The 67,605-nt window shown below is 45.3% G+C and overlaps 5 protein-coding genes across 5 annotated transcripts in view; 3 read left to right on the forward strand and 2 right to left on the reverse strand.

The window, feature by feature from the left end:
- The window catches only part of ccdc9 (coiled-coil domain containing 9), a 13,409-nt gene extending 2,175 nt beyond the window's left edge, over positions 1 to 11,234 (forward strand). Inside the window, exons 5-15 of the mRNA XM_068745832.1 lie at positions 661 to 990; positions 1,454 to 1,537; positions 1,680 to 1,844; positions 1,916 to 2,097; positions 2,725 to 2,786; positions 4,174 to 4,294; positions 4,452 to 4,578; positions 4,850 to 5,366; positions 5,519 to 5,674; positions 6,184 to 6,318; positions 9,707 to 11,234. Of these exons, the coding sequence (XP_068601933.1) occupies positions 661 to 990; positions 1,454 to 1,537; positions 1,680 to 1,844; positions 1,916 to 2,097; positions 2,725 to 2,786; positions 4,174 to 4,294; positions 4,452 to 4,578; positions 4,850 to 5,366; positions 5,519 to 5,674; positions 6,184 to 6,318; positions 9,707 to 9,711 (1,884 nt within the window). The 3' untranslated portion in view covers positions 9,712 to 11,234. The remainder of the gene's footprint in view (positions 1 to 660; positions 991 to 1,453; positions 1,538 to 1,679; positions 1,845 to 1,915; positions 2,098 to 2,724; positions 2,787 to 4,173; positions 4,295 to 4,451; positions 4,579 to 4,849; positions 5,367 to 5,518; positions 5,675 to 6,183; positions 6,319 to 9,706) is intronic.
- Positions 11,235 to 26,899: 15,665 nt separating this feature from the next.
- Positions 26,900 to 34,363, forward strand: pak4 (p21 protein (Cdc42/Rac)-activated kinase 4). Its single transcript, XM_068745398.1, has 10 exons — positions 26,900 to 27,100; positions 27,492 to 27,703; positions 27,776 to 27,974; positions 28,393 to 28,626; positions 28,963 to 29,397; positions 29,675 to 29,808; positions 30,333 to 30,459; positions 32,662 to 32,787; positions 32,881 to 33,015; positions 34,208 to 34,363. Exons 1-10 carry the CDS (start codon positions 26,900 to 26,902, stop codon positions 34,361 to 34,363), a joined length of 1,959 nt encoding a protein of 652 aa, XP_068601499.1.
- Positions 34,364 to 39,450: 5,087 nt separating this feature from the next.
- zgc:152863 (uncharacterized protein LOC562658 homolog) lies at positions 39,451 to 41,093 on the forward strand. Its single transcript, XM_068745834.1, is given in 6 exon segments — positions 39,451 to 39,526; positions 39,747 to 39,952; positions 39,954 to 39,993; positions 40,473 to 40,617; positions 40,831 to 40,902; positions 40,904 to 41,093. Coding segments are annotated over 6 exon segments (729 nt in total).
- A 1,812-nt stretch (positions 41,094 to 42,905) lies between these two features.
- hif1al (hypoxia inducible factor 1 subunit alpha, like) lies at positions 42,906 to 59,610 on the reverse strand. Its single transcript, XM_068745272.1, has 15 exons — positions 59,521 to 59,610; positions 53,833 to 54,023; positions 52,969 to 53,129; positions 50,848 to 50,932; positions 50,353 to 50,465; positions 49,929 to 50,113; positions 48,912 to 49,018; positions 48,533 to 48,680; positions 48,199 to 48,446; positions 47,942 to 48,105; positions 47,827 to 47,865; positions 47,485 to 47,633; positions 47,088 to 47,184; positions 46,805 to 46,928; positions 42,906 to 44,127 (listed from the first exon to the last, which is right to left on the reverse strand). Exons 1-15 carry the CDS (start codon positions 59,553 to 59,555, stop codon positions 44,060 to 44,062), a joined length of 1,914 nt encoding a protein of 637 aa, XP_068601373.1. The 5' UTR covers positions 59,556 to 59,610; the 3' UTR covers positions 42,906 to 44,059.
- Positions 59,611 to 65,929: 6,319 nt separating this feature from the next.
- The window catches only part of LOC137901794 (WD repeat-containing protein 20-like), a 1,806-nt gene continuing 130 nt past the window's right edge, over positions 65,930 to 67,605 (reverse strand). Inside the window, exons 2-3 of the mRNA XM_068745835.1 lie at positions 66,354 to 67,603; positions 65,930 to 65,977 (exon numbers count right to left, since the gene is read on the reverse strand). Coding sequence (XP_068601936.1) covers positions 65,930 to 65,977; positions 66,354 to 67,603 — 1,298 coding nt within the window. The remainder of the gene's footprint in view (positions 65,978 to 66,353; positions 67,604 to 67,605) is intronic.

The raw sequence follows: 67,605 nt of genomic DNA on the forward strand, positions 1-67,605 counted from the left end.
ATATTCTGGATGTAATGAAACAAGTCATTTGTTAAAGCATAATATGTTGGTCAGAAGAGTTTTGTTGTGTAATCGCCGGCGTCTGTTTGCCCGTCCGTCTGTTAGCAAGATAACTCAGAAAGTTCTGGAAATGTTCGATCATGCTGGGAATGTTACCAGGAACAGATTAGATGTTGGTGATGGTCCAGAAGAGATCCTGGATTATGGATCCGTTTGAAATATTCTGTAACATTGCAATCAATAGAGCTTCAAAATGTGTTCCTCAATATCACTGATTATTGACCGATGTTTATGGAATTTGACAGTCATGTAGGGGGGGGGGGGTCTCTATCTCACCACCGAATTTCATTCCAGAATGACGTTAGGAAAAAATCTTAACATTGAAAACTCCATTTATGGCTTCAAAAATCAGTTAAAGTGGATCAGAGTTGATGCATTTTTATCTTTTCATGGTTGGTGTGTAAAGATACCAAGAACAATCTAGAACCTTCTGGTGCTGATCCAGATCACCATGTGGACGCTGTGAATCTAATTCTGAGCGGATTGAGCTGCTCGGCGGAGGTTGCGCTCTGAGAGCTTTTCTAGTTTTTATTGAATTTCATCTGATCATAATGATCACCTTGTGTTCCTACGCTGTTCAATCGCTTTTCTTTAATGCAGGAAAGGATTGTGAATGAATGGAAAGCCGGGGGCCCGCGAGGCCGAAAGACGCCTGATGAGAGTGAGGGCCCCACTGGTCTGAGCGACGGCCCCAGCCCCCCCAGGAGGAAGAGCTCTGGACGAGCCGGTCGTGGAGGTCAGAGAGGAGGAGCAGCACGCCAGGAGAGAAGAGAGTGGGAACCCCGGACGCCCAGAGATGGAGAAGCCCGAGCTCAGAGAGATGGGGAAGCTGAGGAGACGGGACGGGGACGTAGAGGAGGAAGGAGAGGAACAGGAGGAGAGGGAGGGGGAGGAGGTGGGACACCAAGTGGAGTGGACAGGAAATCCAAGGTGAGTGCAAATTCATCTCTGTACGATTATCTTCCTGGTTTCCTGAATGTGTCCGGGGGGATTTCGATTAAAGCCGCTTCCTCTGTAAAAATAATATAAATAAAGTTCTGTGGTAGTTTTCTAATCTTTTTAGTTGTGTGTCATTTGAGGCCTGTCTCTGTATTTGTGGAGGAATATATATTTTTTAATTGACGGGGGTCCATTGTCAATTCTTTTTTGACTATTGATTTACATCTTAACATTCTAGCCTCAAGTCTCAATAAGTACTTTTGCCTATTGACACATTGCATTTTCTAAAAATAATTTTACTTATTCCCATGGAAAGAAAATCTTTTAAGGGTAATTTTTTTCCGGAGATCTTAAACATTACAGCTTCACCAAAATTAACCACAAGCAGTCTTGAAATATTCATATACCTAAACATTCTAAATCCAGAACTTGTTCTTTCTTTTTTTTTGTGTAGGAATGGGAAGAAAAGAGGCGTCAGAACATCGAGAAGATGAATGAAGAGATGGAGAAAATAGCCGAGTACGAGAGAGGACAGCGGGTATGAGAGTCGCAGTTCAGCTCTTTGTTTTCTGGGTTTGACATCAGTTTTCTCACTTTTTGGTTGTTTCATCCGGTTTCTTGTTTTATTGATCAAACATGGTCTAGATGGAATTTGTTGTGATTACGCTTCTCCCCCGTAGCCGGATGGAGACAAACCAATCCGTAACTTCCTGGATGACCCGAGGCGCTCGGGCCCAGCACCCGACACGGACCGTAAAGAGGGCAGCAGGAGACACGTACGGAACTGGGGAGGACTGGACTTTGACAGAGTGAAGACGGGGGCCGAACTGGAGAAGGAGTGGACTGTGAGTAGCCACAAAGCGTTACTTCCTCCTGCAGCTTTATGACGTTAACTCGCCGCCTCGCTTCCCCGTAGAGTCGAAGGCCCGGCCAGAAGGGCTCCGTTGACGTGACCGTGTCTATGACGGGCCGGGAGCGGGCCGAGTACCTGCGCTGGAAGGAGGAGCGCGAGCAGATCGACGAAGAGAGGCTAGCGCGCCACCGCAATGCCACGGGCCAGTGGAAACGGGAGTGGGACGCACAGAAGACGGACGGCATGTAAGGGGGGGGGGGGGGGGTGTGCTACAGAGCTTTGTGTAGGGAATGGATGTCGATGAGGTCATCTAAATATTTGTTGTTATTTTTACTAGAGTTTTGCATTTTTATTATCCAAAAAGAAAACATTCCGGATATGCGTGATTATTGTAAAACCCGGGTCCGCAAGGACGGTGACTCTGAAGTCTGTTGTCGGCCTGTTTTGCGGCCTGTTTGCGGCCTGTTTGCGGCCTGGCTGACAACAGACTTCAGAGTCACCGTCCTTCCGGACCCGGGTTTTACAATAATCACGCATGGCTGCGGCCTGTTCTGCGGCCTGTTCTGCGGCCTGTTTTGCGGCCTGTTTTGCGGCCTGGCTGCTTTCAGCTTTCTAGATCTCCGTTTTATTCATGCCCCGATGAATAACCGGTTGATCTTTTCTCTATCAAATATTCCAAAGAGATTCAGAGTAATGCCAATAAAACGCTGAGTTCAAGTAAACCGCCACCATCGCAAAGCAAACATCCGCTGAGGTCCCCGTCAAACAAAGAGGCGTGAGGATGGAGAACGTTGGTCGGCGGCGGCGTGATTCCATCTGACAGCCACTCGGACTGGCGTCTCTTACCCTGCGGCTTTTTGTTTTTTTCGCAGGTTCAAGGAGGAGCTGTTTGTGGCTTCAGAGGGCATCGCATCTGAGCAGGGCAGCAGGAGAGGCAAGTCAAGACTAATGTGCTGTCGCTATGGTTACGGCAGATAGGGCCACGGCAGCGGCGGATCCCCGATTCACCTCCGTCCCGTCCCCTGAATTTTCCTGGAGTCCAGATCAACCTCTTAAACACAAGAGTGTACCTCTACTACATGTGCGTGCGTGCGTGCGTGCGTGCGTGCCTCGTGCAGGGCCTCGGGTCAGGCCGCAGCGTGGGACCGAGACGTGATTGGGTTTCTGGGTTTTTGTCATGTTGGCCTTTCTAATCCTCAAACATGAACGTGAACCCGTGACCCTTCCGTTTGCTTTATCTAAACGTCATTTAATTGGCTGCGCAGGTATCAAACGGGGAGGTTTGACCTCGGAGCAGCCATTACTCGCCTTCCTCATGTCTTCCTCGTGTCTTCCTCATGCCTTCCTCATGTCTTCCTCTCCATCCTTTCAACATGAACATGCTTTCTTCCCCATCTTCAGCTTTTCCTTGATTTATTTTTGTTTCCTCTGTGATGAGTTCAAGGGAAAGCTGAAGTGGCTTTACACAAGCCTCGACGTATTCACTACTACTACTAATACTTACCTGTACTACCCATGAGGCTGCAGTGTTTTATCTCGTCCATTTAAGGACACAATAATAAACGGTTGTCCCTCACCTGTCCCCCACTTCCTCTCTGAGACACCTGGACATACGAATGTAATTCGTTCCAGGATGTCAAATCAACTTTTCCCATATGAAATAACTGAAAACAATTTAATCCTTTCCGTCCGTCTAATAACGCCAAAATCAACGATGATAACGATAGAAAAAAGGTTATTAATTGCTTTATAGATGTACACAAAAAGATATAATAAATGATATACAGTATTACTGTAAAATAAAATGGTTTTATTATGAGCTTTACCTTCAAGACAGACGATGGTGCGAACAGCTGTGTGCCGTGCAGGGGGGGGGGGTTGGACGTATGTAACACTTTATACAGTAATTGTACACGTACAGAAACGTAGACGTAGTAGTTCTGCCTCTGTTCCTGTCCGGGCGTCCCAAATCTCTCACGGAGACCACGGTCACACTGATCGATAATTTCATGCTTCATCTGCATCGTGATCATCCTCACGGCTCGCTTTCTTTGGGCCCATCACTGATCAGGAATGCTCACAGGTACAGCCAAAATCACGTCAATAATGGAAATGGGAGACGGGAGACGAGGACGGAAGGTGGAGAATACCTGAGCACAACGAGCTCGGTCGTTTAGCGTTAGCATCTGGAAGCTGCTCGCGTCTCAAATTTATGCTCGTGTGTCAAAGTGAAGTTCTGCTTGCAGGTTTGCTCGCGTCTCGGAACGCTCGTATGTCGAGGTGTTGCAAAGAGTTTGACTTGGCTTTTATGTTTCTTCTAGACGACAGCAAGCGTCCTCCTAAAGCCTCGACATTTGGAGACTTCCTGTCACAGGGCAAGTCCCAGGGCCCCCGAGGGGACCGGGGCAAAGGGTGGGGCCGAGGGCAGAAAGCCAGCTACAGGTAAGGCCGGGCCTCGGGGACGGTCAGGCTAGCGAGTCCACTCCTGATGGTAAACGCACAATCATTGTTGGGCTGCTGTTGTGTTATTCTGGGCTTGGCCTCAGGCTTTTCGCGTTTGCAGCTTCCAGTACTGATAATAACTTTGAACTCTTGACAGCATGCATGACAACCGATGGGAAGCGGAGAAAGACGAGGACAAGGAAAAGGAGGACAAGACGAGAAGAGAGGACACCAAAGCGAAGAGGAAGGACTCGGACGCCGCAAAGCCTCCGGCAGTGCAGAAGGTTAGAGGAGCGGCCTCTCATACGGTGACCTCACCAGGAACGCAGAGCCTGCTGGGTCCCCGACGAACGCTTCGGACTTCTGGCCCGGTTCTGTTGGGTCACTGTCCACCCGGGGAGCGTCATGTATCCATCTTTGAGATTCTAACTGCCCTCTAGCTGTCCAGAAAAAGCAGAAGACGACGCTCGAGCTAACTGGGGAATACAAGAAGACCAGAATATTTGGTTTGAGGGTCACATGCTGCTTTTTTCTCTCTTTTCTCAGTCGGAGGAGAAGAACAGCGATGGAGACGAGGATGAGGATGAGGATGGATGGGTGGATGCCAGTGATTTAGAAGAGGACGAGATGGAGGAAGGCAGTGATTCAGAGCTCGACTCAAAGGGCGATGAGAAGAGAGACCATGGGAAAGAGAAACCAGCCAAGAGCAGAGACGACTCCGCCTCATCTCCCGCTCGTCGTTCTCGACTCGCGGTGACGGGGAGCCCCAAAGACCAGCGGACACCCAGGCCGAAGGTCCACATCCCCTCCCCCGCATCGCTCCAGGAGTCGCAGGAGGGGGCCAAGCCGCTCAGCCCCTTCTCCCCGCCGGACGGCCACCAACCTGTGTCGGACTGGGGGGAGGAGATGGAGATGCTGTCGCCCCGCTGCAGCATGGGGGGCGAGAGCCCGATGAAGCCCCCCAGCGCGGAGGCCAGTCCGCCCCAGAAGGAAGATCAAGAGCAGGAGAACACGGAGAGTCCGGCATCCGTCTTGAATGAGCCAGCGGAGCCACAGGAAGAGAAGGAAACGGGTAGATCCGGTTTCCATTAATCCGGTTTATTAGACAGAAGGTCGGCGGTTTTTACGTGAAACGGCAAACGCATGTTCCTCTCTCCATCCCTGCCTCCTCACCCTCTACGTCCTGCGTTCGTTCCTCCCCCCCCCTCTGTCTGTATGAATCAGCATTAGAGGTTTCCCTTCCTTCAGAGGAGACGGTGACGGACACAGACGGCGTTCCCACGCACCCCTCCATTGCGCTGCCAGTTGACCCCGCCCCCTCTGAGGTCACAGAGGCTGCTGTGGAGATGGACTGGGATCCAGCTGCTGGTCCATCACCAGGTCATGAACACATTAAGGGGGACGGGTGGCACTCGGGTTTAGGTTTCACCTTGGATCTGGTTTTTAATAAGATCCAAACTTTGATTGAAATGGAACTCGATTCAAATCTAGCGATGACCAGATTAGGTCGTATTGATTAACCACACACCAAAATCATCTGAAACTAGAGGAGCACTGGATCGACACGGTCCTCGTGGCGATCTGGATCAGCACCAGAAGGTTCTAGATTGTTCTTGATATCTTTATACACCAACATGAAAAGTGAACGTGGATCAGAGCTGATGTGTTTTTAACTGATGTTTGTTTTTCTTTTTTTTGTAACTCGGTTGTTTTTCAATGTTAGAATTTCATATTTGTTCCTGCCCTCATTCTGGATCCGACCCAGAAGACATTCTGCATGCTGGTTCATATCGGACCCCTTTGTGACTGTGATGTTTGGTGAAGAAGTCAATGGGAAAATCCAGATTGTTTTTTGTGCCTTTGTGAGAAGTTCTTTTTCTCTCTGACAGAGGACGAATCCGCCGTCCCTCCTGCCCTCCTGGAGACTGACCAGTCGTCCTCTGAACCAGCGGGAGGGACAGACGAGGCTGCAGTGCCTGCTGGGATCGACGCGCCGCCGGCAGAGACCGAGCACGAGTCCTCAGGTGCGCTTCATATCAGCGACTTGAGACACTTCTCATGTCCTCTCATGCGCCGCACTCTTGTTTTCCTTTGTCTTCACTCAGCCTTGCTTTTAATCGTGTGTTTTTTGGGTCCGTTTGGAACCTTTCCAGCATCGTCACCTTCTTCCTCTTGACCGTCTTCCTGTTTCAGGAGGAAGTACCGACTCCGCCTCCTGTCCTGCTGTGGTGTTTTCTATTTTTAATTTAGTTCATCATATAAAAGCTTTTTATTTTGTTTTTATCTTACAGTTAAAATACAATCATTGATATGCGGCATGCTCCTTTACCTTTTCTGACATCACTGAGTTTATTATTCAAATAACTGACGAAGAGGAAGAAAGAGCAGCCACCGAAGAAAAGCGCGAGCTTGGACCAGCGCGTCGCCGCGCGTTCGGTAGCACGTCTCTTAAGCTAACGTCCTAATAACATTCTTTTTACTCGGTTAAAACGACCCCTTATCAAGTTTTCCACCCTTGAATGCTGGTTTATAAATTACTCAACTATTCAGGGAGCTGCAACTCTAATATTTTGGATTTAAAAGCTGAAGATATCAAACCCCGCAGATTAGAAAGCCGATTTGTTCTTACCTTCATCACAATGAATTGAAAATCAAAGTCATAAAAGGGGTCTGATGTGCACTACCAAGAAAAATGTCTTCTGGAGCTGATCCAGCATGAGGTCAGGAGTTTTCTTTTAATCTTAAAGGCCCCACTTTTCCCGTGTTTCTACACTATTCTGGTGATTTTGGGTCCTGATCAACCCAAAAACAATAAACAAACCATCCAGTCAATCCTTTGTAGTTTGGTAGGTCTGGAATCACCTCCTGAAACGCGTCAGGAAGAGAACGCAAACGTGCACTAGTCTTTGAGTATCTAGAAAAGCGCTATATAAAAAAAATGCATTATTATAAGATGCACATGTGTGCGTCCCCGTGTCTGCTCGTCCACGCTGTATGGGATTTTCCCTGCATAAAGTTTATTTTTGGTGCTAATACTCCGGCGAAAATGGGAACAAACGTTTTAGTGTGTGGTAAAAACTGAGCGATGCGCTTTATGGAGCGGGAGACGGACAGAGACACAGACGGACAGACAGAGACACAGACGGACAGACAGAGACAGAGACGGACAGACAGAGACAGGGACAGACAGAGACGGACAGACAGACGGACAGAGACACAGACGGACAGACAGAGACACAGACGGACAGACAGAGACAGAGACGGACAGACAGAGACGGACAGACAGAGACAGGGACAGAGACGGACAGAGACATCGGTCTGAGGGGATTATCCGAACTGTCAGATGTTTTAATATCATTGAAATATTCTATACGTTTCCAGATTTAGTAAAGTCTGACTTCCTTTGTTTTCGTACAGAATGTAATTTTCAGCACTCGATAGCTTTGAATGTGATGGAGCGGTCTTCACTTTCCATCCTAATATCAATCCTGACCAACGGTAGCTCGGCGTGTTCCACGTACAATCTCAGTCTGTAATTCCAAGAAGCCCTTTCAGCTTCTCGGCGGAGCGATAAATGCTCCTCCAGTAACCTGATATCCAGTTTAATGAGCATCTGGTGCTGAGTGTTCACACGAGGGAGCTCGGTCTGCCTGGGACATCTGAACCGGTGGAGGCCATGCGCTCTTTGCATCTATTGATGAATGAATGAATGCCAGAATCCACCACTCCTGCACTCAGACGTGTGTCTGAAAGATCATTTGCATGGCGCGTGTCCTCGAATGAACTCAAACAGCATCATCACACATAATGGTTTATTTAGTTTTGGGTTGATCAGGACCCAAACTCACCAGAATAGTGTAGAAACATGGTGAAAGTGAAGTTTTCATAATCTGGGACCTTTTTAAATGTCCATGTTAGTATTGGATGATTCTGTATTTTCTCCACTAAAGTCTAGTGTAAATAGAAAAGGTTCAAAGAGTCCAACATGTCATTATTTATATTTCCCTTGTGGTGTTTAGGTGGATGTTGGTGTGTGTGTGTGTGTGTGTGGGGGGGGGGGGGTTATTCAAGCCAAAGCATGACGAGCCTTTGTGGATGCTGATATTGATGCAGTAGATTCATCTAGAAATACTAATTTCCTGTAAAAACAAACCACAGGATGTGTCCGCTTGGTGGATGGTAATAATTAGAGCCACTTAGAAACCACTTAGAATTGTGTTTTCCTTTCCTCATTGATCGATTTCTCATTTCCGTGTGATCGAACCATCCAGACTTGGGATTTTCTTCTCAAAAGTGAGAAGAAGAGACTTCCAGACTCAGACGAGCTCCTTTCACCGCTTGGCTTGTGGGCTGAGGGGCTGCTTGGATTGGCATGAATTTAGGATATATTTATGTACATTCTACAGCAAAGGTCTCTTTTCTCTCCATTCATTCATTCATTCTTCTTGTTTATTATCTGAAGAGCATGAATCCCAAATGAAGAATACATTTAAAACGGAAGTGGCTTCGGGGTAAAAGCCGCGCTGAATGCGTTCATTCTCCTCCTGATGACTCCATTGAGGTGAAAGGCAGAGGTCAGATGAGCTCATGTGGCCGTCGTGCGTGTGTGTGTGTGTGTGTGTGTGTGTGTGTGTGTGTGCGTGCGTGCGTGCGTGCGCTCTGTGTTGATGAATGTGCTGGTGTCAGGAAACACAATGAAGTGAGGCTGGGGGGGAAGCGGGCGCCGGCCTGCCGGCCACACGACGGATTCTACTCCGTCTGGTGATGTTTGAGGCTCCACGGCGGAGCTTCTGACTCCAGATGGAGACGAAGGACGTCGACCGCTCAACGGCTGGCAGCCTTTTGAAGCGGCACAGGAACTGGCATTACCTCGGCCACGGAGGTTGTGTTTGTGATGGCGTCTGTCTGTCTGTCTGTTAACAGGATTAAAGGCTGCTGGATGCATCTTAATTAAAACAGAAGTGCAGATGGGTCTTTATCTAACTTGGATCCCATCACGTATTGAGAGCGATCCGGAAACCCGTCGGGATACAAAAACAAACTGGTTTCCCCATTTAGTTTAATTAAGCCTTTTTCAAAAATCTGATCTTGTAAAACAAGTATTCAATCGGCTCACCAGAAATCGGTTGAACTGTTTTCAGGACGTCTTGTGGACGGGCAGACGCACGCAGGTGATCGTGCGGCTTTCAGCACGACTCGCTCTCTGCACCTGATAACAAACTGCTTTGCTTCTGGAGGCTCGTTTCACTCGCCGTCCTTTCTCTTGTCATGCCGTTGATGCAGCAGCAGGGGGGGGGGCTGGACATGATGCTGGACCGACGCCAGCGCTCTGCCCCCGGGGCGACTGGCTCTGGAGATGTGCAGGTCAATGAGACACGCACTAACATGTTCTCCCTCTGTCTGCATCAACAGGCTGAAGCTGCTGAGATGAAAAGACTCACCTCTGAGGATGATGGAACGATGAGAGGGGCGGATAGCATGGAGCTACTCATCAAGGGGGGGTCTAACGATAAAATAGTCATTGATTTTGAGTGTCAGGTTTCCTGCGCAGTGGAACATCGGCTCTCGAACATAACTCGTTCCGTAATACTGTTCAAAAACCGAAAGTATATTTACCATAAGAAATAATGTAAAAGAATAAATGTGGAGAAGCGCGTAAACGAAGCGGCAGACCGACTCAAACGGAACCTACTCCGTTAGACTCCGCCTTCGTTCGTGTCTTCAGTTCGAATCCAGAAAATCTGTTTGACTCCCGATCGTTTTTTGTTGGAGAGCCGACGTTCCGCTGTATTTGGGACGGGACGTGCACGTTAACGCCCCGAAGCAGGACGTGCTTCGCTGCAGAACCGAATCATCACCGGCCCTGATATCGGATCACCGTTTAAAAGGCTTTCAGCCGGAGAGGCATCGATGCCTGATCGGCCGTACACCGCTGGCTGGGAATAGTTACTGATCCAATGATTGATCGGGCTCATTGCTGTAAACGCCTCTGTCACATTGACTAGCTGCCCGGGCTAACCGCTGCTACTAGTCCTTTGTTGAGAGAGCAGTTTAACAATGTTAGTAGAGAATCCTCTTCTTTTTGTTTAGTTGACTGATGTTTACGTCGGCCGACCCTTTGCTATTGTAATTATGTAATTCTCTTAATCATCAGAATGTTTCTGATGCAGACTGCAGTGATTCTGTGATTCTGATGGGCGGGGTGGAGGTTCTGTAATCGTTTGTCTGTTAGCAAGACGACTCAAAACGTTCTGGACGCATCTGGATGACATTTTCAGGAAATGTTGGGAATGTTGCCGGGAACAGATGATTACATTTTGGTGACGATCTGGAAGAGATGCTGGATTCTGGATCGCTTTGACGTTTTCGTTAACATTGCAGTCAATGGAGCTTTAAAACGTGTTCACAATATTGATTATTAACCGATGTTTATGGAATTTGACAGTCACACAAATTTCATCCGGATCGGATCCAGAATGAGGTCAGGAAAAAATACTACTATACTAGTAATGCGTTTGTTCAGTGTCGTAAACGTGTTTTCATCGAAAGGAGCTGCAATATGTACAGTTTTTAACCTGAAATGAACATTCCATATTTGGGTGTAGCCTGGGAGCGACCAAAACATTTTGTTTTCATGGTTTCTCTTTTGGACGTTTGTTTTTCTGACCTTTGATGACGGGATTGTCTTTAAGGCTCCAGATATTTCAGTCCGTTTCTACGACGTGATCGATTCATGAAATGACGGGTTTGCAGCTGTTTGCATAAGATTACCAGGAATAGCAGGAATCCAAAAAAGTGCAGCTTTGAAATGTTGCCCGAAGCCATTCTCTGAATAAATGTGTCTCCGTCCATCGGGGAGGAGAGTATTGATCGATGTACAGCTCTCCAACACAACCTGTTTTTTACATTTAGCCAATAAACGTAATCCTTTGATGTCACACCTCAGTCTGGTTTTGTTTCCGTACTTGGGACGGATTTAAAAAATAATGTTTATTATCTGGTTAAAGTTTAACCTTTAACCTTTAACTGTTAAAGCCTTTCCTGGATCCACTGCTGCTGACTCAGCAGTGACGGTATGGATCCGTCCTGCTTTACGCGCATTTGGAATGTGTGTGTGTGCGTGCGGGGGGGGGTCTTTTTTTTGTTTTATCCGCGCATGTTTTTGTCCTTGGTTGCTGCAGGACAGGAAGACTTGTCCCGCGTCTTCATCCCGCGTCTTCGTCCCGCGTCTACGTCACGCGTCTCTATCCCGCGTCTCCGTCCTGCGTCTTCGTCCCGCGTCTCCTGCTGCGGGACGTTTCTCTCAAACTATCACCCAATCGCTGAGTGTTGCGCGCTTTCAGCCCCGCCTCGTCAGAGGTGGAGTCAGGTTAGGCTGAGTTACGACGAGCGGAACTGGAAATGTGAGAAATCCCCTTTCAGAATAAGGGTACTATTTTCAGAATACTTTAATAATAATACATTTTATTTAAAGGCGTCTTTCTCGGCACTCAAAGACGCCGTACTAACACCGTATTAACGTTATATATATATATACACACATCACATATAAAGATAAAACAGATTAATTGAATAGAAATAAAAAGACAAACTAAATTAAGAAAGTGAAAGGAATTAAAAATGAAAATTGACAGCATAAGATGGAGTAGGCAGTTTAAATAAGAAATTGTAATAATCCGACAGGGAAATCGATATAACAGGTTCGGTTTCTTTTCTCATCAAACTCCTTCCGCCGGAACGCATACTTTAGTGAGATTGAGTTTTACTTTGAAAGGTTCTACCGGAAGGTGCTTGTTAACTCGTGGTTACCGGAACAGCAGTCCCGTGGAGATGACGCCAGGGGACAGCCTGCTTGAGTTCAGTGTTCCCGGTGCGCACGGAGGACTCGGAGGACACGGAGGACTCGGAGGACTCGGAGGCGGGGACCGGGAGCTCACCGTTCTGCGCGGGACCCCGGGAGCTGCCCGGTGGATGTAAGACTGCGTCCTTCTCTCGCGCCGGGGGACAGAAGACGGGGGGGACAGCTGTCCGAACTCCAATGAACGCACGGACCCGGAAGAGGACACATCGTTGGACACGCTTTCTGCTCCGACTCCGAGATGAAAGCGGCCGCGGGGGGGCTGAACGGGGACGCGCAGCGGAGGCGGAGCTGTGCGGGCGAGCTGCGGGACAAACGCGCAAACATGTCCAGCAGGGTCTGGCTCAAAGTGGCGATGGCGCTGCTCTACTTCCTGTGCGTGTCCGTGGCCGCGCTCGTGCTGGTCGTTTACTACGTGTTCTTCTGGAGCCCCGACCCGCAGCACAACGTCACCAGCACCGAGTGCGCGCCGAGGTTCGGGTGACGCGCGCACGCACGCACACATTAACGTTAGGTCGGTGACTGCACGCACGCACCTGCCGTGAAGCTGCGGCAGGGATGGAAGTCGGGGGGGGGGGGGGGGGGGGGGATGCTGACTGAGGACGGGGGGCAGAGTGCCTGCTTCAGAGTTCCGCATGCAGGAAGCTGCTGTTACTGCTGGAGGGGGGGGGGGGGGGGGTAAAAAGACACGCCCCCCACCCCCCCTCCAGGTCAGAACCTCCTGAAAGGAATATTTCAGAGTTTTTTTTTTTTCTTTCCAATATAATTGAGGCTCTTCTGATTCTTTAACTCAAGAAAGAAACTGTCTTCTGTTCCCCCTGTCAAACTGTGGCTGCCCCCCCCCCCCCCCCCGTATAAGATATCACGCATGCAACGCTAGTCGTGTGTAGCATCAGCAGAGAGGAGTTGCTGCTCCCCAAGTCCAGTTTGACTTCATTTTCAAAGTTCTCTTCAGAGCCAACGAGACTCTGAGGGTTTCTGCTGGACTTCAGACTCTGGAGATTCCAAAGGCTTCTCGTCCCTCGGGGCTCCAGGAACCCTCAACATCCCATAACTCTGGAACTGACCCTGAAGAACAACCCCAAAGATCACGATGCTCCCCCACCACACAAACACATCCCATCCATAACCTCTGACCTCTCCTCGTGGACCAGAGACCCTGCTAGGACGTCCCTCTGCTCTGCGTTAAGGAAGACTTAGGCTTCCATCCCTCAATCTAGACTGTTTTATTTATGACGTAGGCGTGAGAATATATTGCTATGGAATGATAAACTATGCATTTACTCCAGCGTGCGTCTCGTTATTGTGGCTGAAACCGGGGGGGGGGGGGGGGGGGGTCCCTGGACGGGCCAAGCTTGGACCCGCGACCTTGTTCTTTGGGTCACTCCCCAAAGGTCGTGACCTCAGGTGAGGGTAGGAACGGAGATCGACCGGTAAAGGAGAGCTTCCCCTTTCGGCTCAGCTTCCTCATCACCGTGACGGTGAAGAGAGCGCAGACACAGGGACGCATGCGTGCACGAAGATCACGTGCACGCACATAGATTATTAACAGCAGAGCAGACCAGGACGATCCGACAGCTGCTCCACACCGACAAGCCGAAAGTCGACCTCCATCAGAGAAGCTCAACCACATGCCAGGAAGGAAGTGACGTGATTTACAAATCAACTGTTCATGAAAGAGTCAGGATTCATTTAAATCTGATACAGATGCAGAGTGTCAGCTGAGAATTCTCTTTATGCACAATCAAAAGAAAAAGTACGTTAAAAAAATATCAGAAAAATGTGCCACTTCAAATTCCTCTGGCATGTCAGAAGTCTCAGTTGATATTTTTTAGCACATTTAAAGCAGAAGGCTTTCGCCCACGAGCTTTAGGAATTAATAAAGAAAAATAAGCACGTTAAAACCGTGACAAATTGTTTCATAGAAGTCTAAATTAATGGGGCTCAAATGCACACCAAATCCTCTGGCACTGGCGAGAGGTTAGTAATAGGGAGTGGCGTACGGCTCCCATCTTCTTTTCTTTTTAAATATATGATATATAATTCCAGCAGTGACATAATTTTGCCGTTTACGCTGCCGTGTATAAATCAGTTTCTTGAGGCACATCTGGAAACCGTTTTATTACCACTGCTTGAAGTTTTCTTCCACGTGTTTGACGGACTCAAATACTCAGGATCGTCTTTGATTAGGGTTGATTGAATAAACATTTAAAGCACGAAACACAACATGGCATGCATCGTTATGCAGCAGTAAATACATCCTCGTGATATTTTATTAGGACCGTAATAAAGTTTTGGTCTTACAAATACAATACTGTAATACTAATTCTAAGTAATTAATGTTTTTAAAATTCTGCAGAGCAGAAGAATTTAACTGAATGAATTTTTAAGGAGTTTCTTTTCAATTTTAGTTCAAATAGTTTCACCTGGCATGGAAACAGGAATTGCATTAATGGTTTCAGCCAAATCCTGTGGAACAGATCTCATAAAACAAAAACTGACAGTGGAAGAGAAATAAATTGGGCCACGAGTTGGCGTGACGTCACAGAGGAGTGCGCACATTTGACCGCTAGATGCCAGTGTTGCGCAGACTAAACTCCTACAGCGACGCTGACTGGCTTTTACTGCACAACATTGGCCAAATAACTTGTGATGATCCCTTCCCAAAGTATAATCATGTGGGAGGTGTGATTATTAGAACATTACAGAAGCTCGTCATCGATCACAGCTCAAAAAACAAAAACATGCACCTTAGGTCCAGGTCGTCATTAAATCAATCAATCAATCAATCAAATCTTTATTTGCAGACACAATGGTCCAATTAAAAAATTAAAGAAGGGAATTCATTCTCAATTGACTTACCTGGTTAAATAAAGGTTAGATTAAAAAATAAAGAGTTTGACATTACTTCACATTGATGAAGAAACAGCCGGAAGTTGCTCTCAGCAGTTTGAATAGAAACCAATTTCTGGTTTTCACAAACGCCACCGAATCGGAGGCCTTTGATTATTAATTAACCCGCGTTAAGCAGAAAACTCATATTCTCTACGCAGTTGTGTACAAAATATCGAGCCATAATAAGATGTCTTTTACAAATTCATTGTGAAGTAGCTTCTTTTAATGCGTTGATTTACTTTTTAAAATGAAACAATGCAATGTTTCAGATAAAAAAAAATATCGTTTATAAAATAAATTAAAAAAAGATTCAGCTACCACAAAAAGGTAATGCGAAATTTCGTTTGAGAATAATTAGTCATTTTCAAACTTCGTAAATGTTTTTTTGCGTCGAGCCGCCTCGGTTGCCATGGTGCTCTGCGACAGTTTCCCGGATGTAGCGTTTCCCCCTGTCCAACATGGCGTCGGGAAAGTGAGACTTCGGCTAATGCTACACAGTTTGCCCGAAGTTCGTCCGCGTCGGCTCTTTCGAAAAGAGGAACGTTTCTATCACATCCACGGTGGCGGCAGAAGAACACGACTTCCCGTGGGAGTTTCTGAGTGAGTATTCACGTTCTACGTGGAAACAACGCGGTGCCTCCGCGCCCCATTTATGTGCTAACAGTTGCTAGCATTAGCAGCCCGAGTTCGAGGGGCCGGGAGTAAACCCTTCCGGTCTTTACTGTGTTTATTATGTAAAGAGCGCCCTATAGTAATATGTAACGCTTGTAACGCCACGTCGCACTGTGTGACCCAGGTGGGATGTGATGACGCGTCACTTGACAGTAGTTCAACATTAGAACCCGGTCCTGGGCACCGAACCCAGCTCATTCTGGAGCCGCTTCTCTGCTCGTATCGTGCGGTCAGTGGTCGAGACCCCCTAATCTCGCTGGATTAGCGGGGAATGCGGGACTCAGCCTGGTCCAGGCAACAGGAGGGTTCTCATCTGTCTACAAACAGCCGGGCCGAGGCCGTGATTTTAGTCGCTATTTCTTAGCTGCTCACGTGACTCACGACAACCGAACCGAACTCTCCTTTCCCACCGCGGAGCAGAGCCGCGGACCGGCGCCGTCTCCGGAAGTCCCCCCTGTCTCTCCTCGACCCCTTCATCCCCTTCCTCTCCTTTCCTCTGGACTGCTGCGCGTGCGTGTGAAGGTGTGATATACCTGAGGCGATCAGTGCTGGGCACAGCAGACATTCCTGGGATGCCAGAGCCTCATGGATGCACTAAACGCTGCGTCACGTCCTGCCCGTGAGGGGTCAGGGTATCACCAGGTTGGAAGGTCACGTGACGCAGACAGGAAGCTCGGCTCGCTTGCACCAGCAAATGACTGTTTCTACGGTAATCCTGCTAATGGTGAATCATCCCAGAGCTGTTCGGGTCCTTTCGGGTGTTGCTTACGGTCAACGATCAATGACCTCCAGTGACCTCCAGTACCTTCACTGAGATTGTGAGAATGCAGTTTTCCAGTTTCAACAGTGATGATAATTGTTTAATTTGACAGACGCATTCGGGTTCTCTGTCGCGTCGTGAGGGAACCGGTGAGAAGAAAGGAAGGAAATTAAAATAGAAAGGAAGGCGAGCATGCAGGTCGGCCAGGGTTTCTGTAGGGAGTACTGAGAGAGAGAGGAAAGGCGAGGTGCAGAACCAGCACTGGGACAGTCAGACAAAGGCTGACAGCCAAGCTATGAGAAAACACAGCAACGGAGCTCTGCATGTTGACCCCCCCCCGACCCCTCCTCATTTTAGGGGAACGATGGAGCACATGGTTTCATGAGGGAGAGTAACATTGAATTTAAAGTTTCTTTTTTCTGTTTTTATCTAACCGTGCATATAATATTATTGTCTGTCGAATTGTTTATTAAAAATTACCCCTACAATTATTTGCTCATAAAATGTTTGAAGTGTCTGGAGACATAGGACAAGGATGAGCTGAATAGAAGCCCTGGGTGGGGAAGTGAAGGAGCACTGTGGCTGGGGGCCACCGCGGTACGGACAGCCATAAGACTCTTGCCTGTACCAGGGGAAAGGGCCAACCTTAGAGCAAGGAAAGTCCTCTGGAGTGAGTGCAGCAGCCAGCATCAACACGAGCCAGTCAGGATCTCCAGCCCACATTCTGAGCAGTCGACACACTCCTGACTTCATCAAGGGGAAACAATTACTGGAAATAATTGTCCTGAATTTCTTTCTGTAACATTTTGTGTACAAAATTGAAACAAATATTTCCCTTCTTAGTCTTAAATTCTGACTAAGATCTCATCAGTTACTTTAATCAACCACAGTTTGATTATATATTTATCCCTTTAAATAAATAAATGTTTAAAACCCAATGATGATTGTCTCTCTGCTTACCTCACTTTTCTTTTTGAGCCATCTCATTTCAATTACCATTGACATATTTTTTTTAGAGACTAATCTATTTATTGATAATAAAAAAAGATTGTCAGATTAAATTATGATGAGAATAATAATGTTCAGGCCAAACTTTGGGCTGTTCCCTTCTGTCTTTATTTTCACAGCAACATGGTGAAATTTGTTCAATGTACAGTTAGCTGCAAAATCAAGCTTGGGCATGCACAGTACCAGTGATATGGAGGTTATACACGCACGCACACATACACACACACACACAGAGTACAATAAGAGTTCTCGATGGTGCAAAGCTAGCAGTATATTGCAGAGGGAGGTGAAGCTAGAGGGAAAAGGCTGCTCTTTTGTTTTGATGTTTTTTGAAGAGTCGGGCTGACACTGACTTGTAAATATTTTCCAGGCTTCTCCGAGTGAAACAGGAATCACTGTCATAAATACTTTAAGTTAGGTTAACCAATCTATAAAACTGAAACAAGAACATTAATACATCTTAAGTTGTTATAATAAACAGTTGTGGTTTTCTGTAATTTAAGATGTAATTTCTAAAGGGAACAACTGAAACCCGCCTTATTATTATGAGCCGTCTGTTGCTGATAATAAACAGGCTGTTAGAATGACTTCTTATATCAGGCACCATGTTGTAACGCAAGAAGCAAACATCCTCTAATTCTTGATATTCAGGCATTGGAATGAGAAATCAAGAAAGAATACAATGTTATAAATAAATAAAACGGCTTAGAATAAAGAAAATAAACAACCAAATAATTAAAACAAGTAAAATGACCTCAGGGCTCTGTAACCAAAAGCTGTACTAAATATGTTAAATATTTAGAGGGTGTTGAGTCGTAATTACAAATATCCATTCAGTGCAGATTTTCCCATGTTTTAGATCATGTCTGCGATTGTTTGTGTTTGTATGGCGATAAAGATTTTAAAAAAAGTTTCATTCTTATTTCGAATGGCCTACTCATTTGAACAACTTCCCTGTGTAAAGTGGTAAATAATATTTATACATTTTTTAGTGCTTTTCTAGTTTTCTTAAGTCATCAAAGTTCCATGGATAATTGCAAGAAATTAATGTGATGGCAATTTCCTATCTTCACTATGATTTTAGTCTGAATATGTTGTAAAAATTGGCTACTGACATAGTTCTGAGGAGGAGAAGGGAGGGAATTTGTAAAAAAAAAAATATTATTGCAAGAAAAGGGGGACGTTACAAATAAGTGTTTGCTTCAATCCCCTTTGGTTCCTCTGGGTTAAAAAGCCTTTGTCTTTGTTTCATTGAAAAGCGAACCGAAATCAAATTCATTCAAATACATAATAGTGACTAGTTTGCTGTCTTCCAGAAATGTGTTGCAGCCAGTAAATTGCAGAGATTGATGTTTAATATCACAACAGCTGACCTGTTGGATGCGATGCCATCACCGGGTCATGATGGTGTCACAGCTGAATCACGCTGTGATGGCTAACCAGCAGCAGCAGCCAGTTGTGATGAGAGGAGACAAAGTAGCGTTTGATTATAGTCAGATGTGTGGAGTCTGGTTCTAATTAATAATGTACGGTAACCTTTGTCTCGTCTTTCAAGTGAAAGTCATAGCTGCATATCTGTGGGGTGAAAGTCATTTGGCAAATAATACTATAACCGCAGTGTCATTATCCATCCTCTATTCCTCTGTTCTGTGTTGTGACCACCAGCATCACGTTTATCCCTGAGCTTGTAGGTAGTTCATGGACACCTTGAAATGAACCAGGTTATTACAATGTCTGGATGTCTTGTGCTAACTGTTGCGCTGTGTGTGTGTGTGTGTGTGTATGTGCGCGTGCTCTATGTAGGCCTCTCTGCAGCCTTTATCATTAACCTTTCCACATTCCACAACCTGCCTCTGGAAGTGGGCTCTCATTGGCTGCAACACTGCATGCTTTGTTTGAACTCGGCCTCGGTCTTGGCAGGTTTTGTACGTTTCTGCCTTGGATATGTTGAGTGGACCCGTTCCTGTTGTGTTTTTACTCCAAGAGGAATGTCAACAGGCTTTTTGCATGTTGACACTGATATCGTAGATAATAGGTGATATCTACTTAGCATGGCTTTCAAAAGTTACCCTAGTTCAGCCACGCAATTCCTTCAGCAAAATAATTGTTTTTGAAATGTATTGGTTTTGTTTTTATTTCATGTATAATTGTGCTGTTTAGACGGGTATCTCTACAAGCACCATGCGTCGGTAAGTTTGGTTTACTGACATCAATGATGGTTTTTTGTGCAACATTTGTGACATAGTTCCTTGGCTAGTATCGCCCTTGTGCTACTAACTCATTGGTGTCTTGTTGTCCCCATGAGTGTGTTTTCCCATTTAGTCTCGTTCCGCTGTTGGTGTGTCCTCAGCAATGCCTTTAGCGGATGAATCTGTTTAGATTCGCAGGCAGACATGGTATTTCACACAAGCCTGTTTTGATGACTGCTGTTAACAGCATTCATTTTAGTCATACTATCAGAGTAAATCATGATGTCCTGGTTTAAAAATGTAAAATCTGTAAAATGACAGATGTAAAATCTTCTGGAAGAAGAGTTTTTATCAATTAAACAAAATGCACACGGTGGAGGGGAGGGAAGAAACTCTGGAGCGCCTGTGTATGTTTGAATAGCCCCTATGAGAAGAAGAAAATCAAGGACCAGGACGTAGCCCAGTGTGGTGCAACCGGGGCCCCACCCTGGAGCCAGACCTGGGGTCGGGGCACGTATGCGAGTGCCTGGTGGCCGGGCCTCTGCCCAACCCGAAAGGACGACATGGGCCCGACCCCTGGTGGACTCACCACCTGCCAAGGGAACCATAGGGGGACAGGTGTAATCTGGATTGGGTGGCAGTCGATGGAAGGGGGGGCTCGACGAACCAATCCCCAGACACAGAAAAGTGAAAGTACTGCCATCAAAATGTTGAATAATACAAAGTCCAACACTTAAATTCCTTTAAATGGCGTTAAACATTTGTTTCATATTATCAGCAATCTTGTTTTAATTGTTTTACGGACACGTCTGGAGGGGCTGCACGTGAGCAGCGCTGTTGCTTCTGGTTCTAGATCGGCTCCATAACGTGACTCAGTTCGCTGCCCTGACTTACCTTTGAAGCAGATCTATGTTTATATGTTCATATCTTTAGAGCTGCTCTATCCACCGTGCTGCAACCTGTCCCAGCTGGCGAGAGGCGGGGCGCATCCCGGACGCGTCGCCAGCGCGTCACAGGGCCATGCCTCGTCGGACAATTCGGAGTAATCAATTCACCTAAATTGCATGTTCTTTAGAGGTGGGAGGAACTCGGAGAACCTGTGGAGAACCACGCGAACTCCTCACGGAAGGGAATCGAGCCTTGTTGCTGCGAGGTGCGCGCTTGCTCTCTCGCTCACGCACTCACGCACTCCCGCTGACGTCATGATACTGGGCCGCGCTTCGCTGAAACCAGAGGAATGCGCCGCGGTTCGTGTTTAGAGTCCGGACTTGCAGCTCTTTGGAGCCTCCTGAGCGTGTTCTTTTGAACACATCTACCGTAGTTCAATTTTCTTTGAAGAAGCGGCCACGCCTCCAGTGACTTAACTTTGTTAGCGTGGGGGAGTTTTGCGTGTTCCCCCCCCCTCCCTCCTGCTCAGCTGCGTGTCCGACATGATCAGGTGGAGCGTGTTACCGACGTGAGTCTCCCCGACAGGAAGCGTCGGTCTCTGGCTTCGTTGTGTTCTACTCTGGGGGTAAAGCGACGCTGCCGGTTGGACCGAGTGAAGCTGTAAACTCACAGCAGGTATCGGCTTTGATCTTTACACGCACCTGGCTGCCGCTGGGCTGCTGGGAAGGGACGAGCTCGTTACGCTCCTCGTTACTCGCGTTACTCGCGTTACTCGAGTTACTCACGGCTCAGCTGCTGCTGTCTGCTGCCTCTGCACGGTGACACATGGACAAAAGAAGGGCAGGTTCCTGCCAGGGTTTACTGTCAGCCTCTGACTGTAATCAAGCATGGCTGGATGTTCTCTTATGTGCAAAAATAAATTTGATTTGATACTTTATAGTATAAAGAAATTAAGATTTATCAACATTCAGGGTCAGAAGCACACAGAGCATTGAAAAGTAGAAAAAGAATATGGGATATCCAGCAATACATAGGTATGTAGTATGGAATTATATACTATATTTATTATTGGCTACTTCTCTTTCCCATCCACTGTCTTCCTGTTACCCCCCCAGTGAGGAGGTGTAGAATATGACGACCTGAGAGAATGATTTTTTTATAGGAAGATTGGGTTCTTATTTTGGATCCAGTATCAAGATTGTAAACTATTTAAGTTGGGCATATCCTGTATGCCCTCGTATTCCAATCGTAATCCACTTACTCTCAGATGATGATTATGTATTTAAGATTAAAAAAAATATCAACTCCCTCTGAACTATTATATCAAATTATACAAGTACAATATATTCTCAAGATGCCTAAAGCTACTCACTTGTGCAAAGTTTCTACACCATGAAAAGATTCTGATGAGTTATTGCTGCTCTTGATCTTCCCCAGCTTGGAGAACATTTTCATGGCATCATGGGCTGGAAAGTTCCCACGAGGCCCATTTATTGAGATTTTCATGCAGTCTCCCAGAAGTTAAAAGTAACCGAGCAGAGAGACCTTGGTAGAGGAAGGTGGACTCACTTTTCAGAACGGCGCAGCACAGGCTTCCAAAAGTAAACAATTGGTGGGGTGGGTGGGGGGTGAACCAGTGTGAACATAGCTGAAGTCAGAAGTTCTCACTCTGAACTAAAGTCTAAAGGATCCACCTTGACTGATCATTTACAACAAGTGACATGATCAAACGGTGTTGGACAAGATTTTACTCCTGCAGCTTCTGAGGGTAGAGCTACTTTTACTACTTGGTTGTGATTAACTAGTTCAGTCCAATGGATTAATTGTCCAAAGTAACGCAGTACCTCAAACTTGTGCTTGAAAGCAGTATTTCAGTACGTCCCACTACTGTTGTGCACTGGCTGGTGGTCATTGGAGCAGTCAGTCGCTTTAAGGGCACGTGGTGTATAATATTTACTCTGCTCTTAATCAGTCTCGGAAATCTGTTTAGCGAGTATTTACAGTAGTGAAAAGAACAGGGCTTAACTATCAATTAAATTAATGGTAACCTTAGTACTTGGTACACATTTAATTGTAGCCCTTAACAGTTTTGGATATGTTTCCAATTCAGAACAGTTTCATACCCGCCTCGTTAATGCTAAATAGTATTGTTGTGAATAACCAAGTCTTTCTGACCACCCACATACAATACTATAATCAGGCCAGAGGACAGTAGCTCCATCCAGAACTCATCAGCCTGGCGCTGGCCCACTAATCAGACAGGCTTTCTCACTGTTCAGCCAGGCATACGTGGAAGGCAATGGAGCAGTCCAAATGGAGTGAGCTAGAGAGCTAGAGAGCCGGGCCTGGAAGTCCTTTGACACCGGACAAGAAACCCACAGACATCTGGGCTTTGTCTTTAGTCGGAACGCGTACGCTCAACATTCATTCCTACCTTACATGATTCTACAGTTGTCATGGTTTCATGTACTTTTATCATATCCACAGGCAGATTCCCGCTCTGCATTTTCACTGTATTTTCCAGTACAAGACCAATCTTGTTATTATTTACTATAAGAAAAAAGGTTTTAGCTCCGTGGTGAGCTCGTGCCTCATCTGGGGTGTACCACACCTCTTGCCTGTAGCAAGCTGGGATAGGCTCCAGCAGGCCCATGACCCGCAAAGCCATTAAGCGACTGTTGAAGAGAATATTGTGATTGGCTCTTCTACAAGAAAATGTTTTATTCCTCTATTAGGGAGGACCACAAGTGTTACAGTATTAAGAATTTAATCGTTTAGAAGCTTACTGTACACTCTAAATTGACCTGATTATTTATTCTATAAATAAATACATTTATACAATAAGGTAACTTGCTATTTTACATTCAATAGAAAATAAAAATAAAAATCTACAATTTTACTAAATCATTATGAATCAAATCAAATCAAAAGGTATTCACTAAATTGAGTAGATTTAGATTTACTTCATTAAACAAAATCACAGAATTTAGAAATCTATTTGAAGATGCTATATAGAAATTTAATTTAACAGCTGAATTCACAAATTGAAATACAGTCTAATCAGACAGTTGGGTTTGTCGGTTAGCTCCTCTTCTTCAGCCCCCCCCATTCTTCCATTTCATGACACTTCTCGGCCAATTGCTAATCAAATGTAACAAATGTGTCAAGCTCTGATTGATAAAGAAGCTACACAATCATAGACCTTATTTTGTCACATAGCTAATTTATGGTGTTTTATCTCATCTTACTAAAATAAAGCCCAAAAAATCTTGTTGCTGTGTGACATTCAGCCAAAAACCCCCAGAAAAAGCAGTCGTCCAATCCAATTTGTCTCCTACAGACATAAAGGGTTAATCAAAATGCAGCAACAAGCTTGGCATCTGAAGAAATCACAATTCCCAGTGACTGACAGCAAGACTTCCTTCACGGAGCGTAAGACATCAGTCATTTGCTGCACCCATATTGTCCGTGTGCTTCCACTAGCATTACAGCCAACCCCTAGCCAAGAGCCCTAATGGTTCCCATCTTGCTAGCAGTAGATTTAGTCATGTGGTTAATGTTATTGTGCCGTGTAGGTGACATGATAATTGCCCCAGCTACCCCCTACTGTGTTCATTAATTTAGTCGTTCCTCAAGGCAGTAGTTACTATCTGTGCTCTTGACTTCTAATGCATCGATCGACTGTATTCAGTGTCTGCTAGCACTAATAGAAGGCTTCTACAGTGATTTATTGGGCCCCTCTTTGTTGTCACTAGACTCATTAGGACTGGAAAGGGGCATTTATCACCACTGTGTCAACCTACTGCTATGAAACAGCTTAGCTGTTGGTTATACAATCCTGAGTTAGAAATGGGTGGAAAGGATGCCTGTTTCTAGTTTTCTTCTCTTTTCAGAGGAGTATTTGTATCTGAACATGTAAATACTTTGGCTTGAGTATATATATATACTTTGAGGATATATGCAATTCATCAGTAGTGAAATATCAAATTTGGTATATTGATCTCTAAATCTTGACACGTAAAAATGGAAATAGCATAGAAAAATATTTTGATGTCTGATTAAAAAAAAAAATTTAAATTGGCTTGAGTGCATAGTGATGTATATTATCTGTTTTGTTGTCATTGGAATATTATGACATTAGGTTTTTGCTAATAATTTTAAACACTTAGCTTAAAAAAATTTGTTGCTTGTATTTTTCGTCTTCATATAAGATATGACTTTTGTAGGGGGTGTGAAAAACTATAAAAAGAATTCTAGGGTTGCGAGGCACAGAAAAGGTTTGGAACCCCGGCCTTAAAATAACATATTTGATGTGGGGGGGTTTTTTTGCCCATGGCTTTAAAATAAAAATGCTGTCTACTGTTTTAGTTCCTGCACTGTCTTGTCTGCATTTGCAAAACTATTCAGCACATCACATATTCTAATTTCTATGGGCTGGTTCTAGAAAAATATTGTTTCTTCTAGAAGCTGGAGCAGCAGAACAGAACTTTAAAACAAGTTCTGTTCTGCTGCTGCGTTATTGGCCCAGAATGAATCTTATTTTAGCATGTTCCTGGGTGTGTCCTGCCAGACCTGTAAAACAGCTTTTGTGAAAGGTTTTATTAATTCTGCAGATTGTGAATTTGGGAGTATGACGCATGCCCTCTGAAGTGTGACGCACTCGGGTCACCCACCCACCGACCACCGCCTGTCCCTTTCTGATTCTCACATGGTTGCATCCTTTTTATTTGCTTTGTTTTTAACTTCCCTTCTTTTTTTCCTGCTACAGTAAATGAAATGGGCAGAGTCAGTTGTATTTTTGTGTAAAAACAAACCCCAGAAGGCTCTTGTAGATTTTAAAAGCCAAATATCCCACTGATCCTGTTCTGGTCAGCTGGCCAGCAGGTCCTGGTTCTGCCTAGTAACACACTGATCGCTTGCAAGCCTCTGTTTGACTAGTAGGAGTGTCTCCTTTGATTCCCACTGACAGGGCAGGAAGGTTCAGAGGGAGAATGTGCAGGCCGAGATCAGGTAGTGGACAGTAATATCAGGATTCAATAACACGTTTCTCCTGTCCAGGCTTTGTTCCTCTCTGCCACAGCAGCAACTTTTTACACGCTCTCGTTCCTGTAATAGACGAAGTTAGAGGCAGTCGAAAACAGCCGCACTTGTTAGTACAATAACACTAATGTTAAATTGAAAACTTGAAGTGAAGTGATCCATGCATTAAAAGTGAAGCGAGCAAATCCATAGAAAGATTAACTTCAGTGAAGGAAATGAATCAATACATTTTTACAACACAGCCTCTTGAAGCAGACTGAAATTGTTAAAGAATGGAAATTCCAGATTTCATTTTAAAACAAACGATGGCTCTGCTCTTTTTAAATGTCCATGTTGCTGCGAAAGTGTAAATGTTTATAGTCTCCGAGAGCTTATCTAGTTCTTACTAATGCTTTCAGTAAAGTACCGGTAGCATGTCAGAGTGTTGCATCTGAAGAAAGCCCGTCAGATCACCGTGGATCTCAGCGCTGCTGCAGGCATTAGATACGGAAGAAGAATGTTACCAAGCTGAAGGTCTGGATACCGGCAAGGGAAGATTATTCTCCCTGTTTCACGCCCTGACTTAAGGGAAAAGTTCATTCCAGATGTATCAAGTTTCACGATGGGTTGTTTTATTCATCAGCAGACTCGATTGGAGTTGGTCTGTTGTGCTCATGGACGGCACGTACTGTACAAGACACGACTGAGCGAGAGCAGAGCTGCAGTGTTGTGTTGTAAAAAACAAATCTTGTGTTCCAGTGCCAGTAACCTTGAACGTTCACCAGCAGAGCAAATACACGACAGACTAATGACGGGCCAACCCCATCAAATGGAAGAATGCAAATTGTAAATGGGTAAAATAAATCAAAAGAGAACTGAAGGGCAACTTTTGTGTGGTGGGAGTGGCTTCAGCACCTTTTGGGGGCTCGGTTATATCAGAGAATGCTGATTCCCAGCGTGGCTAAGACGGAGAGAAAAGCAGGAACTGATGTGGAGGAAATGGGTCCTTCAAGAGGCAGTTCCTCTAGTCTGGACTGTTATTAGGCTTATTAGGAACGTTGTCCTCTCAGTATTAATGTGAGACCAACAGTGAGGTCATTGTTGATCACGCGGATGAGATTCAGCTTGTGGAAGTCTCCAGAATGCAGCTAAAAGCTCAACGGGCCGTTTAAGCAGTTAAATAGTTTTACTCAGTCTTTGTATTTTCTGGGAACTTGTGGCTTTACATTTTGTCCTTTCCCGCTAACCCTCTTCTTTGTTTGCCCCCCCCCCCCCCACAGCTTTGATGCCAGGCTGTAGCTGCATCAGCCGCCATCATGTTCGCCAAGAAAAAGAAGTCTCGTATCCAGATCTCCGCCCCATCGAATTTTGAGCATCGCGTTCATACTGACTTTGATGAGCAGGAGCAGAAATTTGTTGGATTGCCAAGACAATGGCAGTCGCTCATCGAAGACACGGCCAAAAGGCCCAAGCCCTTCATCGATGTGACGGTCATAACTACTGTGGAACCACGCAAGGTGGGGCGAGTGGAAAACAGACGCGTTGTACGCCTCGGAAAATGAGTCATTTTCAAATGTGTGTTTTTCTGTGACCGTCAGGGATGAAGAGGGTTTTTTTGTTTGTTTGCTTAAACCACAGCATGAACACTAAGAAAATCCCTTCAAAAGCCAAATGAAGATGAAACAGACGGCGTTGCCTATAAATGTGGTGGCATTTGGGTGTGTGCTAAATACGTTTAGCACGACGAACAGACGCTTTGATTTATGAAACTGAACCAGTGGCAAACATTTCACAAGCACCTACTGGCACTTAATCTGCTTTCGTTTTGTTTAGCCCAAGTATTGATGACTAATTGAGTTAAGTCCCGTCGTCCCTTGTCCACGGCTTCTCTTCTTTTGAAACCTCCAGACAATTGTCCGTGGCAGCAAGCTTGGGGTGGACGGCTCTCTCACTTGGCTGTTGGATGAATTCGACACCATGTCTGTGACTCGCTCCAACTCCCTGCGACGAGGCAGCCCTCCCGCCCAGCCTCGCAAGGACTCCAGCTCTATGGGAGGAGGGGGGCAGGAGAACGGCGACCCACACCAAAGACACTACTCCCACCTGGACAGAGCAGAGCGGTAAGGAGTCCCACTGCAGCGCCAGCTGGAGTACGGTTCCAACCGTTCGCTCTGACGCTTCGTTCCTCTCAGAGACCGACCCAGACCAGACCACCAGAGTGGAGGTGATGCACGCCAGGGTCAACGTGGAGTTCCTCCTCAGTGGAACGAGGGGGGCCAGGGTCGGCCCCAGCAGCAGCCCCGGGGCCAGGAGCCCAGCAGGGCCCACGGGGACAGGCCAGGTTCTGGCCCTCCTCCCACTCCACACCGAGCACCTCGGGACCGAGTACAGGTAGCGGCGCGGCGGCTGAGCCCTGAGGAAACGGAACAAATAGTGTACAGGATTAGTGCTTCTGCAAAAAAAATCTGCAATAATTACAGATCCATTTCAATACTATTCCAGTTTAATCATCTGTGATAAACTGCAAACATGTATTTGCAAATTAATTCTTCAAATGCAGAATATGTGGAAAAAAATCTATTTCTTTTACACACTAATATCAATTTCAAAGTGTTTCCTCCCTGGGAGTCACAGCCCTCGTTTTCAAGTTTCTGTCACGCATTTTACTGTTAAGACGACACGCATCACTGTACTAAAGAATACAACACATGCAGTATATTTAGTATTTTTTTATCCATCTATAATGTTTATTTTTGATAAATTAATTAGATTTTTCCATCTCTCTCACACAAAACGCTGCTTGCTCCAGGAGCAGCTGGTTCACAGGGACCAACCCACTGACCACAGACCAAAGTCCAGTTACATGACCAGGGAGGGTAGTCCTCAGTCTCCCAGGGACAAGAGACCTCTTTCTGGACCCAACATCCGCACCCCAAACCTGCCAGTAACAGAGGGGGTGATGAAGACGGCCCAGCAGTCCACGCGGCCTTTCAACACCTACCCGAGGACGGACAGCGAGGGCGGACGCAGTCCCACCGGACAGGTAGGGAGGACAGAAGGAAAGACGAGTGTCTCCTGAGAGAAGCTACTGGCTGGCGGATGATGATCCAACTTGTGTTTTGTTCTCTAGGTTTTAGCCAAAAGATCTAAAATGTGGACTCGTCTTTTTATTTTTACAATTTAATATAAAATAAATCAAACAATGTTTAGTATGTCCTTGCCTAAACTTGTGCAACCCAGCGTGCAGCACTTCCTGTCCCCTGTAACTTACACTTCCTGGTCCTCAGGCGGTTGCCGCGGCTCCAACTGTGGGAACACATTTTTAAATCCGTGGCACTTCTTGTTTTTCTGACGACATTCTCCTTTCTGATTCTTGAAGCCGAGTCATCACCACGAATCCCCCCCCCAGAATGGCCCCTCAAGTGGCTCCCCCAGCTCCAACCCCCCCGTAAGCCATCACAATTCCCACCCAAGCCTAACACCTGAGGCCACCCAGCACCCGCACACGCCCCACCCCAACGCTCCTGCCCCGCGGCCCCCTGTTCCGCCTGGGCCCCCGACATCAGGCGCTCCGTCCCAGGGCCGTTCACCACAGAGGGAGCCCCAGAGGGTTTCCCATGAGCAGTTCAGGGCAGCGCTGCAGATGGTAGTGGACCCCGGGGATCCGCGGACCTACCTGGACCACTACATCAAGATAGGGGAGGGGTCCACGGGGATTGTGTGCATTGCCACAGTGAAGACTACAGGGAAACTGGTAGCAGTGAAGAAGATGGACCTGAGGAAGCAACAGCGGAGAGAACTCCTCTTCAATGAGGCAAGAGACCCTGAATGGAAAGGCTGTTTGGTTGATGCCGTTGTTCTGTTTCATTTGAGTATTGCCTTATTCTCCAGTCACGCATGTGACTTGTGTGACGTGTTTGTATGTCATGACGTTCATTTCCTGGCTTGATGTTTCCAGATCCTGATGTTCTGTCTCTCTGTGAAGATGCAACATTTTCTCTCTCTAATATTCTATTATACAAAAAAAATATACTTAATAAATAACCCCAGCAACTCCACCTGTATATGAATCTGTCTCTGTTGTTTTGAAGGTGGTCATCATGCGGGACTATCACCACGAGAATGTGGTGGAGATGTACAACAGCTACCTGGTAGGAGACGAACTCTGGGTTGTCATGGAGTTCCTAGAGGGAGGAGCTCTGACTGACATCGTGACCCACACCAGGTAAGAGAGACGATTGTTTTCGACCGTTTGTGTCACTCCTGACAACTTGTTGGTGAGTATGTGATCTTTTGATCTATGCAAATTATGAATTTAACGTAACGTTACCTTTTTAATTACACATTTTGCTATTAATGCTTTTCAATGTTTGTCGGTAATCAACATCCTGCCCAAACTCCTTTCGTCCACGAGGGGGCAGTGTTTCACACACCTACCGCACAGAGATGTGTTATATTCCAGTTACAGTGAACCTCTTCATCAGCTGCGATTCTCAGTCTTTTGTTGCCCCATCACAATTTTTTCTGATGTGCTGCCGGTCTTAAAATTCAAATCAAGATACTTTGAAATGAAGAAAGTTCAAGTTGATGAGGGACATTTTAATCGAATGTTAGAAAAGGATTATGAATTTTCACTTCTGTTTTATTATGTTTTACAGAACGTCCAACCTTTTTCAATAAATAGGGTTGTCTAAATGCAAGATGCTGAAAAACCTTTATTGATATCGCTCTGTCTCCTTCCCCTCCCAGGATGAACGAAGAGCAGATCGCCACGGTGTGTCTGTCTGTCCTGAAGGCGTTGTCTGTCCTCCACACTCAGGGGGTGATACACAGAGACATCAAGAGTGATTCCATCCTCCTCACCCATGATGGCCGGGTTTGTAACACTTATTCACTCTGCCTTCAGCATCGTCACCTCAAACGGTCTTTGTTTGTTGTAAGCAGGGAGGGTGTTTCATAAAGGACGAGGCAGGATGAGTGTGATGTTGAACATCTTATTTGGTGTTTCTTAATGCACCCTTTTAAAGTGCCATGTGTTGAGATCAGTGTTTGGCTTCACCAAAACAAAATGATTCATCTTATTCACTCTTCAAATCAGCCGTAGCAGATATCGGCGTTATTATATTTCATATTTTGTTTTCAGACATTGTAATTAATACAAACCTCAACGTAAAAAAATAAATGCAAAGTGAAGTGCCAGACTGGTTACTACAGGCAAACTGAAACGTCTTTAGAGTGAGAACTAAATAACAAACCACCTTTTACAGTGTAATTATTTTAAATGCAACTGTTTTCAAGCACCTTAACCGTGCAGTGATGCCCTTTGTAACAGGTTTATTTTCTTAATATTCAACATTGCTTTCCAAGCATCAATCCTCTGCAAAAATGGGTTATAAAACGACAAACTGGTGTGGGCCTGCTGCACGCTGCAGATCTTCTCAAATCTGGGTTGAAGCTTTGAGATTGCCATTCTGAGTTCATTTTCATTGTCCAGCTTTGATCTGTATTTAGTTGTGATCGAGGCCACAGCAGAAAAGCCAATCTCCCCATCTCTGGCCGGGGCTCTCGGACCTCGCGATGGGAAATCTTCCTCCACTCCAATCCAAAACGCAGCCAGTGTCTTCAGAGGGGACATCAATGAGCTGTTCCTCCTCTGATGTGCCGAGGTCAGCAGGTCCCGGATCCAGTCGTATTCTTTGGGATCCTGAATCAGGAAGTGTTTCTGCAGGGCAGAGATGTCGCGCTTCCATACACGGGATCGTTGTTCTGCAGCTTGTTGCCTTCAATGAAGGATTTCAGCTTCTCAAACTCGCTGAAGCCACAGCTCAGGTTTTCTGATGAATGACTAGGTTGTATCTGCCAGATGTGGGCGGCGTGTATTTGTATCCTGCAACTGTAAATGAACTACGTTGAGTTTCAGAAACAGCCACTGAGGCAAGAACGTTTCAAGTTGAACTTGTTACAGTAAAAATTGTGGGCAAGATCACGACCCTCGTCCTGCAAAAATATGCTAATTTCATCCGGAGCTCAAAGACCCTGGATGGCTCCTCCCCCCCATGAAAGCCATCGGGACTCGCTGTGAAACAGAACCGCTGTGTGGGCGGAGCCCGTTTCCTCGCACAGTGCCGAAGCAATCCGGGCTTTGACAGGTCGTGTTTTTATGCAGCTGACTGGCGATGACATGTGCAGATCCCCCCCCCCCCCCCCCCCCACACACACACACAGTGCTCCCATCTCAGATCGGCCTCTCTTAAGTAAGAGTCAATGATCCTGCTGTGGCTCTGCCAGGATCTTGTTAGCAGAGAAGTGATTCCTCCCTCATGTCTCCATCTATGACTCTTACATAGCTTATCAATAACAGTCTTTGTTACTCTGTGGACTGCAATGTGAGCTAAAGTATTGTGTGTGTGCTTCTCTGTGTGTAAAGCCCGCTCTTTCTGCTCTTTTGCGTTGCTATATTTGTGAAACACCGAAAGGCGAGCGTTTGAATTTGAGGTGTAAATATTTAAATATTCTCTAATAACGTTCAAATAGAAATCCTCTCGTCGACTGCTGCCGTGTTTTTGATGTTTGGTTGGGTTTGAGGTTTGTTTGCGATTCAGCCTGACAGGGGAAGTACATTTAATGAAGCCTGAAGAGTTTCCCGTCGGCAGGGTGTGTGTACTTGATATCTGGCTGATGTACTGCATACATGTACTTCAGTCCTTGTTAATTCTCCTTTTAATATCAGAGTCTGATTCATGTTTTGTTTTTATTTTCGGTGCTGCAGGAGTTTAATAGCAGCCGGGTTTCAATCTGTACGCTAAGCCGGGCTGAACCATTCTCATAAGGAGGGGTAGACGGTAGCAGGATGGTGGGGGGGGGGGGATCTCAATGACTGTTCTTAATAATAATTCATCATCAGCATCGCCTATAAATATTTACATTGATATTCCATGCAGCTTAAACACGTCTTCAATTTCTGAACATTTGTTTTCTTTTAAACATTACTAATACTAACTACGTTAAATATCCCTCTTAAGCCTCGTAAGAGCATCAGGGACCCTTTGTGACTATGTCCCCCCCCCTGTCTGTCCAGGTGAAGCTGTCGGACTTCGGTTTCTGTGCCCAGGTGTCTAAAGAAGTGCAAAGAAGGAAGTCTCTGGTGGGGACGCCGTACTGGATGGCGCCGGAGCTCATATCCCGACTGCCTTACGGACCAGAGGTGACGTTTAGCGGAGTCTCGAGCTTCTGCTGCTCTCCTCATTTGAACGTCGAAATAATCTCTTCTGCTTTTGTCTCTTTTTGCTGCGTCCAGGTGGATATCTGGTCTCTCGGCATCATGGTCATAGAGATGGTGGATGGGGAGCCGCCATACTTCAATGAGCCCCCCCTCAAAGCCATGAAAATGATTCGAGACAACCTGCCTCCCAAGTTGAAGAATCTGCACAAGGTACTAATTTGATACGAAAAAGGCTCAGCGGTCTTGGTAACCACAAAAGCCGTGACCTTTTATGGACTTCCTCTGTAGAGACATGTCCTGTGTTCTCAGTCGTCCAGGTTGAGGTAAGTCAGGAAGATTTACCTCTGTAGAGGGGTAGTGATGGAAGACACCGTGTCCCTGCTAACACATTAGCGACAGTAAGAGGTGTTACTGCGCTGACAGGAGTAAAAACCGTTTCCATAGTTACTTGGGTCAGGTCACTGTTCAGCTGGTAAAAAGGTAGAGGTTACTAAACCACTGCTTTCATGAATAAGAGTCACATTTCATTTTTCATTTCATTTCATTGTATTCATATGCACAATAATAAACATAAACAAAACATTACAAAGGCAAATAATAGTGCAGGAGAGGAAAAGAAGCCGAAAGGGCTTATATAAAAATCCTCCCCTCAAGTTCAGATTAACTAAAAAAATCAATCAATATATATATGAAACAAAAAAAAAGGAAGTTAAATAAAAGCTAAAAAGGAAAAGATACACGGAAAAAACCCAGCAAACAAACTGAGCAAAAGAAAGAAAGAAAATATAGAAAATAAAATAAAATAAAAACAATTTTAAAAATAAAACCCAAAATCAAAAAAAAAAGATCATACAAACTACAAATTAATTTCAAAATACTATACATGCCTGGGCAGAATATAGTTTACCAAATTAGACTTAAACATTGTGTACGTAGATAATAGTTTTAACGACTTGTCTAAAGAGTTCCAAAGTTGGGGACCACGGAATTTGATAAAGAATTTATGACTCGATGTACGACAAAGCGGTAAATGAAAATGTTTCTGACCTCTTACTGAATATGAGTGGATATCAGATAATAACAGAAAGAATTTATGAAAAGTGCCTGGAATATCTTGTTTTTAGTGAATAAATTTAAACAGAAACAGATTAATAGAAAAAATAGACAAAAGTAAAAAATTTTTTAAATAGAACTGATATTAAAGTACTTATTGTATCGAACTGGTCTCCGTAGCGATGGGAACTGAAATGTGTTGCTGTGTCTCCCGTTCGCCCCTCTGATCAGAGAACGCCCCCCCCCCCCCATCTAGAGACTTGTTTACTGTTTACTCATGAATCTGTCAACTCGTCTACGCCCACCCGTGTGGTTACAAACCAACCGCACGAATCTCTGTCTCTCGCAGGTCTCCCCTCTGCTGAAGGGCTTCCTGGACAGGATGTTGGTGCGCGACCCGGCTCAAAGGGCCGCGGCCGGCGAGATCCTCAAACACCCCTTCTTGACAAAGGCTGGCCCACCGTCCTGCATCGTTCCGCTGATGAGACAGAACAGGATGAGATGAGACTTGTAACGCTAAGACCTCGAGAAGCACTGGGGAGGTTCAGATGGAACGGAATACTCCTGCACACGAAGGTCGGAGGTCGCGGACGGGAGGCCAAAGCACAGAGACGAGGTGTAAACGGGGTGTGCAGGAGTATTCTACTGGTTTGATGTGAATCACTGAACTGCAGGGAAGGTATTCCCTTAAGAGGCAATAAGGCGTGTGTGCGTGCGCGTGTGTGTGTGTGTGCGTGTGTGCGTGTGTGTGCATGTGTGTGTAGCACTGTTAATGACAGCGCTTCATGGCTCTCTTGGAGAGAGAAGAGCAGAGCAGCCACGTCTCGCTTGAGTGATTTCAGCCCCTTTCATCCTTTCATCTTGTATTTTTTCGAATGAAAGGCCTGACCTGGAACGCTTACGCTTACGGACTGTGCCTGTTTTTATTTCCTCTGTGGACCGTACCTGGATTTAAGCGTGGGGTCAGATGCTTTGAAGGAGCCCATCGGCTGATTTTAGAGACGGCGACGTTTGTCTCTCACTATTAAACAGTCTGGAAGCCAAAATGTTTTCACTACAAAGACTTTAGTCCCAGACCGGGACGCTGGCTCGCCGCTCCCCAAACTTACTACTGAGGCAGAAATCTTTTGACTCAGAAATGAGCCAGTTGGACTTTATTTTGTAGCCATATAAATACTAGATTCCTGTTGGGAACACACACTAAGTCAAAAGGTAAACACTGGAATTGTTTTCTTTAACAGATTAATCTTTCTGTGCGAGTACAATGATCGTAGAGAGATCTATCCGTTTTGATGCTCTACTATCTGTATTTTGTGATTGTGTTATTAATATTATGATTTGTCTCCTGGTTTAGTTCAGATAAAGATGTGATGTTTTGATGCACTGTCCACGTAGAGGTAGACGCTGCACTCCCGGTTTATTCCAGCAGACAGAGAAAAGACGGCAGAAGAAAGTTGCTACCAGAAAAGACTCGGTGGTCTAAAGATGTCAGAAAAACGGGAAACACGGAAAAAAGAGGACAAGAAGGAATCCCTTGGGTATAAAATACTGACAAAATGGCTAACGATTTTACATTTAGCTGTTTGTTTTTAGCAGTGTTGGCTTTTACACACCGTCTTATTTTATTTTGTTACGTTACTGTTTTAACACTTCACAAACTAATGGTTCTTCTGTGGTACAGAAGGATGATGAGCTGACTCTTAGATTATGTGTGGTTGGATTTTACTCTAGAGGTGATCTTTTAGAGATTTAATAGACTGCAGTCTGTAGTTTATGAATCATTGGTGGCTCTATCTGACATTTTGTGCGAGCTATAGGGCTTTTCTCTCCAGCCCACTTCTGGCCTTATTCGAGCACACTGCGCTCCGGAGTTCCTCTGCTCTGTGGTGCAGATGATCGGAGAATGCAAGGAGCTCTGAAAATGATCTATGCTTGTATTCCATCTTGCAGAATGAGTCTTTAAACCGGGAGTCTTTAATGTGAATCCGAAGTGGACAGATCTCGAGTAGAAACCCCCCCCCCGTGAAAAGGACTCGACCTTTGAGGGCAGACGGAAAACATTTCATTTCCTGATGTGTATCCCGCCGCGCCGCAGTGAAACACAAGTTTTATGGAAATCTGTGACAAAGGTTTGTGTAATCCTGATGATGAAAAGTATAGAAGTAAAATGAAACAAATCAGGGACCGAGACCTTTCGCTGTTCTGAAATTAAATGATCCTCACAGTGTAGAATCCTTTTTTTTCTCACCTTCCTGGTGGAGGTGAGAAAAAGGATGCTGTTTGACCATTGGCAGGATTACACAAGAACGGTGTTGGATTTTCATGAAGCGTTGCTGGAGGGTTTGTTGGTAGCATCACGACCAAAGGTTTTAGCGTTTTGAGATGGTCTTAGGCTTTTATTTCCGTTCACACACAACTGCGTGTCTGAGGCTCCAGCGACGATGCCGGAGGACGTCTGGATAAAGGTTCCTTAAATTCAGGACGTTGTTCTCTCGACTGCTGGGCTTTGATGGATGTATGCACTCGCCTTTTTTTAATGAACTTTATTAAATGCCGGTCACAGATGGAACGTGCAAACGGAAGTGCAGTTTGTTTGTTTTTGAAAACATATTTAACTTAAATGATCCCCTAACACCCAAGCTCATCAGCAAACTAAGCTAGAAATAACAGATAAATATAAACACCACCCGTACCCACACATGCCTACACAGTAGTAGCTTAAATATATATATATATAGCGCCGATTGTAGTATGAACATCAAAGTGAATTTGTTGTGCTGCCGTGTCTTAGGCTGAAATCTAGGAGGAGGGGCAGTTATCTGCTATATCTGTTATCTCCAGACCGTCCTGGGGAGCGCCTCGTCTCCCTGGCAGCTCTCCGGACCTTAAATGTTCGGCTGCGTTCGGTTCTGGATTTGTTCCGTGGTCTGAAGTGAGACGAGGCAGAATCGACTCGTAAGTTATGAAACCTGGGACGTTTCCTGCTTGTGGCGGAGTGAAGGGACGGTCGGCATAACTAAAGACAATTATTGCAACTAGTTTCAATATTAATCCCACTAGAACCTTAAATTCATATTGATTAACCACTTACTGTGGTAATAATTCTCCTTCAGGGACTGACAACAAATACTCTTACCGGTAAATTTAATCTGGTGTGTTTGTTAAGGTTCTTTTTTTTAGACGCGCTTTGGTCTGGTGAGAAGAATTCCAGTTGTTTTTGTCATTTTCCTGTATTGGGTCCACTGCAAGGAAGAAAATATTCATGAATTATTTGGTCATATCGGAAGCAAAAAGTTATTTTCTGCCAATAAATAATAGAAAATCTAACTAAAAAGAGAGAAAGTGCCTTCCTTATGATCCGGATTGAGTTAATTGGATTAATTATGAGTTCAGTATTTCCTGAAAGCCTGTTCTGGCCTGGTTTTATTTTTTTTTTACATTTTAATATTCCGAAATCTGTGAACTCGAGACGTTTATTGCCGATAAAGACACTTCCATCTTAAGTGTCTTTCTAAAGACTTGCTGTTGCCGAGCTGTAAATGTGTGTTGGTTTCTTCGTGTCTCTTGCCCAGTGGAAACGAACACTACGGCACTACGGACTGTCCCTTTAATGCTTCATTCCACATCTGAACCGTTCTTAAACCTTAGATCCGCTGCGTTCTTCAGCTGATGCTCGACTAGCGATTCTGTTCTCTGCGTGTCAGAGTAACACGCTGACCTGACGCTCCTCCTCCTGGAGAAGGTGACAGGTAATGTCACCTCACAAATCTGAAAGGCTTCAAACGGTCAGCTTTGGGAGGTATTTGATGCAGAAGGCCGTCGTCGCGTAGCAAAGGGGTTTTGGTGGGGGATGGGAGGAAGGTGAAAGCGACGGCTGTCGTGGTGGCTCTTATTCTCTTAAGGGGGTTCTCTTGTTCTTTATTTGGACACCACAAAATCAGCGCTTGTCCTTCCAGCTCGGTGTTCTGAAGGAGGTCCAGCCCGGCTGGGGTCCATTGTTCCCCGCTTCACGCCACAGCCTGTTCTGATCGATGGAGCTGATGGGACTAATCCTAATCATTATTTTGTCAAACATCAGATTCCAGCTGTTCCTGCGTCGTCCTCCTTTTGTTAACTTCACTCGTATTGTAAAACAGATTTCACTTTGCAAATGTTACGTTTTCTTCTTTCTTTAAATACAGATTTCTGTGTTTTTTAAGCGTGACCTCTGGTGTCTGTTTTCTCTTTTCTTGTATGTTTGAAATGTTTCCCACTGAGAGAACCGTGTAAATCTAGTGTTCATTCACACACATCCTGGTGTCTGATCAAACGGATCAGTCTGAACATCTCTCAAAATGCAGAAACAGATGTGTGTGCGTGTTCAGTTTATTTACATGCACACATTTACTATTCGAGATCGGGCATTCTAATGGTTACCGTTAGCTTGTAGCACACATCAGCGAGGGCAATGTCAATACATTTTTATTTCAGTTTTCTGATTGAAAATAATTATTTTATTAGCCCAGACTTCTGCCACAAATTCAAAGTGATTATTTTAACTAGCAGAGAAAGTGAAGTATTTCTGGTACTTCAACCTTTGAAGTACTTTTAGAGGAGGCTCCGCGGCGCGTTTCTTTTGATAGAAGTTTCCAGGAATGAGGATTTACATGTGATGTTGTTATACAGTATGACGTCACAGGCCAGGAGCCTTTTCCCTTGTGGTGCTTCCAGAGAGTTACGGAACCACGCCGGTGGGCGGTGCTTGGCAAGCAAGCTGCAGCCAATAGGATTCCTCGGTCAAACAGCTGGTCGGTGAGTCGGAGAGAGATCCGGCCGAGCAGGAGCCGCCGTCACGTGACCGCGTCCAGGCTGCCGGTGAGTAAAACGAGCCTCCTCCCGCTGCTGCTGCTTCTCCGGCTCAGGTGACGAAGCTCTATCTGAGTCGCCATTTAAACGCGCTGCACCTGAAGGAGGCGGGGCTAAAGTACCTGCGGGAGGAGCAGCGCGAAGCTGAAGCTGAGATTCAGGTAAACAAAGCACCGAGAGAGGGAGGAGCTGCTCCGGTTCTCCCGTTCTCCCGTTCTAGAGGGAGGAGCTACGTGCCACGGGGCCACGGGGCCATCCAAGCAGCCATGTGTTCAGATTGAAATGGTCAGAATGAGGCGAGGCGTGATGGGAGGAGTCAGCGGCAGCAGGACGAGCAGCTATAACGACTTTAACTTAAATTAGCTTTAAGCTAACTCTGGTACAAATGGAGACATTTATGTTTTTTATTGAACATAAATAAACCAGAGCTTCCTTTAGTGAGTACGACGTTTACTTCCTGTTCTGAGATACAGACGAGAAGGAACCAATGAAAGTATTTCAGTTCATTGTTCAATGAAAAAGGACCATCAGACAAAGGCTGTTTGACATTGATGACCCAAAGGGGGGGGGGGGGGGGGGGGAGCAAAGGCTTATTTAAAGGCTACACCTTTTCTTAAAGACATCAGGAAACTTTGTTTTTGTCAGCAGATGGTCACTTTTCTTTTTTACAATTCCAATCTTGAGTAAATTGTGTTTTATTTTGTCTCCTAGCAACTCATCTCTATTGGTTAAAGGACGTCTGGCTTGATGTCTGGCTCGGTTCCGTGTCCATGGCCGTGTGGACGCGTCCGTCTGGTCTGTGGCCTCCTCGCCGCTCCTCACAGCAGGTACCACCCCTGTGGGTTCTGTCGTCCATCTTTATTTATCTGAACAATCGACCTTCACAGAATTCAGGTTGAAACTAAGAAGTCGTGTAAACGATGAGACTGGAACGCCGCGAGGGATCAGCGAGGACGATCCGGATGGATCAGCAGCGGTTTAGAGTTGATCACACCTTCATCATCACTGAATGTGGAACTCCAAACTTCTGGAGACTGATGAAGAGGAGGCTGACACGCGCCACGCCTTAAAGCTGCTGCGTTTGTCCCCAGACTGCTCGCACCCCCTGCTGGCGGAACACGGAGGCTTCCGCTGCGACCCCTCCCCGTGTCGAGGATTCCCCCAGAGGAGCGCCGTTTGGTTCTTCTGCGAGCCCGGATACCGCATCAGCAACAAGGTCCGTGTCTCCAGGTGTCGCCACGGGAGGCGGCGGCCCCCGGCCCCCGGCCCCCGCCTGCATCCCTGTCAAAGGTACGCGGAGCGGACGTCTTATTAGCAGCTATTAACCTGCATGTAAGTAATGAATGGGGGGGGGGTGAACTGTGTTTCATCTCATAGCTGGTACCCATGGTAACCAATCAGTGCTGTTCATTTCAGTTCAAAGCGTCCCGGTAGGAGCTCAGACGTGCTGAGACGAGAAACTTTACTTTCCACAGACTACTTTCGTCTTCTTGCGTCGCCATTCACTTAAAAACTCTGCGACAGGAAGTAGGCGGAGCCATAACAATGATGAAATATGCGTTTGTGGTTGACGCCATTCTAACCTCATGAGAAACCGCTTTTGGCATCGTCATGGTAACATGGTGAGATAAAAGCATCCCCTCCTGTTTCAGACTTTCTCCTCTTCTAACCGTTGTTTGTTTTATTTACCTTTTCGTAGTTTCACTTCTTGCTTCTGTAAACGTGGATGGAGACCTTCATCACGAGGCTGGACTCTCTCTCCTCTTCAGAGGGCCCAAACGTAAACTCTGAGGACGGAGCGAGGGACTCGATGACCAGCGTGGCGACCACGGCGGTGGGCGTGTCCATCTTCCTGCCGACGACCACGGCTTGCCTGGTAGTCAAGTCCCGCCTCTACCCCTGTCAATCACACAGGTAGGAAGACTACGTCTGCAGTGGTGCTCCCGCCCACGGGGGGGGCTGTAAACGATGGGATTATTACGGCTGTCTAACAGTAAAAACCTTTATTTATTTGTGTCTAATAATCAATTCGACTGAATTGGATCTGACGGCTAGAATCAATAAAGCGGCACGACGATCAATTCAATGGAGGAACTCGATGTGATGATTCTCTCTCCGTCGCTGCAGCCGCCGCTCCTCCGACCAGCTGGACCTGAGGGTGGACGGACTTCCTGTCTGTCTCCCGTCCTATGAGGAGGCCGGGGCCAGCGGCTCCCCACCTGCCCCGCACCTGCCCCGCACCTGGACCCACCCAGCTGCTATTGGCCCAGGAGGCTCCCAGCTGCCACCAATCGTCTCAGTCCAGCCCTGGCAGCCCCGCCGCCGCCTTACGAGGAGCTTCAGACGTCCCGCTCCGGAGCCGGGCGGAGACACGGGGACCTCTCAGATGACAAGGACGCCCGATGAACGGGCGTGCGGCGAGCTCCCGTTCAGCAATGACCCGCAGACTGACCGCAGACCCCCGAGCTGCGTCGGGACGTCCCGTCCCATCGCTCGCCGTCTTACACAAAGCTGATTGGCCAGTCGCTGCAAAGCCCCGACCCAGGAGCGCGCTTAGGAATGAACGGATGATTGAACGTCTGTGACAGAGGCGGGGCTTCACATGCGGTCTGGTGAAAACCTTGTCTGCAGGGGGGGGGAGGCGAGGAGGGGGCTTGTGTTTTAACAGTGATGCATTTCACTTCACTAATTTTAAATGAGAATGTATTTCTTCAGTCGAGAAATAAAAATATTTTTTTTTGTACAGGAGTCGTCGTCCCCATCGGTGTCGGGGACGACTTGGACTCGTCCCCATCGGCGTCGGGGACGACTTGGACTTCTGTCCTGGAGTCATGGCGGCTGTTGCACACGATTGTTTCCCCCCTCCTGGGAGCGTCGTGCAGCGTTTGTCTCACGGCAGACGTTCAGGGGTCGACGGTGAAATCAGCAGCGTGTACTCGTACTCATTTAAAGATGGTCACTTTGTGTACTGCACATATTTGAGACTAGAAAACGCTTGGAAGCCAAACGACCTGTGAAGGTACGGTATTCCTCCCGTTTATTCTGTGGTGAAAAGTCAAATCGATCATTTAGACTTTAAAGGATCAGTGAAAATGAATCTGATAACTGACATGAAATAATCTTAATGTTCCGATTCTATTAAATTAGATTGGATGGAATCAGATTGACCTTTGATATATAGACGACCATCAACACACCAATCAGATAACATGAAGCAACAGGTTCCATCCTCTACTGTTGGAACAAACCGAAAACGTGTCGCCTTTCTGTCCCTCTGAACCCTAAGACAGCGACTGATGCCTTCAAAGACCTTGAATGTATTTCTTGTTTCATTTCATTTAACCTATTTAAGAATTTATGAATTGCAATAATTACGAAATGATTGTATTAAAATGTTTCTTTGCTTGATGAACATGTTTCTTTGCTCTTCCTGTTTGTGACTGAAGTTAGTCTGCTTCAGTTTCTAAATGTTGGCTATCACAAATAATGACTTACTTTCATTTGAGTAGTAAAACTGCTTGAGGAGAAATTCTAAAATGATTTTGACTTGGAAACGGGACGATGGTTCATTCCTGTAAACGTCCCCGCGCTACCGTTGCTGCTGCGTTGCCGTGGAGATTAAATCTGATGTCAGCATGAAAGCTTGGGTTCTTCCAGCTTGACCGAGCGAGGAGCTGTTTGGACGGTTTACCGAAAGCCACAGCTGGCGTTCCTATTTAGATTGACATAAAGAAATATGAGACTAAAACGCAGAACATTGTTTAGATAAAGCAGACGCTGCTAACATTTCTGGCTCCCCTCTTATCCAATAGTTCACACTAAAATAACAAAAACCTGTTTCTCTTTTATCACCTTGCAGACGTTTGAATTAATGGATGGATCAATCAGGCGTTCATGAACTTTCATGTTCTCTCAGCGTTTTTGTGCGTTTCACTTCAGCTCACACGCAGCGTTGTGTAATCAAAAGCTATTTCAGTGCCCAGATGTGTCCCAACACACACACATCTGCATTTCCCCCTCTGGTTGGGTCGTGTGCTTTAACGGTGGTACTAGAGGGACGGTCACACCCACAGAGTGAGAAACAGTTACGCAACTTTCCACGCACATTTACGAATAGCTTGGCTTCATAAATGGCTCCAAGCATCCTCTTCACAGCAAAAAAAAAAGGTTAATCTATAAAGGAAGACCAGACACTTAAAATAGACAGCATAAAAACGTTTAATGGAAAAAAACATGAAATACAGAGAAATCTGTATACTGTATGAAATGAGATGTTTGTGATGTTTTATTTTTCATCAGAACTTCCTTGTGAAAATGTTTCAATACAAACATTTCTCAAAATAAATTTTTTTTAAGTACTGAAAACGACTAATCGTTTTTCGAAAAATGGACCCCTCCCTTCCGACATGAGAAACGTTTCATCTGCTCACAGCGTTATTTAGTTTGGGAATAAAGACAGGATGGGAAGTAAAAGGGAAAATCATTTCCTGCATTTTGATCGCTGGGGACTTTTAGCTTCACACCAAAAAGAGAAAAGACAAAATCCTGATGAAAAATATTTTCATTGATTTAAGGCACAGAAATCTTTGCAACAGTAAAACAATTTCATGGAGGGACTAAATTACATGACGATATTTTTAAACTAGAATAGTTCATCACTAGGCCCGAAAATACATCAATATTTAGTTTAGTTAATAAACTGAAGAATAATTCGATAGAAGTCCTGAACTTAACTCTAGGGTTTGATTACACTTCTCCTGATTCACTATATATTTCTATTGATTCTATACTGCAAACAACCTGACTCTAGTAATTGAATCCATGGCTTCACTAACACCAGTCACTCAGAACCCCCCCCCCACGCCACGCCCGGCACCTGATAACTCAGAGATTTCATCACGTTTCAAACGGTTCAGCACAAGTCTAGAAAAATACATCAAAAACAAGCCACTTAAACGATGCCACTGGTTTGTTGGTGTAAAGAAATCACGTTCCTCCACATTTAAGTGGTGATAAGCACCGAAAATGTCAAAGGCTGCAACAAGCTGAATGTTCGACGGGGACAAATGCATTTCCAGATTTGTCTTTCACATCTTTTTTTTTTTTGGCAGAGAAATTGTAGCTCCGGCAGTTTCTAAGGCACGACGGGAACAGAAATGATATTTCTCAGGCCACGTTCCGATACAGCCATATGATCTATAACGTATTCAGCACGTCCCAAAACATGTTGGGTTAAACGCAGCAATGAGGTCACGCATGGTAAACGTTTGTATTGTGTGCGTACGTGTGAGCTGCGACTGAATCAGACTGCAGAGATTTGAGGCAGACGCCGAAGCAACGATTGAGCAGAGCTCCATCAGGACAGGGGAGAGAGAGGCGCCAACGGGCCTGGTGGGCGAGGCACGAACAGGTCCTCCATCAGAACTGGGGGAGACAAAAAAAATAATGTCATGACAACCAACAGAGGGTGTGCAGGAGTGGCATCGTGTACGCCTGATCTCCCCATGGAGTCTGGAAAGGAAATACACACGTTGGTAACGGGTGGGTGATTCTCACGAAATCAAGATTTAGAAGGTGTCAAGCATAAGAATTTTTAACATGCCCTTGACTATTTTTTTTTTTTGTACATATAAGATTATGGGGTGAACTAACTGAAAAGTATATTTTCAGAATTAAAAAAAAAAAAAATCCTATATGTTTATCGACATTTTTTAGATGAAGTTCATAACAAATTATCATTACCGCAATTTAACATTACATGAAATATATGGTTAAAAATGTTTATTTTTGGCCATTGTTACAGTAGACTCTTATTACTCATGCTAAAACCTATATATAACTCTGGAGAGATACATTTTAAAATGTTTTAATTTAATGTAATTTCCTATTAATTCTCATTACCGAAACATTTGTGAGGATTTACAATTGTGTTTATTTAATTACTTTTGTAAAAGATAACATACACATTTTGTATGTATCGGTCACTAAATAACTAGTGTTGTGTAACTTGTCTGTATATTTTAAAACAAAATATGATAATACAATTATTACTTAATTTGTAAAACAAGACCAGGTTGCGGTAATGAGTATCAATATTACGGAAATGAGAATTATATTAACTTTGGACAATGGGTCTGATACCCAACCATATTTGACACATTTACCACACATACCATTTTCAAATGAATGTTTATTTCATAAACAATGTTTCATTTTTCTCATTAATCATAAACATCAAAGTACAACATGTAAATAATTATTATTAGTTTTCCAGTTTCTTTACGTTTTTGATATCTCTCTTTCTTTTCTTCTGTATTCCTCAAGTAAGTTTAGATCGCTGTAAATTGCTGCCCTATGCTTTAAATCTCTGACGCCCTTTTCTTTTCACTTGATGCTTGCCTGCAACAAAATACCATACTTGAGTATAACATTTCATGAAAAAGATTGACACACAGAAAGATAGAAATAGATTGTTGAATAGAATGAGCAAGTTATAGCACATTCCCTCCTTTATTGGTTTGTTTCTCATTACCGAAACATTGTATCTCTCCACCGCAACAGACCCTCAACTGTTGCGGTGGATGATAGTGGTGTTGCGGTGAATGATAATTGTGTTGCGGTGGATGATAGTGGTGTTGCGGTGAATGATAATTGTGTTGCGGTGGATGATAATGGTGTTGCGGTGGATGATAGTGGTGTTGCGGTGAATGATAGTGGTGTTGCGGTGGATGATAATGGTGTTGCGGTGGATGAGAATGGTGTTGCAGTGGATGATAATGGTGTTGCGGTGGATGATAATGGTGTTGCGGTGGATGATAGTGGTGTTGCGGTGAATGATAGTGGTGTTGCGGTGGATGATAATGGTGTTGCGGTGGATGAGAATGGTGTTGCAGTGGATGATAGTGGTGTTGCGGTGAATGATAGTGGTGTTGCGGTGGATGTGAATGGTGTTGCGGTGGATGAGAATGGTGTTGCGGTGGATGATAGTGGTGTTGCGGTGGATGAGAATGGTGTTGCGGTGGATGAGTGACAATGAACGTTTATGCTAACGTAGCTAGTACATGATGTGCTAGCTAAACTATTCTAAGCTGTTTATGTTTAGACCATAATTGGGTATATAATAATAATAAATAGAATCATTAACATCTTTAACTTCAAAACTTCACGTTTCGGTAATGAGAACTAAAAAGTTGTGTAGCTACTTAAACATACAAACTTTGAAATTATATCTGGAGAGATAAAAAAAATGTTACATCTTGAATGTTACAGTCAATACTGTCCCCTCCAACAAAATTCCTTGCAAATGTAAGTTTCTTGAGGACTTAAACAATGATTGAAAATTGTTGCGGAGAATGAGAAAATGAGTCTTGGACACATTTTTTATTCCTTGTTATTTTCACTAACTTTACTAATATTCTTCAAAGACCACATGTCTCTTCACTGTAACTGTTTATAGTATAACATGCACTAAAGTTTATTCTTTTTTATCTTTCTTAATTACTAATATTTCCATCTCATAGAACCCAAATCCAGTTATTCACGTTGCGGTAATGAGAATTTTACCCTTAAATGTAAAGAAAAACAACAAAATTTATATTTATTATGGTAAATTTAAATCATGAGCAAATAGTACATTAAGAGATGTCTATAATGGCATCCTTATTATTTTGATAGCATTAAGTTTTATAATCAAAATGCTTCATGCCACCTTGTTAGTCTGGTTTCGTGAGAATCACACAGTGTGATCAGTGTTACAATAAGTTCAAATCCACACAAACCCTTCATGTGACGCCGTTGTCCAGGTGATTTACCCAAACACATCCGGAGTGGACGGACTTTTAAAGCTCTTTTTGTTTAAAATGTATTTAATAACTAGAACCAGTAAAGTTTGTTCTCGCCACCGTCATGACGTAAAAATACAACGCCGTCGACCTCTACTCGAACCACAAGCGTGGGTCACATCTCCTCAAAGTGTTTGTTACAAGCCCGTTGTCAGGGTTACAGCTGGACATCAAGACCTGAGCAGAATTTGAGAAGCTTTGTTTTCTTTTAGTGCATTCATTTGCTCTCAGCCGTGTGTGTGTGTGTGTGCGTGTTTCACCTGCAGCGTCACACACTCCCTGTGTGCCTCCAAAAAGTGGGTCTCTGTCTGTGAGCAGCTGACTCAACCCTGCCAGGCCAGGGGCCATAACGTAATCTGATTGGTCGGTTTCATCTGGACGTCCCTGAAGAGGACAGTTCAAAAAATAGAAAGTCGCAGTTTAACGACCCGACAAAAACAGCAAAGTTTAGTTCAGAAAATAACTATATTCACAAATTGTAGTAAAATCAAAGGCAGGAAAATGATCTGCCCCCCCCCCCCCCCTCCTCCCACGCCCCCTCACCAGCATGTGGTTGAGAAGAAGTTCCTCTTCCACGGAGGAAGCATCTTGTTTCTGTCTCTTGAGCAGCCGGGACATCACCTCATCCAGATCACCGTTCCTATGACGCCATTTTAAACTCATTATTAATACAGTTTATAAATTACTATCCACTTTACCTGAGGAAGCATCACAGTTTAAGGAGTACTACACAAGTATAACTGCTCTTTAATCATTTCAACTCGATGATATTTATTTTGTTTTATGCACATTATTTATTTTCTACTTACTGGTATAACTTTTAATTAATTAATCTACAATAGAATTGTTGCTTCAGGTCTCCTCATTATTCATTCAGCACTCAGACATGAAGCAGGATTAACAGCTCGACCCGGTCTGAGAGGGAACTGCTTTATCGTACCGCTTCCTGCTCCCGGTGACCGCCTGTGTCGCAGTCGACGGTTCCGATGAAGACGATGAAGGTTTCTCCGGCAAACTGCTGAGGAAGGTCAGCTGGAAGTCGTCGTCCATAGAGATATACGGAGCCAACATCTCCAGATCCACCTCGTCCTGAGGAATCAAACCAGGAAGCAGGAATGACGCATCGCTAACACGCGTAGCGGTCGACGCGACGTCAGAACCTCGGAAACCGGTTCGCATAACGTGAAAGTAAAAAAAAAAAGAAGAGCCATGGATTTAAAAAATCCATGGACTTTAAACAAATACACACAAACTACTACAATGTAGTATTATTATACGCTACCTTCAGGGACTTTCCTTTCGTCTCCTCCTCGCAGGCGCTCTGAGGACACAACAGACATGGAAATAAAGAGAGCATGCACTTCTGAAGAGTTCAAATACTGGAGCCTCCTATTTACAGAAGGATGGGGATGAGGTGAGGATGACGACGATGAAGCTGGAGTGGCGGAGCTGAAGATGGCCGAGAGGAGCCGCAGCAGCCGTGGCGTGCACATGTCCTGAGGACGGTCTGGCACCGCGTCAGGACTCGACAGGCCGAAGAACGACAGCTCGCCGCTCAGGTCTAAGACGCAGAAATACAAGACGGACGACCTCGAGTACCTGAACCAATGAAAGTCCAACGTTCTGACGTCCGGTTCTCTGGCGCTGGTCTCACCTGCCGTTGCCACGACGTCTCCAGCCTCAGGAGCAAACTGAGGAACCTCCTCCTGCTCCTTCAGTTTGAACAACACCTCCGCATCACCGCTGGGACCCAGACCCGCATCATCATCGGCCTGATCCGCGTCGGCGTCGCACACGCCAGCGGCGCCACGGCCCTCTGGCGCCGGCGCCGGGGTCCGGCGTTCGGCCCGCCTACAGTGGATCTGCTCCGTGGAGAAAACGACGTCTGGCTGCTCCACGGCGCTGCAGGAGAAGAACGTTATTAACGCGACGCGTCCTGGCCGCTCCGTCTCCCGGGGGACGCGAACCGTCCTCGCGGCGTGAAGTACCTCAGGATGAAGTTGAGGCAGACGATGGCCTCGGGCTGCGACGTCTTGCTGCTGTAGAGAACCGTTCCCTGCGTCTCTGCCCAGACGAAGCCCCCCCTGCGTGCTAGGAAACGGTAGCGGCTGGTGCTCACCTGACCTTTGGACAACACTGCAGCGGAGACAGAGGACAGAGACGGACATGAAAGACAGGTTCGTTTACAGGGACTCGTGTTTCACCTGGGCCTGAAACCCCCAAAGATTCTAAAGTAAAATGTGCTCATTTTCACTTCTCACAGGATTCCGTATCCATTAGCAGTAAATTTTGTGTTTTAAAAGTACTTCTTCTACGGGTTTATAAATATTAATAGTGCTGGCGCGACCCAAACACTCTGAACCTCACATGTGTGCAGACTCTTGCTGATGTGATCAGAATCAAGGGCGTGATGGAACTTGAAGGCCGAGCGGCCAATCAGATCCTCAGGTGTGTATCCCACCAACTCTGTGACCCTGGAAGCAGAAACAAACCAAAAGATGGAAGGAAAAACAAAATGTACAAATACATCCATGTACAGTAGTCCCTCGACATAATGCGGTTCATTTTCCGCGACTTCGCTGCTTCGCGGAGTTTTTTAGTGCAATTTCAGATTTTTTTTTGCACTTGAACGCGCCTTGAAACGGCGCAAGACGAAGGGGCGTGGTCGGAAGAACTGTGAAATACGCGGGAGTTGCTATTAATCATTTCTCATGTGTTCAACCTCGTAGGTTGATCATTAAAATTAAATTCGTTATTTCTAAAAGCTATCATGTTTATTTGTTAAGCATTTGTTTAATAGCGCTCTTATTCTCTGTGTAAAAAGAGGCTTTTATTTTGTAGGAGCATAAACGTCACGTCCCTTATGGGTTTCGTTTCTTCCTGTTAATACATGTAGCCGCTGCCGTTCCGCTGTGCTAAGCTATCCAATAAAGCAGCATGAGAGGCTAAAGACAGCACGAGTAGAATATTTGTTCTTCTGCACTCCAAGCGGCTCCTTCCTCGACCTGCACGCCTTAACATTATTAACAGGAAAACGTTTACTGTACGTACTATATATTTATATTCCTCAAACAAATGTTTAGTTCTGAAAAGGTTTTAATCTTTGGTTTCATTCTATAATACTGAAACAATCTATTTAGATTAATGCCTGACTGTTAAACGTGTATAAAGTGTGTGGTGAGGGGTTTTACAGCCTTAAAACATTCATGTACATGTATAATAACTAAAAAAAAATAAAGATTACTACATTGCGGATTTCACTTATTGCGGGTCGTTTTTGGAACGTAACCCCCGCGGAAAATGAGGGACTACTGTACTTCTACGTGTAATTCTGTCGTTCACAGAGACACGGGTGAGTTCTCAGTCCGACGCAGCTCATCCGACCTTCCCTCGCAGTGCGTGAAGCGCAGGTCCATGCTGTGGCGGGTGAGGAAGGTGCGGGAGTCCAGAGGAAGCTCCACGCCGGAAGGATGGGGGATGGGCTCACACAGCAGAGTCATCACTCTGGGTGCAGGGGGAGCCCCGGAGCCCCCGCCAAATGGACGCATGTGGCCTGTGCAGTGGAGAAGCTGGAGAAGCAGAAGCACGTTCCAGTTCAACGGTGAACTTTGGATTACATTATACAAATATTAACAATAAATCTTTCTGAACAACGTGATGGGGAAATAGATTATTTAAAATCCTATAAAGTCTCAAGTCTTGGCAGTTGGCTGCTGTTTCAGGTCTCCGATTGCTGAACAGGTCCAGTCAATGAAGAGGCCTAAGAGTAATAAGAGCTGCAGTGTGTATTTATGCATCTTTAACTTGCCTTCCAGGAGGCAGACTTGATGTTGACAGTGCGCCCCCTGCTGGTCAGGGTGCTCCTCATTCGCAGGAAGAAGTTCCTCTCGCTCCGCTGTTTCAGCAGTTTCTTACTTGCACCTGAACGCAGCATGATAAAAGCAGTGAAGCGTGTTCTCAGCTGGAGTTTGGGGACTTTAATCATTCATTTAGAATAAAAACCAGTTATAAAAAATAAATACGCAAAGATGAAAAGTAGCAGCACAGTTCCTCCAGGCAGCTGGTAGATTAGAATACTCCTTATTGCCATTTACTGGCCAAATAATGGGGGATAGAACTAAATTATTTGACATTAATTTATGGTAATCCAAATGGCCTAATTTAATCTGGCATGCCAGCATAAACAGGACACGACATTTAACACTGCAGATATTAGAGGATATCTTCTGATAAACTGTGCTCATTAAAGTGGAAACAGCCCCCCCGACTTTGACTTCATGCTATTGATACAGAAGTGTGTTACCTGTGCGTGGAGACAGCAGGTCACTGAGCTCCTCCTGATCGCAGGGATGAATGAAGTCAAACAGACTCTGACCCAGAAGCTTCAACTGTCAGGGACAAACATGCAGAACAATGACATCAGAATGACATCACATCAAGAACAATGACATCAGGATGACATCGCATCAAGAACAATGACATCAGGATGACATCGCATCAAGAACAATGACATCAGGATGACATCGCATCAAGAACAATGACATCAGGATGACATCGCATCAAGAACAATGACATCAGGGTGACATCACATCAAGAACAATGACATCAGGGTGACATCACATCAAGAACAATGACATCAGGATGACATCACATCAAGAACAATGACATCAGGATGACATCACATCAAGAACAATTACATTGGGGTGACATCACATCAAGAACAATGACATCGGGATGACATCACATCAAGAACAATGACATCGGGATGACATCACATCAAGAACAATGACATCGGGATGACATCACATCAAGAACAATGACATCAGGATGACATCACATCAAGAACAATGACATCGGGATGACATCACATCAAGAACAATGACATCGGGATGACATCACATCAAGAACAATGACATCGGGATGACATCACATCAAGAACAATGACATCAGGATGACATCACATCAAGAACAATGACATCAGGATGACATCACATCAAGAACAATGACATCAGGGTGACATCACATCAAGAACAATGACATCAGGGTGACATCACATCAAGAACAATTACATCGGGGTGACATCACATCAAGAACAATGACATCGGGATGACATCACATCAAGAACAATGACATCAGGATGACATCACATCAAGAACAATGACATCAGGATGACATCGCATCAAGAACAATGACATCAGGATGACATCGCATCAAGAACAATGACATCAGGATGACATCGCATCAAGAACAATGACATCAGGATGACATCGCATCAAGAACAATGACATCAGGATGACATCGCATCAAGAACAATGACATCAGGATGACATCACATCAAGAACAATGACATCAGGGTGACATCGCATCAAGAACAATGACATCAGGATGACATCACATCAAGAACAATTACATCAGGGTGACATCACATCAAGAACAATGACATCAGGATGACATCACATCAAGAACAATTACATCAGGGTGACATCACATCAAGAACAATGACATCAGGATGACATCACATCAACAGGTCCATCCCACGAGCTCCCATCCAATTTCATGACAAATTGCATTCAATCATCCATGAAATTGACGTAATTAACGACCCAAAATAGTTAATGCCGTTAACGCGTTATTTTTGACAGCCCTAATAAATATGTATTTTGTAAGACCAAGACAGGAGGCGGAGCTAGACGTGGAGGAGATGAAGATGCTGAGGTTCTCCTTGGGAGTGACCAGGTTGGACAGGATTAGAAATGAGACAATAAGAGGGACAGTGAAGGTTGGACGTTTTGGAGACAAGGTCAGAGAGGCCAGACTTTGATGGTTTGGACATGTCCAGAGGAGAGACAGGGACTATATTGGTAGAAGGATGCTGAGGATGGAACTGCCAGGAAACAGGGGTAGAGGTCGACCCAGGAGAAGAGACATGGACGTAGTGAGGGAGGACATGAGAGTGGCTGGTGTTGGGGAGGACGATGCAAAGGACAGGACTAGAGGACGACCCAGGAGAAGATACATGGACGTAGTGAGGGAGGACATGAGAGTGGCTGGTGTTGGGAAGGACGATGCAAAGGACAGGGTTAAGAGGAGAACGTTGGTTTGCTGTGGCGACCCCTCAGGGGTCAAGAAGAAAGTACATTAGTAGTAGTAGTAGTACCTTGAATAAAGGCTCATCTGGATTATTTTCATATCACTTTTTTACCTGTTGAATACCCATGAGATCGTTTGCAGGTGAGACTCTATGAGGTTTGGCTCTGAATGTCTGCTACTCAAATGTGGCTCTCCTTGCAGGTATTATCGTGTTTCTGTGATGTGCTGATCTCCAGAGATAAAGAGGAAGCTCCTCACATCTACATCTGCAGAGTGTAAAACCAGCCAAACATCGTGAGAAGACGTGAACACTTTTATTTGGGTTCTACTTCACCTGCGTGACGCCGATGTAGCTGCTGACATTTTCAGTCAGGTAAATCACGTCTCCCTCTTCGGTCAGAACCATGATGAAGCCAGACAGCACCTGAGGATAGAAAGAGTCCATCGGATCTTCCTCCTCCTCCTCTTCAGACTCATCTTTCTGAGTTTGACCTGCTAAAAAAAAACACTTGGTTATTACAGTAGATGTTTATACTGTGGACAAAAGCATACTTTTAAATCCTCACTTACTTCCTATTTTAACTGCCCGAGTACTAAAATATTACTTTGTCTTTCTGTCATAAAGGAGTTTTTTACGCTGCACCGACGCCTGACAAGATCTCATTTGTGGTGTAAATATTTTTAACTTCCATTTAAAAATGTCCTTCCCTCACAGCTTCCAACAACAAATACATTTGTATATTAATGCTTCACATATTAATTGTAACACACACATACACGCAATGTTCACACCGGAAACGGAAATCTTCCTCCATTCCTGCCCTCATCGTGTCGTTCTGTTCAGCGATTCCAGATGTTGCCTCGGCTGCAGTTTAAAATGAACCAGCTGGTAACAGAAGTCTTGATATTTGGGTAAATGCTCATGTCAGCCTGATAACAGGCTCACAAGGACAACTGGAGAGGACTTGGGTCATCCTCTGCCAAGGGAATTTACCAATCCTCGACAAAGTTCAGACAGGTACGCTGCAGATCACATCACCAGCGCCAGCTCCAGTCACCATCTTATTAGCATGTTAGCAAGCTAATTTGCCATTTGGCTTAAATCACAGCTGAGGCTAAAGTTCATTAACGTTGCAGGACGTGTGGTCATGAATGGGTGACTTCAAATGCAGCTGTGGATAGAAAGTGCGCCGCTTACTGGCTCGGAGGAGGCGGTGCATCCTCAGGAAGCTGAGGGACACTCTCATGATGGCAGATTTGTCCAGGTGGGTGGAGACCCGACGGGGGAGTGGCAGCGTGCTAGCGAGCTCATAAAAGACCTCCGTCTCCTGACCCCGCCGGTGTCTGGCCGCGTCACGGGAACGCAGCTTCCTCTGCTCCGAACTGGACCTGCAGCAGGAGAAAAAGGTGATGAAATGGGACAAAGACGAAAACAAGACACTCCAGGATCAACAAAGAGAAAACAAACAGAGTCTACATTATAGTTCCAACAAAAGAACTCTTTGTTTCTCAGTTTAAATGACCGATCACTCATAAAAGCCCCGTATCTTCTGCTTGTTTTCGTAGTTTGGCTGGTCCTGCGACTTATGTATATTAAAATATGTACAATAAACCCCCAGTTCCAACTCAAGTATCCACAACAATTCTTTCATCGTTCCTGCTCGTGAGATTATTAGAGGTCTGAATGACGAGCGAAATCCGGCAAGATTAGAATTTTCGGGGGATCTGATCGGCTCTACTCTGCTCTGATCTGATCTGAATCGCGTGATCAGTTGGTTTGCCTCGTCTGAAACGATCAATGCTTGATGGAGGAATCTGTGGCCTGAAGCGGTCAACGATTACAAGAGCTTTTTCCCTAAAGACATTCAGAGTGCAGCCGTAACCACGTCCGTGTGACTGGCTGAGCTCCGAGGTGGGTGGGGGGGCTCCGAGGACGAGTTTGGGCTTCTGATAGACGGACGAGTTGGAGATGAGTAGGAATTACTAACACAAGAAGAAAAAGACTCCAAAAATCAAGAAGAGCCCGAGGAGATGTCTGAGCGCCGAGCAGACTTCATGTGAAAGGCAAAGAATATTCAATCCGCCGTGAAGGTGCAAAACGCCACTGAGTCAGCGATCGACGTCTAGAGGCACGTTGAATGACATGAAGAAACCGCGATCTGCATGTAATTACGTTTTTAATACTTCCTTTATGCTGCACGTATTTATACTACCTACTATTTTGAATTTTTATAATACATATTTACACATTATACAATGTTACATTATTATTATTACAATGTTGGCATTTTATGTAGGGTAACTGGGTGTTAGGGGGGTTGAACGGGTCGTCCTATTATCGAGAGGTTGGCGGTTCGATTCCCGGCTCTGGCACATGTGTACACTGTTTTCTTCTTTATGACGCATTAGTTGACCAACGCGACTTACACTCCGGAGCGACGAATATAGTCGGGAAAATACGGTACATGGAAAATGAAAGCTGTTGTCTGTAGCACGACTTCACCGAGAAACATTCCTAGTCAGTGAACCCTCATTGACAATGGCAATAAACTACTTCTGATTCTGATTCTGATTCTGATAACATCAAGTTTCACTCCTGATTCAGTCTCAGTTTTCCTCGACAGCATCATTAACATGTAATAACATTCATACGAAGCAGAACTAACGCTCTATACCTTTAAATCATCGTACTGCAGCTCCCACCTCAAGACAACCGTCACAACTACGCTGGTGAGATTTTGGGATTTCTGAATTGTAAAATCTGAAAACATTCTAGTTGCAGCTGCTTTTGTATCTTAGATCTTTACCTCCACAACATGCTCCTATGAAGGTTTTTTATGGGGGGGGGGTTTATGATCTTTGAAACACAGCACTAGTAAGTGGAAGACACTTCTTTTATTTTCTCTGCGTTCAAAGGAGAAAAACCGACATGAGGACGTCTGTCTCTAGAAATGGGGGACATCCGTCTCTAGAAACGGGGGACATCTGTCTCTAGAAACGGGGGACTTCCGTCTCTAGAAATGGGGGACATCTGTCTCTAGAAACGGGGGACGTCCGTCTCTAGAAACGGGGGACTTCCGTCTCTAGAAATGGGGGACGTCCGTCTCTAGAGACGGGGGACCAGGACCAGAGTCCAGCACTGCACACATTCCTGGATGTCTTTTAAAGTAGAAACAGATCCAACAGTTAAAAAATGGGCCAAAGAGAACAGAATGTTGTTTACTGCTGCTACTGGGAGACTGTCCAGGTCCTCCCTCGGTGTCTTTTGGTCCCGCCCTCGTCCTCTGGCGTTTACCGAGACCCAAGCAAACTGGACTAAACCCGGACCCAAGATAGCAGCTCAGAAATAACTCAACAGCTGACGGACAAGCCAGCAGAAGGCATGGCACCATGTCAGCTGGTATTTACAGTATTTAACAAATCAATAACGGCCACCTTCAGAATTATGACGCTTTCGACACGTCAACTTTATCTGAGCTCATGAGTCAAAGAATGTTTGGGGGGGGGGGCTGCGAGCCTGAGCCCAGTGTTGATCGGGTTTACAAAAGAAAAGACTAAAACATGAATGAGTAGAAATATAGATGAGTGTGAATATTTAAGTACTTCATAACTGGCCTGTAGCGGATCTTTCTTAAATATCTCTCGTCGAGCCTTGTTCCACGTTTAAACATTCAGCGGTGTGAACTTTGACCTTCACTATTCAGAGAGGAGGACACAATGTTCTTGCTTCTGTCAATCAATAAACGTCCCTCCCACCTCCGAAAACACGCAATGCAGGTGAATTGGTCACTCAAAATTGAGTTGGCGACACATTCGGGGTGTACCCTGCCTCTCGCCTGTAGTCAGTTGGGAAGGGCTCCAGTAAACAGCCGTGACCCACAAGGCGGATACAATGAACACACACACACACACACACAGACACACACACACACACACGCACGCACGCACACACACGCACGCACGCACACACACACACGCATACGCACACACGCACACGCACGCACGCACGCACACGCACGCACGCACGCACACACACACACACACACACACACACACACACACACACACACACGCACACACACACACACACACACACAGGTCTCGGGTCTCAGCCAGCTGGTAGAAACCAGCCAATCAGCCGCGGCGGCTAAATGACATCATCGTCTCATCACAGCGGTCCAGCAAGGGAACATTGTGTCCTCGATTCGGATGACAAACTGTTGCTATAGCAACTCTCTCTCGGGACATTTTTCACTCATCTGTTCTTCACAAACAAAATAATCATTTGATTGATCATCAGTAGATTATTGGATGAGGAGTCCTGATAGAACATCCGTCACAATATGACAAATGAAAGGATGTAAATATTACACGTAAATCTAAACGTCGGAAGTACAACGAGTCCTTCGTGTGTGTACAATGGTGCTAGTAATACTGCGTCTCTCACCCTGCTGCGTCCCTCACCCTGCTGCGTCTCTCACCCTGCTGCGTCCCTCACCCTGCTGCGTCTCTCACCCCGCTGCGTCTCTCACCCCGCTGCGTCTCTCACCCCGCTGCGTCACTCACCCCGCTGCGTCCCTCACCCCGCTGCGTCTCTCACCCCGCTGCGTCTCTCACCCCGCTGCGTCCCTCACCCCGCTGCGTCTCTCACCCCGCTGCGTCTCTCACCCCGCTGCGTCACTCACCCCGCTGCGTCCCTCACCCCGCTGCGTCTCTCACCCCGCTGCGTCTCTCACCCCGCTGCGTCCCTCACCCCGCTGCGTCCCTCACCCCGCTGCGTCTCTCACCCCGCTGCGTCTCTCACCCCGCTGCGTCACTCACCCCGCTGCGTCCCTCACCCCGCTGCGTCTCTCACCCCGCTGCGTCTCTCACCCCGCTGCGTCCCTCACCCCGCTGCGTCTCTCACCCCGCTGCGTCTCTCACCCTGCTGCGTCCCTCATGCTGCACAGAGCCATCAGGGAACACGGTATTCCTGGTTTCTGTGTTTCTGTGCTGCAAAACCAACCGCTTATGTAAGAAGAAGTTTATTTATTAGCAGCGTCAGCCTGGCGTGTGTGTGTGTGTGCGTGTGTGGAGACCCAGCAAGTTGCAGCTTCATGGTCGATCTCGATACTTTTACGCTGACTTCACTCATTTGTTATCACTAGGTGCGTTTACATGGACAAAATGTCTTTATTCCGATCAGAGTCCAGAGTAAAATTGTGATCCGATGCGCCGTGTTCATGGACCCTATAAATCCGATCCGATTAGGATTTGCGTGTTCATGCATCACACTTTTGATCGGAACAGAATATTCTGACATGCGCAGTTTGACCAAAAGCACCGGAAATGGTAGAAGAAGAAGCGTAGCGTAGCAACTTCCGCTGTAAACAAATCATCGCTCCGCGCTTTCCTGCCTGAAACGTCAGCGTTATTTCACTCGTTTTCCCCGTTTGCGCTTTTAGTTTCCTCCTTTAGTGTCTCCGGCAACATGTTTGTCTCAGATAGTGACCAGTTCTGTCTTCCGCCCGCCGTGCTTTCCGCTCGCTCTGCTTCAACTAGCTTCCGGGAATAGCAGCAGCGCGTGTAGCTGACGTCACAGACATGCGCAGTAAGGACGACTTGTACCGAAACATCGGAATAAGTGTTTTCATGCGCCCTGACCGGGTTACAAATCGGTATAAACCAGCCCTCTCGATCGGGATAGAATTGTGACCGGATCAGGCTGGATCGGGTTAGACTATTCCGGTTAAGGTGTGTCCATGAAGCATTTTTATTCCGATCAGGATTTTAACCGGGTTAAATGTGTCCATGTAAACGCACCTAGTGAGATTGGTGAACTAAACACGTTTTATCTGTTGCTCGTCCTCACGCCGTTCAAAAGGAAACAGGCCGAGCAGCGGTTTGTTTTCCTCCTGCATGCGGGGGACACTGAAGGTCAAAAGGTCGTCAATGTGCAGACATTCAAAATATTCATTTAATACCACTTAAAAGAGACAGTCCTTGGAGAGGAGAGGAGCTCAAGGAGTCAAACTTTTAGTTTACTATGTAAAGACTCTTTGACCTTTTGCAAGTAATGTTCAAAAATAAAGTCACTAGAGGTCAATAAACAACCAGAACAGAACCAGAACCAGATCAGAACAGAACCAGAACAGAACAGAACCGAACCGAACAGAACAGAACAGAACCAGAACAGAACAGAACAGAACAGAACCAGAACAGAACCAGATCAGAACAGAAACAGAACAGAACAGAACCAGATCAGAACAGAACAGAACAGAACCAGATCAGAACAGAACCAGATCAGAACAGAACAGAACAGAACAGAACCAGATCAGAACAGAACCAGAACAGAACAGAACCAGATCAGAACAGAACCAGATCAGAACAGAACAGAACAGAACCAGAACAGAACAGAACAGAACCAGATCAGAACAGAACCAGAACAGAACCAGAACAGAAACAGAACAGAACAGAACAGAACAGAACCAGAACAGAACAGAACAGATCAGATCAGATCAGATCAGAACAGATCAGAACAGAACAGAACAGAACAGAACAGATCAGAACAGAACCAGAACAGATCAGAACAGAACAGAACCAGAACAGAACAGAACAGAACAGAACAGAACAGATCAGAACAGAACCAGAACAGAACAGAACAGAACAGATCAGAACAGAACCAGAACAGATCAGAACAGAACAGAACCAGAACAGAACAGCCTGCTGAAAACTACACGCTGCTGATTAACACAACATGCATTACAGGGACAATAAACAGACATGATCCATCGATCATTTATAACCAGCGTATCGAACATCGGAGCCTTCTGATCAGTTTTCAGGGCTCGGTTGATCAAACGATGCGACCAGAAACGATTTAAACGTTTTGATTGTTTGATCTCACCGCTTGACGGACACCTCGTCCTTCTTCTCCTCCATGATCAAAGTGGACGCGGAGCCGCCGAGCAATTACTTTAATCACTGTTTACACTTCCATGATAAGCGAGTAATCACTTCGAGAACGACGAAGAAACGTCATTTCCGTTTACTTTCAAAATAAGAGTCACACCCGGCAGACGTCGTTGCCTTCAAGTCAGTGCAAGGCTAATTTTTTATGAATGAAGTGATTTAGAAATACTTGTCCAGGGATATTTGGCTGCAGTGGATAAGTATATTTACTCGAGTACAGTAATAGGATTTAGTAGCTTGCACTCTTTAGAACTTGTACTTAAAAATTAAACCCGTGTTTTTATTCTAGCATTTATTGTACTACACTCAACGTCAGTGGAGTTAGAGTACACAAAACAAAATATAGATATAGTATATAGCATTTATAGTTTTATACATTTTGTTTTTGTCTGCTCCCGCTCTCTATCACTTCACTATCCATCTCCTTGTTTTTGACTCTCCTCCGACCTGCCACTCTCTCTCTCTCTCTCTCTCTCTCCTTCTCAACCCAGCCGAGTCCAGACAGATGAGATTTAGGTTCTGTCCAAGGTTTCTGAATATAAAACTGAATTGACTTGAATATTAACACTGTGTATATGGACTAGTTACTAAAACACTAAACGTTTCTGGGGTCTTTGGGTCTATCTCAGTCATGTATAGAATATAAATTACGTGATCATCAGTGTATTATTAATTAATTAATTATTGATAGCAAATCGTTTATACAGAAAAATATATATTATAATTAATAAAGATTATGTTAGCTCGCTGTAGCCTTTATAATTACATTGTCGTGGTTTACTTCAGTTATTCTCATGGCTAAAGTGGACCAACAGATCGCTTTTGTTTTTCAACAGACGAACTTTTATTTCTATGCATGTAGACTTCCGGTTGTAAATAGGCTGAGGTGACGACGCTTCCGGCAAGGACGAACAGAAGAAAAGTTCGACGACACGCCCATGTTACGCCTGTCTGAGGTTTTCATCTTCTACGTGCAATGAAAAGTAGTGAAACGGTCTCTATCTTTCTTTATCGCCCCCTACCGAAAATGAAAAAGCCCTGATAAATACAATCAAATCCTGTTTTTTCATTCATGCCTGGATTGAACATTTATTAGGAGACAAATGTAACATGGCATTGAGGAAAAGTTTTCAAGAGTCTTCTAAATTATTTTAACAATGTATGGCAATTTATGTCAGTCAGTGGATCCCAGGTGTAAAATATTTACATTTAATTCACTGATTAACCAACAATATATATATATGGCATATATAAAGAAAATGACGAATCCCAGTCAGGAACATCGATCCAGCAGCAGCTCAATCATTCACAAACAAATAGTCGTTTCATTTTCACTTTTAATAACAGGTCTCCATATACAAAATTCTACAGTGGCATCAATTTGCCATTATAACTTCCACCAGACCAGCCATGAAAGTGTGTGTGTGTGTGTGATCCTGTTTGTGTGTAGGGCCGTGCACAGGGAATCTTTATGGTGAAAATAGAGAATCTATATTATACAGAAAGAGAAATAAGAAACCCAAAAACAACCCTTGAAACAAGGTGCCTTAATTTGAGCCTGAAATGTCAAATAAAAAAACACAAAAATATAACAAAACTGATGGAATGTTTGTTCACTTGTTACAACGTGGTTGCTTCTTAGCAGAATGAGAGTTGTAGTAACTGGCTGCACAGCCAGGTGGCCCCAACGGGACCTGTGATCATAGCTTCAGTTCAGAGCTCATTAATGTGGAAGTCCTAATGTCCCAACAGCTACCGGTAAGTAAATACCACCGTCCATTCATCTAGTGTTTGTCCTGTTCACTTCCAGGCATCACAGCTGGTCACAAATTAGCCTAAATTGATGTTTCTTTCATAGAATGCTGCACAATATTCTGACAACAGCTACAAAAGCTCAGAAAGTAACACGAGACCGATGCTGAATCTTCCAGTGTTCAAATAAGATTACTCTACTACTCTACTAAAGAAAATCAAAAATAACTATTATAAAGTACGTAAGAAATTACAAATCCATCAGCATTTATCTTCTCCTCTTCTTCTTCTATTAGCTCCTGTATTTCATCTCAGTCTTTCTAAAACCAATAAAAAGTTCACATCCAAACATGAAAGAAATGTAAAACACTAGTGCAGCAATGTTTTGTGTCTGAACAATCCAAACCCACATATTTAGGTATTACATACTTTTATCTAGTTTTATTTAGACAGAATTAGATTGTTTCTTCCAGTAGATTTTATAGTCATTTCATAAAGAATCCACTTTAGTTGCAGTTTCTCTCCAGAGTGTTAATTTCAACTTGGTTTTTGTTAAAGATTGTAGCTTGATTTTAGTTTTCATTTCATTTTTTTTTTTACCGGCTGTTCTCGAGCTTCATGTTTGGAAGCTTATATCTGCTACCAGAAAACCTGTCGTTCCAGGGATGGCTTGCAGAAAGACACTTTGCCTTTGAGAGACAGAATGCTTCATCGTGCTGGTCGTGTTGAAAAACCTGACTAATGTGATAAATAAAAAAAACCTCAAATATAGCCTCAGTTAGTTCCTGTTCTCTCATTTTAGATTTTCCTGCACCTTTGTGAATTTATTCACTGTAATTACATCCGTAAGGAAGATACGAGTGGATGACGTCGAGCTCAGTGATGGGAAGGATTTACACGCTGCATTCAAACACAACAAATGAACGTGTTCAGTCTGGAGAATATTGATCATCATTCTCATTTTGGGGCGAATTATTCTGTTTGGTTTTCTTTTACTTCAGACTGTAATGAAGCACAAATTTAGCATTAAAGGGGAGATTGAACCCGTAGCTCATTCAGGATACACTCAGCAGACATGCTGTTGCTATGGCAACTGAAAAAAGGACTGCTACAACACTGTCAGGCAGACTCAGGCAGAGGGAAAGCAACCTGGTGGTTCGTTTGTCATCCCGAGTGTACGACCTCGGCTCCTGCAAGCTGGAGGCTGCTCTGGTATTTCTATGACATATTTCCAGACAGGTAACATGACAAAAAAAAAGAAGAAGAAATGCTGATGAAAATACTGCCAGCATCATTCATAAGAGATGAAAAACCTGATTATTAGTTAGCTGGTAAATGTTGTTCACCATTTAAAGAGCTTTTTATAAATTCCACTTCTCGATTCCTTCACACATCTGGAGCAACCATTGCATGTGTTGTTTATGATGTGGATAAGATGACTACGAGAGACAACTTAAAAATGTCTCGACAGTAAATGCAGTGAAATCCCCGCTAAGAACGCATTTCATGCAGGAAGTTGTCTGTAGCCTCCTCGAGACGTGTTTTTATTTTCCGGGGGTGTCGTGCTCATCGACGGTTTTCACCCCGTTTGGAATGACAACGAGGGGAATCAAGGCAGGAACTCATCCTCCTGTGCAGCAGCAGCTGCAAACCTCTTAAGAAGAATAATCTAAAGCCATGCCTCATGACTGCTCTCAGGAACCTCGAGCTAAATGCTAACATTGACAAATGTATGCTGATTTGCAGTAAACACAAAGCCATGTCGCCGTTGTGTCGAGCAGCTCATCAACCAAGGTACTGGGAACATTTTTAATTTGGCCATCATGACGGCGCTTGATTAAGAATCAGGGGAAGAACAACGGCAGTCAGCAGATCGTTCTGTCTTTACCAAACAAGCGTGTAAAAGCTAAACGGCCGGACCATGAACAGATTTATCTCCTCACTGCATGCACGGATAACTCTCAGGTTCAGACGTGTAAAACATCAGCCACTCCCCCAGCTGCTGGACAGATCGAACCCGCCAGAAAGAATGGCACCAATAAAAATCAAAATATGCATTCAGTCTTATCTGGCTCGAAACTCTAATGAATAATTAAACGTTTCATGCAGCATGGCGTTAGAATGCAGAGGTTTCAATATTGTTCTGCTCATGTTTGCAAATCTAACGAACAAGCAAGCAAAACCAGAAATCAGAAAATGCATTTTAGGAAGTTCAAACCTGCAAACAAACAAACAAAAATACAGATTGTTTCTGCTTGCAACCTATTTTCCTATTTTGGCATCTTTTATTATTAAAAAAATCAGGAATCTGAACAAAGAGCCACTGAGAAGAATTAAAGATGCGAAGGACATAGAACCAAATCCTGACACAGAGCAATCTCCTTTAAAGAACACCGATTAAATCTTCTGTACTAAAAATATCTGGTAATGGGGGGGGGGGGGGTTCTGCACAAAGGTCGAATCAAACACCCCGGTATCCCTCAGGGCAGCACAGGTTGGACTTGCTGATGACGGGTCAATTTACTGTATGTGCAAAATGCTGCAAGAGGCAATTCAGGTGCATCAGGAATGGATTCCAAGACACGGTACGCATGATGCTACGCCATAGAGAGGGGGGGGGCTGCGTTTACGACTGGAAGCAGGTTTCTGTCAGGAATGCGCAAGAGCATGTCTGCTTGTGAAAGTCATTAAGATGCTCTACGTCTACGTATGGAGGATTAGTACTATTCAGACGCGTACAGATTCCTAATATTGCTCTCTGCTCGGCTCGTTTGAGTCTCACTTTCAGGGACAAATTAGAGAAACTATCACTCAAAATAAAAACACATCGACGTCTTCACGTTCCCTAAAACAGCAGACATTCATTTTCCCCGGTGGTTGCTCTGTACAATAGAAGGACCTTCATATATTAATGTTCTTCACCTTTCGTGGGTTTTCTCTTCAATTCCTTGATGTCCAGTCGTTATTCTCATACGTCTGTCCTTTGTATTTATATAGTATTTTCAGTATTTACAATATAAATTACTACACATTCTTGTGATAAAATAAATTACTTAAATACAATGGCCGTGGCTTCTACAGTGTCTTTTGCATGAAGGGGTGATGGGAGGGGTGGAATGGAGGCCGGCCAGGCCGGCCCTGGCGTGTTGTGGGTCAAGGGTCGCCGACAGAACGGGTAAATGGTCCCTGGTGGTCGGAGACAGTCTTTGTACAGAGACCCAGAGGGTGAGGTGACGGCGAATACGTGTCATGAGGTGGGAAACACTCCTTGAAGACGAAATAGAGCGCTGCCTCGCCCCAGTGCTATAAAGTGTTTACCTTCAAATCTGGGGCGACACCGTGAGGATCGTGGTTTATTAAAACGATTAAGCCCTGATGACTGAAACTCGTTTGCAGTGTCTAATACTGGTACTGGTAATAAAACACAAGGAACAAGCAGCTAATTAAAGTCTCATTTGAACAAACCATTATTATTATTAGGGATGTCCCGATCCGATCTTGTGATGGGAAATCAGGCCCGATCATTGCAGACTCGATCGGAATCGGACGTTAGCGCCCGATCAGGACTCGGATAAATATGGATCGTTATTGCGCTGTGGCACAGAATGAGACCTCTCTACTCCAGACGGAGATGGTAACGCGTGCGGCATGACATCACTTCCCGTGACACTATTGGTTGAATGCTGCCGAAACATGGAAACAGCTTGAAGCGAGTGACGCGAGTACGTCTTTGAAGTGGATGAGAAAAACCTGGCGATTGAGGTGCTGTTCATTTTAGTCCAAGTCCAAAGTGAACAAAGTATTTTATTTATTACTGCAATGTTCAAGCAGCGCCACAGAAGTGCTCAGTTTAAGAGTTAAATGTTGAAATAAGATGATTAAAATACACAATGAGGGACATCCTGGATCCGTTTCCATCAAATGACTCGGACTCGGGGTAAAAAAAACAACGGATTGGGACATCCCTAATTATTACTAGAATTGATTACTGCTATTGCCTTTATACGGTTCAAGTTTTAATACCTTCCATGGTATACCTGGTACCTGCACTATGAAGCATGCCCTGGATCAGACATCTGAGTCTACGCCTGAGAAGTCTGCCGAGCGGACACGACGGCGGTTCTGAACTTGATAACGACCCAATCTGGCTAAAAGCATGTTCATGAGCATGAGCTGCTGTTTGCAGGTATGATTTAGCACGACCATAAACTGGAAGCAGAGCACCGTATTGAGCACATAAAGAGGAAAGCGTAGCATTAAACATCAAAGTGAAAGACTCGTGTAGTCAGGTGAAGAGCAACACAACACACACCGGCAAAGCAGGAGAGGCAGCTGGGAAATACATTAACAAGCTAATAAATACCAATAATTATGGAGTGTTTCCCACCACAGTGGCAGTCGTAATACTGCAGGGCTCGGATAACGGCAAGTTCAGAGAGTAATACTGAGGGTTTAATACTGGAGTAATACCCGAGGTATGGCCTTGGGTTGATGGCCCCTAATTTAGCGAAGATGGTTGTACAGTGAGGTCTTCTCAAAGACAAAGAATATAGGCGATGAAGAGGAAGGAAGGATGAGTGCAAAACTTCCAGCTATACCACTGTGCCACTTGGAGAGTTCCCGTTCTGTGCTGTCGAGTTCTGAACAGAAAGATAAGACATGAAAGAAAGTTAGACAATAGGGCCATAGAGACCAACAGGATCCGTGCGCCACATCCAAGGGCAAGACAACAGAATGAAAAAGGCATTACGTATTTCAAGATCACCCGACAGCTCTACAAAAACATTTATTTGGATGAATTTTCTCTAAATTTCAAATTTTCAAATTTTTTTCAAGGCTTTTAACATTTAACTGAGCAAATCAGGAAAAGGACTCGAGAACTTCAACACCACAATGGTAAAAGTAGTCGCAGTGAAAACCTAGACATATTACATAATGACGTGTTGGCGGACGTGATGCGCGTTGGTGAACGTGTTTGTGGCCGTGACGTGTTTGCGGACATGCTTGTGGACGTACCACCTTCCCCGGCCGTGCCCAGGTGCAGATGAGACCCTCTTGGCAGGCTGTGATGATGCAGTCGTCCATGAACACCAGCACCGTCAGCCTCTCGTGTGCGATCTTCTTGCACACCAGCGGCTCCAGCAGTGGCACCTCATGCATGCGTGGACACAGGGTCGTGCCCAAGACCTTGGCGGCGTCCAGCCGGGTGCTCCTCGGTGCCACATTGATCTTATCGTTGCTTTTGCTTATGTTGCCCAGACTGTGGTACCTCTTGTGCTCCTTCTCCACCCCGCCGCTGCAACCGGACTTATCCGACTTGCGCTCCTGGAGTGACAACGTTGCAAAACGGCCGATGCTGAATGGAGTGCTGTTTCCTCCGCTGCTGTTCCCTCCCCCTCCGCCGCTTCCCCCGCTACCCTCTGAAGTGCCCTGACCCTTGGAAGCATTAGCCACAGCGGGGTGGGGTAGTGAGTTGGAGCGAGAAAGGGAGCGGGGGAGCGGTAAGGGAAGTGTTGGCGGGTTGGAGGCGCCCGTGTTAGTGTTAGGTGGGTGATGATGTCCTTCAACCCCGCCAGTTCCTCCCCCACCTGAAGTACTGTTGACTCCACCACTGCCAGAGTTGGACAGCGAGGGTCCAAAAGTGTTAGTGAAGGCACGGGACAGTGGCAGCCGTGGGTATAACACGTCGTCTGTCAAGTCCCACAGACAGAACTGGGTGTCCTGCCCCACTGAGCCAAACCGGTACGTCACGGCTGCGGTACCGCCACCTTTAGAACTGTGGCGAGAAAGACGAGACAACGTACTGCTCGTTCGGACGCGGCCGAAGTGCATCGAGTTATTTGGTGCCCCCTGGTGGAGGTCCTCCTCACTGCCACTAAGTTCCATAGGTTCCTCGTCTTCCAGGGAAGTCGTGAAGGGGTCAAACGCCACCACATTGACCCAAGACTTGTGGCCGTGACCTCGAGCAACCACACGGCTTTCTGCAAATGACCACACAGTAACCAGGTCATCCTCTCCCCCTGTGGCGAGATATTTCCCATCAGGACTCCATGACACGCACAGGAGCCCGCCGAAGTAGCTCTTCATCACGCCTTGCAGCTCCATCGAGTCAAAATGGAAGACCCGCAAGCAGCCGTCCTGGCCGACACACGCCACATGCACACCGTCCGGAGAGAACGCAAACTCATTGAGGCCTCCCTCGCCGACGGCCCAGCGTAACAACGGATTGCGTGGTGTCTTGGTTTTGCAGGCATAGACTGCAAAACCT

The sequence above is a fragment of the Brachionichthys hirsutus genome, chromosome 11 (genome assembly GCF_040956055.1).
Source record: "Brachionichthys hirsutus isolate HB-005 chromosome 11, CSIRO-AGI_Bhir_v1, whole genome shotgun sequence".
Classification (NCBI taxonomy): Eukaryota; Metazoa; Chordata; class Actinopteri; order Lophiiformes; family Brachionichthyidae; genus Brachionichthys; species Brachionichthys hirsutus.

Bases quoted from the DNA above. Each gene is read 5' to 3' on its own strand.
- pak4 (XM_068745398.1), top strand. From the start codon at position 26,900: ATGTTCGCCAAGAAAAAGAAGTCTCGTATCCAGATCTCCGCCCCATCG. The intron at 27,704-27,775 runs GTAAGGAGTCCC...CGTTCCTCTCAG, and splicing joins CACCTGGACAGAGCAGAGCG to AGACCGACCCAGACCAGACC. The intron at 32,788-32,880 runs GTGACGTTTAGC...TGCTGCGTCCAG, and splicing joins GACTGCCTTACGGACCAGAG to GTGGATATCTGGTCTCTCGG.
- hif1al (XM_068745272.1), bottom strand. From the start codon at position 59,555: ATGGAGGAGAAGAAGGACGAGGTGTCCGTCAAGCG. The intron at 50,933-52,968 runs GTGAAGTAGAAC...TGTCCCTGACAG, and splicing joins GCTACATCGGCGTCACGCAG to TTGAAGCTTCTGGGTCAGAG. The intron at 48,106-48,198 runs GTGAGACCAGCG...TCTGCGTCTTAG, and splicing joins AGACGTCGTGGCAACGGCAG to ACCTGAGCGGCGAGCTGTCG.